Here is a 71,894-nt window from a genome sequence, read left to right as displayed (position 1 = left end):
AAGGACAAGAGCTTCTACTCCCTATTATAAATTCTCTCTGGTCGAATATTTCATCTCAAATGATAATAAAACATTAAGAGCCTAAGGCAAGGCCGAATTTATTCTCTGTAGAGTGAGCAGACTTGAACACCTCAAACCTCTAACTCTGGGCTACCCATATACAATTTCACCCCTATTTCTTACTTTTTATTTATTTTATGTTTCTGTTACACGAAGAAATTTTTGTAGTAATAAATATTAGATATGACCTAATTCGTACATGTCTCCATTTGCTGCTCTCCTGGGCTGAGTTAATTACATTTATTCTTCACCAAGATTATTGATAAAGCTGCGTTCTGGCTTCGAATTTTTTCTATTTATAATCTGTTGCGGATCTTCGCGATCTTTACGTTGCAGCTTTTTGAATTAGAGTTTATGACAAAAAGGTTGTATCGTCCCTTGGAGTTTATTATTACCTTGTGAAAATTCATAAAACGAAATCTCCTCCATGGAGTTGCAAGTGTTCCAACTTAAGAAAACACCAGTTATTATATTTTAAATAAATGTTTAACGTTTTATTAGGAGCGCTCACAACTTTGAAACTGTCCCACTCGGCTCCATGGATTTCGAATTCAATTACAAACTGCGACAGTTTTTCTGGAAAATGCCACCAGACGAAGTGAAAGGATTTAGCCTGAAAACCTTGGAGGCTGTATTCAAGATTCTGGTTTACGGAAATGCTTTGGCGTTTCTCGTATTGGTAGCGGAACTTTCATTTCAAGTTGCCACAGCCTCAAAAAAACGGAAGCGACCATATCCACTATTTTAGAAAAGAGTACGCAACTTATGGCGTGTATCGTTTACTGGTCGCGATTTACTCTATTGAATAATCTAATCCACCAGTAATCGTTCACAGATTGCTCTGGAAATATAATTTACATCATTTCCGGAGCTGCTTAAAAGTTTGTTATTTTTCACCTAAGCGTTTTTACAGATTTAGCGAGCGATCTGTCGCTCTATACAGACCAGTTGTGAGCGAATCTCGGGCCAAATGGACAGAAACTCGTTGATAGCTCACAAAAGATCACGATTAACCTACAGATCTTTTCGAACACTAATAACTATATCGCAGTAAAACGGCCTATTTAATTTTCCGCTTTGCGATATTACCGATTTTAAAACGTAAACATTTTAACTAATCAAGCTCAATTTTTTAGATATCCGAGCATTTGAACCCCCTAATAGCAAATGTTAGTCTAAAATAGTACCTAGTATCAAAAACGGATTCATGTACTTAGAACGTCGGATCATAGCTTTAGCCTCCGGTACCATCCTCGCATACTTTATTGAAAAAACTTCGTCTGCTTATATTTTGTCTCCACTTACAAATTTTGTATATAGCGACTTCTCGTCATTCTTATCTCTATTTTCGTGGTAAGATATTTTTTTCCGAAAGTGCGAAAGTGGTAAAAACGTTAAGTGGACAACAATGCGATATAACTCCCGATTTAGTGGAATTAAGTTTCAAAGTTAAGAATATATATAATTGATGTCTCTTTAAATATTTTCTTTGGGTACTGGTTTTTATTTCTTTGTATTATAATTATTATTGTAGGACAATTAAAAGTTATTATTATTATTTACTTGCCTTAAGCAGTATCTATATTTAAAGCCTGAAATATATGAGGATAATGCCGATAGATGGCGAGCGCGAGTTTTGAAATTAAAAGTCTTTACAATCAAAACTTACAAAGTAGTCGAGGATGGGTAGGGAATTTGCTACGTTCAACGTTCTTGCATAAATCCGTTTTTGCTAGTATAAATCTTGTACTCCATAAAAATTCTTGAAAACGCCATTTTTTCTAGAACAACCATTCAGAGAAAAATACTTGTTGAAACAATGTTGAGGAAATGAAATTATGGTGAAAAAACTATGATAAGAATTTTTTCAAATACTTCACGGTTTATCATCATGTCTTCAAACGTGAAAATTTGATTATCTGTACTTGACATGACTATCAACGCCCAGTCAAACTCACATTGCTTTCTCGTAGTTTTCATATGCAAATTAGAAATATTTCAACTACTCGTTGAATTACCTTAACAGCGCCTGTAAATCCATTACCTTTAAACCTGCATTACACCTACGATGTAGGAGGTTGTTGGCCAAGCTTTTCACCCTGTATGTTATATTTCTCATAATAAACACACATGTAAATAATATTTTCAATTTATTTGAGCTTAAATTTGTTTGTTCGTCTATATCGTTAATAATTTTATTGGACGCGATACGTAATTTCTTAATTAATAGATTAAATTACCATAAGTTAGGTAATAAAAATAAATCTGATACTACACGTTTTCATAAAGAATGTTTGTATCCATGTTATAAGTATTGTTTTTTTCGAAACTGGATTTTACCTGGAAACGCATCAACCTTAGCAAATTTCATTAAGTGTCATACTTATTGTTTTATGTTAATTTTGACATTATTGAGTATATTTCATTGTTTTGAAAGAATAATTTATATATTTTTTTATTGCTATACATTTTAACGGAAATTGATAAATAAATGTAAAATATAAGATTAGCATTCCTCCAATGACTTTATTACAACTTCCTTATTAGACGAACTGTACACCCAATAATTGATGTCCCATTACTAAATTTTACGCTATTTTCTGTAATTTCCATTGCCTATCCAGCTTGGGAGCAACATTGTTTCGATCAAATACAATTTGGGAGTTCGAGCTGCCTATTATGTTACTCGGAGGGTTATTAACGAATACTTTTATTAGCTGAACGTCCATAACATCAATCAACGGAACTGGATCAGGGTTTTTTAACGCTGGTCCACAAAAACCTTGGAAATGTACGTATTTGACTAGATTTTGAAAACGTTAGCTTTTGAAAAAAAGGAACGACCACAGGCGGCAACCCATCTTTCACATTTCTCGCGTTCTTCTTTTGGTGATGGAAATCTAGGGGTGAACACACATGGTTTGTTTTTTCACTTCTGTGACCTCTCCTTACACATGCTCCATAGCAACACTTATATCGTGAAGGTGCCATTTCAAATTATTGTTTAAATGCCTAGAATCAGAGAGAATTGCTAGAATGTATTTACAATAACCAATTGCTAACAGACCAGAGAAGATTAAGCCTTTGCTCAAGAGCTCAGTTCCTTCCTCAAATCATATAAATAAACAACAATATTTACCTTATTTGAGTTAAATTTGACTTGTTTAGTGATCCAAATTATTATTTCCTTCATAATCGTCGATTAACATATACAAAACCAGAAGTGAGATGAGACTAGAAGTGAAGGGCTCTAGCATTGATAGTAGATCCTGGCATTAGTGAACAAATTTGAGGATTTTATGCCGCTTCCCACGCGCCTACACTACTGAGAAAAAAATTGGTCGAGTTCCAAAAACATTTCCTACCCCCTTTCCCTCAACCTAAAGCGGCCGAACACGGACGCGGCTCCTTGAATTTAGTTCGGCCGTCTACCACCGCGAGCGTCTCACGTATTGGAGGGAAAATTCAGAAACCGCTACTAGAGGGCCAACCGCTCTTGTGTTATCAAGAATATTCACCTTCGCCGAGTGAAGAATTTGGTTAGCTCAGTACTTCTGGTCTCATCTCACTTCTGACAAAACTTAGGTTTAGGTCTTGGCTACCCTTTTTAAAGGTTAGAGCGTTGTCAGAGTAAATTACTTCTGTTATTCCTCTCCTTCCCATCATTCTTTTAAAGGCCATTATGAAATCTTCAGTAGTTAATGTTTGAACTAGCTCAAGGTGCACTGCACGAGTTACAGCGCAAGTGAATAAGCAAATGTAGGTTTTCTCAGTGTTTTTATTTGTGTTATTTCTTATGTAAAGAGGACCGGCAAAATCCACGTCTATTACTGAAGAGCTTTGGGTTTGTTCAATCCTATCCGAGGGAAGAGGGGCAGTTGGGGCTTTCCCAGCCTTAGCTAGATCCCTTTTTCATATTACGCAGTTTTTGATGGTTGTTTTTGCTACCTGTCGCGCGGCTATTATCCAGTATTGTTGCCTTGCTTGAGTTACGGTACTTTGGACCCCACTATGCATTACTAAACAATGACATCTATCTATAATCAGTGATATAAATCGATTTTTGTTTAAGATTATAGGGTGTTGTTCCCTATAGGTTAGAACTTTGATTCCGTTAGCCTGCCTCCCACACAAATTAGTCCGTCCCCATTGAGTATAGGGTTGAGAGAAACTAATTTTGATGATTCTTGGATAGGATTACCGTTTTTGATAGCAGCCCATTCTGTTCCAAATTCATTTTTTTTGAAAAGTTTTATCCAGTTAATTTCCGCTCTAGCCATTTGTTATAGTTCCTGTAATCTTTATTTTGTTTTAGCGCGCTCTAATACCCTTAGAGGTAAGCGGTGACCCGTAATAACTTGCAAATGGTTCCATAATTATTTATGTTAATTAAGTTGTTTAGATTTCCTTTCTCCTGAGATATAATAGTCAAGTTAATAACTTTTCTTCTTTCTAGTTCTACGGACTCGGGGCTAAATTCCAATTCTATATTTTTATCTTTGATTTAGGTTCCTTTAACCATTGTAGCCCTTCCCACCAGACTCTACTTTGAGTCGATTTTTCCACTATGACTCCCCTATCCGCCGGGTTTTGCAGTCCGGGGCAATGTGACCAACTGTTTGGATTTGATAACTCTTGAATTTCTTTTACACGGTTTGACACAAAGGGTTTCCATGTGTCAGACTTTCCCTTTATCCAATGTAAAGCTATTGTGGAGTCTGTCCACATGAAAATCGATGTATTTTTATCGCTGAATTCCTCCTTGACGTAATTAACCAATCTAGCACCTAAAAGGCATCCCATTAATTCTAGCCTAGGTAGTGTTAGTGTTGATTCCTTTAGGGGGCTACCCTAGCCTTGGCAGTGATTCGTGCTGTACCAACTTGTTGTTGTTTGACGTAAAAATGACTCTGCGACTAACTGGTTACAAACTTTTTATTAATTTAATTTTAAAGTTAATTTCCGGGAACACTACTGACTGAACACTGACCGGCAACTGACATCTGACAGACGTTATCAGAATGTTATCCGGTTATATAGTTAAAGGCATCGCGATAAAAAATGAAAGGTTACAAGAATGACAGCGATGCATAAAAAACACAAGTAAAAAAAATTGCATCCCAGGATACTGCAGCGCCGGCTAGTTTGAAGACATATCCAGTATATGACTTTCTATCTTTCGGACAGCTTCCATAGTCTGCGTCAACGCACAGTGCCGTCGAGAGAGGGGGGCAATTCGGTCCATTTTCCCGGGGCCCGTACCTTTGTTAATTCTAGTGGATAATGGTTGTGAAAATATTAACTTAAAACTTAAAAAAATGCTCTCCTCAACTGAGTTTAAAGGGACTCTAAAGTGTTCGGCGGACCGTTGAATTTGTTTTGAAAAAGCACCCGACCCGCTCCCCCACAATCATTGACGTAAGCAACTGATATAAAACGCGTTAAAGAGGAATTATTTCGTGATTGTAAAGCGATTCCTCACATCAGGTTAATTTCTCTTGCTAATTTCTCACTTAGACTCCGAAACCACCCGCTGCGTTTGCTAGAACCAGCGATCGTACCAATAGAAAAGGAGCTGGGATTGGCCCAATTGTATCACCTGCAGGTGCAGGATAAGGATCAATGACACAAAAATAACTTAACACTGTTTTCTACGGGGGTTGTGAAGTTAATAACGACTTTTTCCAAATAGAAATTGAACAGTCCGTTTAAACAGAAAAAGGCAAAAAAGGGAATAAAGAGTGGTAGTTTTTCAACTTGATAGTTCTCTCAAATTCCTCTCAGTCCATTATTCTCCCCTTAAAGTAAAATATAAACGGAGGATAAAGTTTTGTTTCTCACGGGAATAACCCAAGGGCACGGAAAAACCTCAACATTTTTATTGTTGTTTCTTTGCTGTGGACAATCGGGCAGGCATAAATATTATTAAATATATCATAAGAAAATAAGTCATATACAAACAGCTTTCTGACTTCAAAGCTCATGGCTAGCGTCTCGCTGTCGCTCATAATAGGGTTTAATTGTAACTTGATGTTTTGTGAGTTAAAAAAAGCCAAAAGAGTATCATACATTAGCTTCTAAACTAATTATCCGTACAAAAACAATAACTCGCAAAATATGACCAGCTTCGCTTTGCACCTGCTACACGTAAAATGTTCTTAGATCCCATTCACAGCCAAGGTTTAATTAAATTTTGTAATTTCCTTCGTATAGTGCAATTTCTGTACTTGGTTATAATATTTGTAGTACTGTTATTATTATCTCATTTTTGATGTGCTATAGCCAAGTGACAAAAATTTTAAAATTATTTATATGTAACTTGGTCGTACATGGGATCTCAGGACTTCTACAGTGTAGTATTTCCAAACAAAGCACTATATATTGTTGCAGGTTCATGTTTTTCTTAGGATCTCACTTCTTTTCATAGGTATAGTTTTTAAAGTGAGAACTAGGAAAACCATTTAAAGAAATTTCACTATTTTTAAATTTGTCCTTACTTTATATATTAAATACTAAATAAATCCCAATTTTAGGTTTTTACCTCTTCTAGAAGTACCTTAGCATTTTCATGATCAGTCTGAGTGAAAAATTGAAAATTTGACATACGTTATTTCGTTAAATATACTACGCACAATAAGTTCTACAAGTTAGTGGAGACCTGCACGGGCCGAAATTTTCAGGCCTGATCCGAGCCCGGCCCGGGATTTAGCATTTTGATAAAGTCCGAAACCCGGCCCGGGTCCGAGTATATAGTTGGTTTTCCGGCCCGTTATATGCATTAACCAAGCCCGGCCCGGCTCGACACATTGCATGAAATGAACAGGCCTGGCCCGGCCCGATACTTTGCATGAATTGAACAGGCCTGGCCCGGCCCGGCCCGATACTTTGCATGAATTGAACAGGCCTGGCCCGGCCCGATACTTTGCATGAATTGAACAGGCCTGGCCCGGCCCGATACATTGCAGGAATTGAACAGGCCTGGCCCGGCCCGATACATTGCATGAATTGAACAGGTCTGGCCGGTTACACGTAGTGCAATTATAGTTTTTATATCTTTTTACATAACATCAATGAATTGATTTCATATTTGCTTTAGCGTCGTGTATTATTCTTTTGTTTTCATAATTGTTCGTGAAAACTTCACTTTGTTCTTAGAAACTTTTATTCGTGTAAATAATCTTTTCTTTGAATTGTGGATTAAAGGAGAATCAAGTTCGGCCCGGCCCGAATTTTTAAAAATGAACAAAAGCCCGGCCCCTTATTTTCCAAAATTTGAAAAGCCCAGCCCGGTCCGGCCCGATCAAATTTTCTAATGTGGAAAGCCCACCTCGGCCCGACCTGATCGGGCCAGACCGGGCTTAAGCCAGGCCTGCGTAGGACTCTGAGTTAGTGAACTTTCAGAATTTTACATTTAATTAGAAGGAAAATTACAGGGCTTTAAATTTCCTAAGTTGCTACGAGTGCAGGGAGTGCTTAATTTGGCGAACCCGCAGCTGTTCACCCAGATATTTTCAATCTCAGTGAGTAGGGGCCCGACTCATAATCATTCCCGGGGCCCGCAAAGTCTCTCGACGGCCCTGGCAGAACCATGGGTCGCAAGTTCGACTCCAGACAAGAAAATATTTTTTTTTTAGTTTTATTTTAATTAAAGATGTTTCGGGACGAAATTCATCTTAAGATAATGAGGAAAATTATAACAAAAGCAAAATTATTGAATGATTGCGTTGTTTAATAAGAATTCGCAACGAGAGGCTACTCACTCACGTTTATTTTTGTGTTGAACTATTAGAATAATAATAGAAGTAAATAAATTGACGTTAGAATTACGGGTAATCATTTTAGCGTAGTTAGGGCTATTCACATAAATTTTCTGTACGCCTTTTTAGTTTGGTACGATGTGGCTACTATTATGAGCCCATCCCTTGGAGCATTTTTACCTCTCCGAGTGACGTATGTCACGGAGAGGTTCTAATTTCAACGTGTCTGTGTGTCTGTCTGTGTGTCTGTCTGTTTTTACACCCACGTGACCGCGTTCGCAGTTTGCAAATCGGAGCAAACGTGTTCTTAATTTCCGGAAATTTCGAAAATTGTATTACACTTACAGGTTATTACTCCATTGCCGGTCTAACATCACCAGCCTCTGGTCTTTGTCCATCCCACATGTCTGTACACACTGGCTTCTAATCACAATCATCTGCTGCTCTTTGTCCATCCCACATGGACACCAGTCTGTACACACTGGCTTCTAATCCCCACCCTCTTGTGGTCTTTGCCCATCCCACATGGACACCAGTCTGTACACACTGGCTTCTAATCACCACCGTCATCTGCTCTTTGTCCATCCCACATGGACACCAGTCTGTACACCTGGCTTCTACTCCATCATCATCGTTAAGGTTAAGACATACGCGGCGATCGGCCAGGGTTACGAGAAACGTCTGGCCTTCCAATGGCGGGGCTTCCACCAAAGGTTCACGCAATTGCGCTGTTCTTATCCATAGCTGCGATTCGACACCCTTATATACTACATATTTGAGTAAGGCGACGCAACCGGCGTATGCTTCATTTCAAACGCCAATATTAGTCAAGTCTCTCAAGAATGTTTAATTATTCTTTTTCAAAACGATGTAACGCTCAATAAGGCGAACAACTATCGAAGAAAATATTTAATATTAATTATATTTGTTTTAATACTTAAGATAATCATGTCTCTAAACTCAAAATTAATACGGAAAGGGTAAAACAGCAGTCTATGTGTTTGTCTATATGTGTCCGTCCGTTGTTACACTAGTGCGCTGCGTTAGAAGTTCGTTTTTGTTTTGATGTGTAAAGAAATCCTTCAGAACCTTAATATTCCCGTTTTCCATAATATAAAATGAATATGTGGAAATATTTTTCGTAATTATGATGCATTTAGTACTTTTGTAGCTTTAAAGCTCTATTTCATTTTGATATTCCAAAGATTTTTTTAATATTATTATTTAAAATGGATGATTATATATTACTTAAGCTATACTACATCTGTTTATAGCATAATCCTTCCCAAAGTGAATACAAGCGCAACGCTACAATGTTGGTCAAATAAACTGTTACTTGTCAATAGGCCTAGTGAACCAAAAAGTAAACGCTTGGGTTTGGTTTTCGTTTCTGTAATGCAGAGACATTAACGGTTCAGAGTGAGCCGAAAGTTAAATACACTATCAAATAATTAGGCTTAGATTTTATAATCATGGTGGAAATCTGGGCCGCGTTCAGCAGAGCCCAGCGCTGTTAGCAGTGTCCTACATAACGGGATTATGTTTTTGAATTTTGACGTCACGGTGCTTAACGCTGAGCTAGCGCGGTCTTCAAAGAAAATAGTCGGCTTTTTGGATAACGTGACGTAAAACGTGTAGTTCTCAGCTTGGCGAAAAAACCATGGATGAATTAATACAAATAGCTCTATGAGACTATAGCTATTTAATTAGCGTGAAACCAGTTGATCACGCGAGAATTTTAAGAGATATGTTAGTTTCAAATTTTAATTATAAAAGTTGTTATCTATCTCTATAAATATGTTATCATACAATTTTTGTTAAGCCTTGGTACCTTGCACGCTTTATTGCGCTAGCGTCATTTATAAAACGCCGATGACCGGAGAAAAGCTATGACGACAGAGCTCACCGGTAAACATTTCCAAAATCCGCTGTCTTTTTTGGTGAGCTCTGCTGAACGCAGCCCAGACCAGTGAAAGGTCTGATCGTAATCGGATAATAGCTTCGTGTTTTCATGCTTTTTATGGTACGCATTTACTTTCAGTGTGTGTAGCCACAAATAAGCTTTGGTGTTATGTAACGTTAACACTCATGTTGACAAACTAAGAAAATCGTTGAGGTGAAACGAGAGGATAGTGTTTATATGGCAACCCTGTTGTGAATATGGCTTTGAACATAGAGGGCATACAGTTGAGGAGTAGAAAATTGGGCCTTTACAAACACGTAAAGGTAGTATCCCTCCAAAGTTTTATCTCTTCATTTCCCGTTTCTCCCCCATCGGATGATTTTAATGTGTACAAGTATAACATTATTGAATGTAAAATGTCGTCTGATTTACAGTATATTTGCTATGCTTTGTATACTGCTTTAATATTTCATAAATTTTAACTTAAGAAACATTTCCATATCTGGGTAAATAAGTTTGTAAGTAGTCGTCTTGACTCGGAGAGGTAATATTTTGGTTTTCCCAACTGGTTTAATTGTAATTAGAACGGTGCCGTGCAAAAGTATAACCTGTGCCCTGTCAGGTACATCTTGTTCTATTTCGTTTCGCAATTTAAATTGCCGAATTCTCTCACCCAAGAGCGCTGCGAGCAGTGGCGTCGCTAGGCCTTATTGGGGGGGGGGGCTATAGCCCCCCAAATTCCAAACTTAGCCCCCCCCCCAAAATGATCCGTAAACCCTACCAAAAAATTTCTTTTAGCAACCTAAAATTCTGTAGCAATATATAAAAAAATTTCAATATCAAACAGTAAAATTTTGAAGAAAAAAACAGATGGAGACAAGTAAAATTTTTCATGTTCTTTCGAAGGGAGTCCCAATAGTGTGAACTAAAAGCTAACAAAAACTAAAAATAAACTTAAAACGAGTGAAAATCCTTCGTAATAGGTTCCGTACTCTTTATCAATAATAGGTTGTACATCTTTAAAATACGAATAATTTCACGTTGACACAAATTTACGGATAGTTTTAAAGGTCTACACATTTTCCAAAGAACCCATTATGGAATTTTTAGCCACATCGTAGTATACGATAGGCTCTTAGTTTGAAGTTTGATCCGAGCCGTAGTAGTACTGGCCGGGGTTTTCGCTTTCGTTATCGTCAGATTTTAGCTTAAATGGAACCAATAGTGGTAGCTGAGCTCAGTTAGAGATTTTATTTTAACTAAAAAAATTTTCACACCGCACCCGGGAATTGAACCCGGCTGGCTGGCGCAGCAGTAAGACACGCTACCACTGTGGGGTCCGACACTTCTGATTTTTTGGTTAGGGTCTTTGAATTTTTTTTATTTATGTGCTAATTAAATAGATAACGATGTGGCATACTATTAAGTCCCAGCCCTTGGGCCATCTTGTTTATATTAAGTTCTTATAATAACTTTAAAATAGTTTGCCCAGATTTAGCCCCCCCCCCCCCAATTTCAAACCCTAGCGACGCTACTGCCTGCGAGCGGGACTTTAGGAATTTGAAATGTTCATCTTTGCGCGTGTTTCAAAAGGAATTTTTTCAGAACTTTGAGAGAGAGGGCCTTGGTAGAGCGGCAGCAAATATCGGCTTGATAATTAATAAGTAAGCTATAAATTTAAATCCCAATATGATAATTTTTAGAAATAAACAAAATAGAATCGCATTTTTATGTTTTGAGAATTCGTTATAAAGATAATAAAATTGGAATTTTTATGGTTTCTTTCATTTTAAATACTTTTATCATTGAAAAATTAAAATCAGCTAGTTTTAGGATTTATTATATTTATGGGTGCCCCATTCAAAATTATTTCCCTATTATTTTCAAACTTATAAATGTTCCCTTACTTCGGTCCAGCTCGTAATGCCACCTCACGCTAAAATAGAGAGAAAATAAGAAGCCCCGTTTCTTAAAAGTCACCCCCTTAGAAATTACCGCGCACAGGCCTTGATTAACGTAGGCAGCGGTTTATTGGACTGAAATCCACATATATAAATGGTGTTTTGATTAATCTGCCCTAAATTGGGGTCAAACTGAGTGGAAAGTGTCAAATAACATGGGATCTGAGTGGTCGTCTTACAAGGATAGATAATCCGTGGATATGTATAAATACTGACGTGTTATGAACTCCCATCTCTTACGTTCCACAATCCATTTCGCTTAGACATCTGTTCAGCTGAGAGCAAACTTGTAACCCCCACCCCCAAAAGAAAGTAAGAAAAACAAAGTGAGTCTTTCATAATATTTAAAACGATTCCTTTTAATTAACATGGAACTTTATGGAGTGTTTAATAATAACAAAGTAGGATAAGGGACTAGAAGTATCGCGGTAACCAAATTCTTCACTTGGCAAGTTAGCGAAAGTGAATATTCTTGATAAAACACCAACGGCTGTCCCTCTGGTAGCGGTTTTTGAATTTTCCCTCCAAAAACGTGAGACGCTCGCGGCGGTAGACGGCCGAACTAGATTCAAGCACCCGCGTCTGTGTTCCGCGACTTTAGGTTGAGGGGAAGGGGGTAGGAAAATGATTTTGGAACTCGACCAATTTTTTTCTCTCTAGTGTAGGTGCGATGGAGGCGGCATAAAATCCTCAAATTTGTTCACCAGTGGTAGTGCCAGGATCTATTACCAATGCAAGTGCTCTTTACTTCTAGTCCCTTATCCTACTTCTGGTAATAATAATATAGAATAAGAGACTAGTAGTTTATAAAACATTAAGTTTAAAAAAAAGGTGATCTAGAGTATATTGGCATCTTTGGCCAAATCGTAGAACATTGATCGCTCATTCTCCAAGAGCGCATGTGGAGAGTCGAATTCCGTAATTCGGCCCTGATCAATAACCATCACCCTATGAAGAGTTAAATGACAACAAATTAGCGAATCTTTTCAAGCCGGTTTTATAGGTAGGTAAACTAACTTGTCGTAGTCCAAGATCGTGTTTATTCTGTGTGCGATGGTGATGATGGTAGAGTTGGCGAATTCCTTCTTGATGGTTTCTTGAATGAGATCGTCCGTGTCCATGTCAACAGACGCCGTCGCTTCGTCCAAGATCAGAATTTTGGTGTTCCTCAACAAGGCACGAGTCAAGCAGACCAACTGACGCTGACCAACGCTCAGATTCTGCCCCCCTTCGGTCACTGGGTGATCCAGTCCCTGCTCGAGTGACGCCACAAAGGGCTTCAGGTGCGAGTGTTCCAGGTCAGCCCACAGTCGCTGGTCATCTTTTTGTCCAAAAGGATCCAGGTTGAGTCTGAGCGTGCCCGAGAAGAGGACGGGCTCTTGGGGGATGATGGTCAGCCGTGATCTCAAATCAGACAAGCCCAATTCCTTCACTTTCACTCCGTCTATGATGATCTGACCACACACCCCCTCGATGAGACGGAAAAGTGCCAGCGTCAGCGACGACTTTCCCGCGCCTGTCCGCCCCACCACGCCCACTTTCTCTCCGGCTTCGATCCTCACATCTATGTCCTTCAAGACCAAATCCAATTCTTCTCGATACCTAGTGCTGTAGTCCTGGAATATGATTTGTCCTCGTTGAGGCCAGTCAGCTGGTGGTTGAGATTCTGGTTTCTCCCACTCGGCCTCGGATTCCAAACGACAGTATTCGTCAACTCTTTCAACGGAGACGACATTTGATTCCAAACCCGTTATGCCAGCGATAAACCCTTTGATCACCTGTAGAAGCTGTGAGATCGATATATAAAATTAGTAATTTATTTGTAGAAAATAAATAATTGTTCCACGTGACAGAAAAGTATGCGCAGTTACTTTTAAACACACAGTGGAAAATCTTATTGAAGAATATAATATCTTTCATACATAAGACCTTGATAACGACTTGAATATAAGAACTAATGGTTTATCACCAAAATTATATATATTAAAACAAAAACTGTCGAAACAAGTAGGGGATAGGGTGCCAGGTCATACCCGTTTCCCAAATTTCTTAAACCCCTTCCCGCAAGTATTACACGTGAGTTTATAATACCATTACATGACGTCATTGTCTCCTGGACAAGTAAAAATGGTTGTCAATCACACGTCATAAAATGACAAGTAAATGTTTTCTTGGACACGTAGCAGAATGGCGCTTAAAGGGAGTTTGAAGTACAAAATCAAATGATTTTTATCGATTCTTCTTCTAATTACAAGACCAGTCTGCATTGTAAAACATTCAGGAAACACTTCCGAATGATTTTAAAATTCAAATTAAATTCAAATTTTATGGATAATTTAAAATAAGAACCTCTGACCAATCGCGTAACGCCCCGCCTTTTTATTAACAAAATTCTCGTGGCACGTTCCGTGTCGAATGAAATATATCCTGAGATTTGATAAAATCTGCGCGCGACGTGACAATCGTGGCGCGAGACAATTGAGAATGCTACGAGAATTTTGTTAACAAGAAGGCAGGGCGTTACGTGATTGGTCGGAGGTCCTTATTTAAAATTATCCTTACATATGAACCTAATTTGAATTTTAAAATCATTCGGAAGTATTAACTGAATGTTTCACTATGCTGACTGGTCTTATAATTAGCAGAAGAACAGATGAAAAATCACTTGATTTTCTACTTCACCCTCCCTTTAACCATCTTCTATTCTTTACGAGAAAAAAAACACAAGAACGGTAATATTAGGTGTAACTAACCAAATCTAAACTGATATCGTCGCTAAACTAGATACACTGATATTTTGTTTCTCTTCGCTATATCAACCTCCAATTCAAACCCTCGCATACAATTCCATTTCGATACGCTCCTTGTTATTTTAGTAAATAGATGTCCAGCTTCAGCGACGTTTCACTATCAAGCTAGTATCAAGAGTTAATCGAAAAACCAGAAGACATGTTTGCTTATGGAAAAGATTTTCATTGACGGCGCTTACCCGATCGGCATTAGCTAAGACCAATCCTACAAAATCAGCTGACAGAGTCCCTTTGCTCAAAATTACGAAAATTGCGGTACAAAACATCAAGAAATTGCCCAAGATATTGTAGCGTACTGTCAACCATCTGGAAATAAATTGAATTTTATTGAGAAATGAGTAGCGACTTGGAATTCTCGCATTGCTTTGCATAAACAGCTCTTTCAACCCAAAGCTTAAAATTAAACCCGAAATCAATAACGAAATCACAAAATCAGTCAAAAAAAATCGCGAAATCCATAACCAATTTCGAGAAATCCAAAATAAAAAAAAATCACAAAATTCGACGAAATCACGAGTAAAATCTCAAAATCCGTGGAAATCAAGGGAAATAGACCAATTCGAATATGAAGAGAAAGAAATTTCCATGGGTAAGCCGCCAATCTGAATAATTTCCCCACCACTAGAGGCAGCCCAAGCTCACTGCATGTGAGCAGGGCCGGAATAAGCACAGAACACTGGACATTGTCCAATAAAACTTGAAAATGTTCCATAATTTTTAAAAAGCTAAGGGGGTCACTGGACAGTTTGACCAATAAATTTTCCGAAGTTTTTATAGCTTCACTGCACATGGAGAAGCGACACTATTTTTGCACACGCCAATGTACGATGTCCTATAAATGTTCCAGTTAAACAGGGGGTCACTGGACTCACGTCCTATAAGAAATTTTTTTTATTTTCGGCCCTGCATGTGAGAGGCTAGCAAAGCCGGTCATGCCTCTAGCGATGTCTCCTGGCGTGAGCGAAATTATTCAGAATGGCGACTTGCCAGGGCTGGAAGAATGATTCTCTGAATGTAATTTTCGAATTGGTCTATACCTCAAAATCCAACGAAATCAAGGGAAATATCGCAAAATCCGTCGAAATCACGGGAAAAAATAGCAAAATTCGACGCAATCACGAGTAAAACGTCAAAATCCGACGCAATCACGAGAAAAACGTCAAAATTCGACGAAATCATTTGGATATTATAGAATTTTGAAATCAAATTGGATTTCGAAATCCCGTACACTTTTTATAAAAACGTCCGATCACTCGCAATATTACCTTTGCGCCATGTTCATCATGTAGTTAGCGGAAGTGCATTCGTCGATCAATTTGAGGAAGTGTCCTTCAAAGTTCTCCTCGGCGTCACATGCTCTGATGACAGTGCTGCCAGCCACAGATCCACCCACGTGCGAAAACAAGAATGAATTTCTCAAGCTTGTTATCCGTTTGAATTGACGATTGCTCGACATCAAGAAACGCTGCCAAAGATATAGGAAAATCTTCCGTTTGAAAAGTTGGGAGTTTGCGCAAGCATGCCGCTGGTAAGACGTGCGCGATTTCTACACTATTGCAATAAATCATATCAGTGCAGAACACTTTGAGCGGTTCAAAATTTCAATTAGTACAGTCGTGGCGCCAAGGCCATTTTCCCGTCGCTTAATAAAGCTGACTAAAAATGATTAATGTTATCTCTTTTTCAATAGTCTCATTTGCGGGGCCCCAGCCGAATTTTGAAAATATTTATAGGAATTATAGGTATTTTTTTAATAAAAATATAGGATTTTATAGGACTTTTTTTCAGAATTATAGGATTATATAGGACACTTAAATATTAATTTCGTTCTTTTTAAAGATGCATTAAGCGAAATAAAACTTTTATTTCAACTTGAAAATAGCAAATAATGTAATAATGGCAACCTACATAATAACTACCCCAATTTTACATCCAATCTGGCAACAGCAGCTAAATCAAAAGCTTTCAGCGCTTACATGCAAAGTAAACGTTTGAAATTTATACTGAAATAGTACGGATTAAGGCACAAAAATTCAGGTTTACTGGTTCGGTGGGTTTATATCGATAAAATACTTAAAAATATTGGACCAAGAAGCGATATCTAGTTTACTAGAGAGAAGGTCTAAATTCTCTACATTTCTAGCTTTATCTCTAGTCCAAACGTAGGTCCGGGGTTAATCCTGGCCTCTAAATTACAAACAGCATCTCATTGGTTCTTGAAAACTCACATCAGCTCGACGCGAATAACGAAAGTTACGTATTTTCCGACTGAGGAGAGGCGAAATACCAGGCCTCCTTTTACGTCCCCCCTGTATTTTGAAAGGGGGATTGGGACTATGGCGCGCGAATACTTAGGCACCTTATACCTTCTCCCTAGTAAACTAGATATCGCTTCTTGATAGGACTTTATAGGACGTTTTTGCAAAAATATATTCTTTTATAGGACATTTTAAAAATTACAGGATTTTATAAGTATTATCTAAGACCATTAAACAGAGATGGACTGGAATGGAGATAGGGTGGGTGGTTCCTTGTGGGAAGCGTCTCTCTAGCGCCACGCCGCGACCAATATTGAAACTATTTCTAATCAAACAAACAGGCGCGTGAAATAGCAGACGACATTAGGCCCGTTGAAGCTCGAAAGTCTATGCTAGGTTCAATTTTAGAAAGTTGATATTTGGGGTTTGGTATTTTGTAGAAATTAATGCCTAACGTTGATCATTTTTACAAACTCCGAAAGCGCACCTTTTGCTTGGCATCTGAAATACCCAAACTAATCCTTTAAATTACTTATACGAAAACGAACATAAAAGGCTTAAAAACAGAGAGTAAAAACCCGAGGGGGTAGACGCTCTAGATCTCTGTGTACACCTGAGTTCAAAAGAGTTCAGCTTTGACAGTGCATTGAGTTCAAATCCTTCGGAACTCAAAAGTTCAGCTTTGACAGTGCATTGAGTTCAAGTCATATTGTACACCTGAGTTCTCAAGTGTCTTCCCCCTCGGAAAAACCTAACCGTACCTAGACCGTACAATCATAAAAATTCAACAGAGCAGGCGACATAATAAAGGTCACATGATCAATGCTTTGGAAAGTTTCGGGACTCTTCCGCTAAGGGCGACGATACGCGCTGAAGTTTGAAGATAGGCGTTTTAGCCAATCATTCTAGTCCATCTGAGTTTAATGTTCTTAGGTATTATAGGACCTCTAGGGGCCTGCATTTGAAGAAGTTTGACCGGCAATCAATAATTAAAGTTGAAAAATGGCTATCCCTGACCCGATACGAATTGCGTGTTTCAACACGATAATTAACAATTAAGAGTGACACTTAATAACTACTTACGGAGCCTGAAATAAAGCTCCTACCTGAAGTAAAAGGTATCCAACGACAACTACAATGCAGGGAATTATGAATAATGGTAAAAATATTGCAATTCCTAACGGATAAACAACTAAAAATATCAAGCCCCAAGTGCTTAGTTTTAAGATTCCATGTAACTGTTGGTCGAGGGCGTCGATATCTTGGGAGAAACGATTGAGTATCCTTCCAACGGGGGTCGTGTCGAAGAAAGACATGGGTGAACGAGATACGCTGTCGAGCATTTTGCCATGTAGATATTTTGCCGCTCGTAGACAGCCAAAGATGATGACGAGTACGTGCAGAAATGTTGAAAAGGCTTGGGTTACACCAAGAAAGACAGAGATCGCTATACGGGTTGCCTTTAATTGTGGGTTTGCTTTATAATCTTCCTTGGAGTCCGCGCACCACAAAGACTGCCAGTACACTGACGCGAAATTATGGACTACAACACTGATGACTATTACTTGCAGGATCGCACACCATGTTATACCAAACGCTTTAAAATATTGTTTGTATTGCGATAAGGATATCTGAAAATGCGCAAAAACATTATCACGATATAAATGTGTGTTGAGAGTTTTAGTTCTCAATAAGCCAAGAAAAGTCCAAACTCTCGTCGTATATTGAAGAGCACATACGTTTCCTTCTTTGAGCGTCTCTTTAATCACGAGTTTCGCCTCATCTTCATCCGAGACGTTCCCATGTGATGCAAGAGGAAATTTCTCACCTTTGATAGTTAACGTACTAAAAAAATGGCATAACTAAAATTTATAAATTAGACTAGCGTGTTCAACCATGGAGCAACAGGATCAGTAAGCGAGCCAGTTTTTAGCCGATCACAATCTTAGAGGCAATTCAAGGTCAATTCCCTGTCGGTGGTCGTGCTCCGTAGCATTGCCAGAGCCACTTTCCAAAAAGGGGTCCGTAACCTTGTATAGCATCTCCAATTTGAAATTATGTGGTCCTGACCCTGTGATACTCCTACCTAGTCGGTCAAGCCACGTGGCTAGAACTTACTGCTCTTCTTACAATACAGCCTCCATGGTTAAACTTGAAAGCATCAATTCAGAAAATTTTAAATAAGAGCTATCTCTATAGAGAGTACACGCCTCACATTGAGGTTTTCCACTAAGAAACTCGCTCTGTTATTTTGAAAAGTTAACCATGAAAACATGGCTAATTTCTATAACAGTTTTTACGCTTTATGTACTGGCTGCAGAAAGTGTAGATATAAGTCTAAATTTACTCACGACGGTTCTTCTTTATTCTCGTCGCTCATGTGTTGCGCGAAATAATCTCTGGCCATTCCCTGACGACTCATGATTTCGTCATAGTTTCCCCTCTCGATGATTTGTCCGTTGTTCATGAAGAAGATTTCGTCAACTTCTCGGATGAAGCTCAAGTTGTGCGTCACCAAAATTCTCGTCTGTAACAAATTGGTAGTCGCCCGTTTCCACATAGTTCGATTTTTCACACCTTAAGAACCTAAGCCATTTCCCGCACAATTTTTCACAACTCATCTCCACACAGTTTGCAAATAAAACTGTTGATTACATTTTAAAACCCCGAAAATTATGCTGCTGGCCCATTGGACCGAGTATAGCCAAATTTTGATTTTTTATGATGATGACTTTTTCGATGCTATTTAGCCATAGAGATATTTTTAATGCAGTTTTTACAAACGGAATTAGGTCTACTTTTACTTTTATTTTTTAACAAAAACACTTCTATTTAATTCGTATGTCTATCAATACACTTTTCTATATCGATATTGCAATGGTCATATCACAAGTTTAATAGCAAGCCTCTATTGTAGCATAGACTTACCCAAACTAACCTAACCCTAATCGAACCAAACCTAACCCTATCCGAACCTAACCAAACCTAACCCTAACCGAACCTAACCAAACCTAACCCTAACCGAACCTAACCTAATCAACAAGAAAATAAAAATGTTTTATGGCAAACTGTGCGGAAATGGGTCATGGTAAAAAATGGTGAACTAAATTTTTGATGTAAAAACTGTGCGCAAATGGGTCATAAAAAGTGTGCGTAAATGGGCTATGATTCTCGAAAATTGTGCGATCAAATTGTAATAGTAATTGAGTTGCTATTGTCAAGAGAGCAAGGAGCTACCAAACTACTATTGGGATTTAAATGAAGCGACATGTTGAAACCTCAATAATGATCTGTTAGCGCTTTCAGAGCAAATATAGGTGTTGCGTTATTTACTTTATTTCGTAGAAATCCCTTTGGTCCGATGACTTCGTTGAAGAGATGTTTAGCCACGTGCGAGTCAACCGCGCCCAAGGGGTCATCGAAGAGATAAACATCGTCATCGCGATAAATGGCTCTGGCCACGTTGACCCTTTGCTTCTGACCGCCACTCAAGTTGATACCCTACCATGTAGAATTAGTAAACGTCAAACTACTAACTAAAGCAGCCATATATGGAAATATGAATAAAACGTCGCTACGCCATGTTTTTCGAGTAAAACTCATTATAAAATTCAGTCTATTTCCAGAGCATCCGGTGAAAGATACCTTATATGGAAGGAGCACATCGGGAATGTTCACGATAACATCCACTGTTCTAAGTTAAGTAAGCGAGATCGCGACACCTTTCATGATTATTATCGTATCTAAGGACTTGATAGCGCAATCATGTTAAGCTGCACTGAATGGAAACACTACTATGGCGTTGCTTCCAATGAATCGCGTACGTTTTATCCTTATTTTCAAACGTCTTTTAGAAGCCATTGATCATAACAATTTTTTTTTGAAACGTAAAATCATTAGTCGCGTAAGGAATGAAAAGGTACCGCGCAAGCCGTGTGAAAAACGCAGATTTGAGATAGCGTGAGACATACCCCACTCTGGAAAGAGAGATTTATACTCAAAATTCCACCCAAGATAGTCAGACTGGCCACCCTTAATCTGTTCGTGGCTTGGCGGCGCCATTAGGGAAATTAAAATCTCTCAGATTGTATTTTTCGCGCCTGATTTCTCTTAAGCTAGATTCCCACTCGACGGAAAAAACGACGGAAACCCGGCAGAAAGGGGTTCGACCGAAAAATCTTTACGCCGAGCCCCACGGAATTTCCGTCCGGTCGGGCGTAAATTGTTTTCATTTTATTCGGTCGTCTTCGGCGTTACGCCAGCGTCTCAGACAATGAAATTATCCCACTGACAACGTCATAAATTTCAAGAGCGCACCCACACTCGAGATCGATTTATAGTCGCCATTTTTTTATGGTTGACCAAGGCTTATCGGAAACATGCCACCAAGATAAAAAAATTCAACTGACGGAAGTAAAAAGAGATAAGATATTAAGAAGGAAGACTTTACTGAGAAGGTTAGAAAATATCCCTTCTTGTACGATCTAAGCGACAAGGGGACAAAGATACCAATTCAGAGTTTGAAAGACATGTTGTGTTCGTAGTGTGAACGGTCTTCCGCCGGACGCAGGCGTAAGTTAAAATTTCTACCGTTGGCTGTGTGATTTCCGCCGGTTTTTTTCGGTCGAGTGGGAATCTAGGTTTAGGCACTAACGTAAAGGCAGGAGACATTCCACCAAAGACCTAATTATGGACACTTAAAGAGGAAGACAATCTCCTTGTGATAAAGCGTACTCTTTCTCCGATCTCCGTTTCGTCGTCAGCGGGTAACTGGTCGAGATCCGGTTTTAGGGCGCAAGCCCGTATGACGCTGTTGTATTTTTCTTGGTCCATGTCGTCGACGAAGAGAATATTTTGTCTGAGTGAGGTGTTTTGTATCCAGGGTTGTTGAGTGACGTATCCCACTCTCCCGGCCACTCTCACCTCCCCCTCCACCTTCAGCATCTCGGAAACCAGAGCGGACAAGAGGGAAGACTTGCCACAACCCACCGGACCCACCACGGCCACCAACGAGCCGCGGGACACTTTCAAATTGATGTCCCTAAGAGACGCCGATGCCGGGTCTTCCAGATTCCAATGAAACGTTCCCTTCTGGATCTCAATTGCTGAAATTTTCTTGGAAATAAAATTTATTGTTAACATTCGTCAAAAATGACCATTTGTGGGTTCAAAATATATCTGAATTCTGAAAACAATCTAAAAGCGACTTTAAGAACGAAAGATTGATTGGCTTATTTTCCAAATAAGGAGGTAGTTGAGAGTTTGCGCTTGAAGGGGAGAGGAATGGATTGGAAACCCCCATACGTAAAGCATTGCCTCTGTACCCCCACCTACGGCACCGTAGTCCTCCCAGCATCCTCACTGGTTAGGTAGGGTCGTACCGGACGAAATTGTAATGGATGGTCCTTTTACCTTAAATATAGAAGCGAGTTTTCATACAAACACAATGGCGCTACGCGGAAGCACTTAGCAATTGCCTACTAAAGGTAGAGGCGTGCGCCAGGTACACTGGGAGAGTTACGATGGCGCAGGTCACCCATCATTATTTCCAATCCACCTCACCTCCCTTATCCCTGGTTTGCGAGGTTTCCTTCAAAAATTAATTATTGCGGTATAAAGCGGGTCAAAATGGGAATAAGCCTGATTATAATTGTAGAATATTTTCTGTTTATACCGGAATGGTGGGTTAAGTTCCGAGGAAGTTCATTCAATTTTGTCTTTCTCCACACTCAAGTTCGCGCCACTACCTTCTAACCACAATTAATTTTGAGCTTAAAGTTATCCACTTCGTTTTTGCGAGGCGCTAATTAATTGACATACCAAATTGGGCGTCGCTAGCCATATGCTGCACGTAATATTTGGTTTCTCCACGACTCAACAAGTTTGCGATTCTTCTCACCGAGACGTGTGTCTGAAAAGAATAACTTTGCGGATTTGTGTCATTTTGAGATGTTCTAAGTAAAGGGAAGGTCAACAGGAAAAACCTCGACGATTCATTGTTGGGAAAATGTTTTGTAATACAACATGAAACTAATCCCGTTATTTAATGACGCCAACCATAACTTATAAAACATTCTTTCACAGTAGGACGATGACAATCGAATAATACATAATATCAAAAGTATATATATTAAAACTAAAAGTCTCCATCACGCAGGCGAAAGGGTGCCATGTCAAACCCGTGTCTAATCCTATTAACTGTACCTACGGTTTCTTGTATTTTGGGCGTATCAAATGACGCATCTAAAACTGTTTGTGATTGGCTGAGAGCTCTTCTTACATTAATGGCAACGATAACAATTTGGCAAACTGGCAACCACAAAAAAGGTTATATCGTATATACTTTTGATAATATTCAAAATTATGTCTCAAAAACACACCAAATAGTTATATTTTTTTAAAAAAAAAACCCTGAAACTTTAAAATTTTTGATTATTAGAAACTAAGAAGATAAAAGTAGATTTATCTTTTAACCTTCCCTCGTACAGTTCTTACCAAAACTAGGGTATTTACTAAATCCGGAAACGTAAGCATTGACGACGCTAATAGTCGTACCAACTGAATGGACACGAAGGCTTTCCTCGAGGTGAGAACGTTAGCTTCGTCAATTAACACGTACATGGCGAAACGCGGTGTAGTAATCTGAATATTAAATAACAATATCTGTAGGACCTTAAAATCAATATGGAGATAAAGAATGTGTATGCTCTGAAGATGAATCTTTAACAAAAAGTGCTGGCAGTAAAACCAACTCCATCCCGCGCGTTCTTATTTTACCGCTGAAATCAGTGAGCACAAATAAGATGGAGAGTCAAAAGCTCAGACCATCTAACCCATGGACAGGCAAAGCCATGTAAATCCGCGGTAACAAGTGGCAATGCGTAGCACGCGCCCTCACGCGTCAACCGACCGCCGAAATTTATCGCCAAATGTCACGTGACCTGAAAGAAAAATTCGCCTGTAATGGTTCGGGATATTTTTGAGCCGGGGCTCATAGTCTTGTCGATTGTTGACTTTGTGTTAGCTCAGACGTGTTAGGGACAACTCAAACAACCTAACCGAAAATTTAATTACATTTAATTTAAAAATGCCAATAATAAGATGTAGTTATTGGTGACTGGAGGCCTCAATTCCTCAAAAAACCAAATGGTGCTAGTTTTACTAGGGTTTGGTGAAAAACTTCCAACATCCGCCGCCACAGCGCTAATGTCAGGCGTTGCTCTAGATAAGCAAACCTAGCTCCCTATTCAACCTAGTCCATAGGTTAGGTGGTCTGAGGTCAAAGATAGAAGGGAGGTAACTATAACGGCCGGCCAACATAGCTCTCACGCGCACCTATCTCGGCGCACAGCCGAGGAGTAAGACGTCACGTGATCCGTTGAGAAGGTAATTCAAAAAGGGTAGACACGAAAATACGGCTAGAGGCTCACGCCTCAGCCGTAATAGACCCAACCAACAAAAAAACAAATTGGCTTGCTTTCGTCTCCATCTAAGGGATAGGATCACGTGATTAACAAAGTTGACTGTAGTACCATCTGTCGTTGAGCGACGAAAATAAATCTTTATTTTGCTGATTGGATTAGAGTCTGACTATTGGAGTAAAATATGTTCTGAGCACGGCAAAATCAAGCCAATCCGAGAACGAGATCTGAGCCGTTATAAAATTTCAAACGATTTTTTGGCGGAAACGTAAGCAAACTGATTTTTTTCCTCGCCGTTGCACCGACTGCGCATGTGGCGCACTCTCTTAGACAGCCACTGGCACTGGTAACGTTTTTGAAGGGGGGGGGGTGACGAAGAATTTGGTCTCTCCGACTCTCCTTTCTATTTGCTCTCACCCCTGAAATGTGGCACACCTCTACGTGCCCCCAATACTCCGTTCCATTTTTTCCATAAATTGCTTTCCCCCACTCTATTCGGGAAAGTAGGGCTTTCATACAACCGGGCTGCCAGGCCTTTAGTGCGGTTTCTGATAGGAAACCGATCTCCATGATTATAAGCACTGAGCGCATTTAGTCTTTGAGCTCGGCATTATCTATCCATTATCCACGTTATTTTATCTTTATCCATACTCGAAAATTATCCACAGATCTTACATGTTAAATCGTATTACAATCCACAACTTTGTTTATAAATAATCGGTTATCCACCAATTTGTGGATAATGGATAGAAAATGCCGAGCTCTGTTTAGTCTTGGCTTTATAAGTTGCGAAACGGCAAGCTGAAACTTCACTTAAGCGATTAACCCTTTTCTAAATTTATCCAAACAAAACCGTCTGCTACTGCCGATAGCCGAAACGCGGTGCACGTTACAAGGCTGCCGGACTAACAAAATGTAAAATCCACAAAATAGCGGAAGATTGACTAGTCCATTTATATATTTTTATTTGGTCTTTGTCGACTATTACGGTTTTCCTACCCCCATTAATGGAACGGTGTATTATCGATAATAATACCAGAATCCATTAAATTAGCCTAGGAAATAATCAAATACAATAGCTGGTATAGGATACGTCTATGCTGGGTTAATAGATGCTTTTAACTCCGTGGATGAGGGGTTCGTTTTTGCACTTTCCCAACCCTGTCAGCAATCTTACTTCACGTGATCGGGGCATGACTTCTTCAGCCCATGAACGCTTTATCTCGAACTCTATATTACCACAACCCACCCATAAAGGTAACTGGGCTCGGTTAGAGATTTAATTTTAATTAAACATTTTTCAGATCGCAGCCGGGATTCGAACCCGGGTCGCTCACGCAGTAGTAAGGCATTCTACCACTGAGCCATAGAGACTTGATAGAAACTCCGTGGGGGGGGGGGGGTTCCCATTCAACCGAATCTCAATGGACAGAATCGCATTCGACAGAAAATGTTTGGCTAGAATTTCAAAATCTAGCCCAATGGCTATATTCCCGATGGTCCGAAATCTCAATCGTCCAAATATGCCCTAAAAAATACATCAATATAACTTGAAACACGATAGCCGTCAGCGATTCGGTGGTGTAGTTTTAAAATATATAAATTAAATGTTTCGTGATACTAATTAAAACGCTCACTTTCATTCCTTTCAAGGCAAGAGATATTTAGAATTAATAAACAAATTGTGCTTAAAATGAAGTATAATCTTAATGGTAGTTCCATCAATTTTAAGTTTTAAATTAAAATTTTAATATTTTGGTTTCGGGTAGGTTAGGTTCGCTTCGGTTAGGTTATTTTCCTATTAATTAGCTACCACCTTTTCCGAAAAATTCTCCTACTAATTAGCTACCACCTTTTCCAAAATATTGCCCTAATAGTTAGCTGCCACCTTTTCCAAAACAATGGTTCCAATAATTAGTTGCCACCTTTTCCAAAATATTCTGCCTTTAATTAGATGTCACCTTTTCCAAAATATTCTGCCTTTAATTAGATGTCACCTTTTCCAAAATATTCTCCTATTAATTAGCTGCCACCTTTTCCAAAATATTCTCCTACTAATTAACTGCCACCTTTCCCAAAATATTCTCCTAATAGTTAGCTGCCACCTTTTCCAAAACATTCTCCTACTAATTAGCTACCACCTTTTCCAAAATATTCTTCTAATAGTTAGCTGCCACCTTTTCCAAAACAATGGTTCCAATAATTCGTTGCCACCTTTTCCAAAATATTCTCCTATTAATTAGTTGCCACCTTTTCCTAAATATTTTCCTATTAATTAGCTGCCACCTTTTCCAAAATATTCTGCCTTTAATTAGATGTCACCTTTTCCAAAATATTCTCCTATTAATTAGCTGCCACCTTTTCCAAAATATTCTCCTACTAATTAACTGCCACCTTTTCCAAAATATTCTCCAAATAGTTAGCTGCCACCTTTTCCAAAACATTCTCCTAATAGTTAGCTGCCACCTTTTCCAAAACATTCCCCTACTTATTAGCTACCACCTTTTCCAAAATATTCTTCTAATAGTTAGCTGCCACCTTTTCCAAAACAATGGTTCCAATAATTCGTTGCCACCTTTTCCAAAATATTCTCCTATTAATTAGTTGCCACCTTTTCCTAAATATTTTCCTATTAATTAGCTGCCACCTTTTCCAAAATATTCTGCTATTAATTAGCTGCCACCTTTTCCAAAATATTCTCCTATTAATTAGCTGCCACCTTTTCCAAAAAATTCTCCTATTAAATAGCTGATAAAAGAAAATTAAAATTTTCGGGGATTTGAATGTATTTGGTTCTTCTTAACTAAAATAGGTGCTTAATATTTTACAGAATGTTCGCGTATGGTGCTCAATTTCTTTGACCATTATTTTATTATAAGTCAAAGAAATTGTTTGCTTGCAAAGATGCAATCTTTGCGCTCCCGGGAATTAAATTCAATTTAGTTCCATCGGGTGTATATGCGCATGCATTCTTGTCCCAATGGACCGAATCCGAAACCCGGAGAAGTGCGGGTTTTCGCTCCAATGGGACTGTCCCATTGGACCGAATCCGCCAAAAGTGCGGGTTTTTCGGTTGATTGGGACTGGTTTCGGCCGAATGCGATTCGGTCCAATGGGGCAGAGCCAACTCCGTGATTTTATCCTTAAGTTTTATCTCTAAAATGTCGGGGCGATGTGGGGTGAGGTACCTCTTAATCTGCGGGGTCGGATACTTTGAATTTTTATCTGTGGGGTCGGATTTTTTTAAGGGTCTTTGAATTTTTTTTTCTCTTTTTAGCCACATCGTAGTATACGATAGCCTCTTAGTTTGACCCGAGCCGAAATAGTAGTAGTAGTTGTTGTGACCGGAGGTTTCGCCTGCGCTTTCGTTATCGTTAGTTTTTAGCTTAAAAGGAACTCCATTCTCTCATAAGGGTAAGGTAGAGAGGGGTTATCCACTCATTAGGGTAGGGTATAGAGGGGCTATTCACTCGTACGATGTAGCTACTATTACGAGCCCTTGGGCCGTCTTGTTTTCATTAATAGGTTTATGAAGAATCATAAAAGACCGAAAGGCACCCTATCCCCCTGCTATGCTAGAAAGGGCTCGGTTTGTACAGTGGGAGGGGGGGCGTTTTCCGGTCCCTTTAGAGATCAAGCGTTCATTTTCAGCCAATAGCTATTTCTCTCCCAATGGGGCAGATTTTGGCGTACGAGTCGCACCTAAACCGGAGATCTGAGAAACGTTATCGCGAGGTGGCGAATGTGTTGCCCCTTCAAGAGAGGGGAGTCTCTAACCCCGCTTTTAGTTACTTTCTAGGCTAATTTAATGGACTTCTGACAATACCCACTTCTTGTAAATGTTTTACGTTCTTACCAAAACCGGTATGATTGCAGTTATAAACATATTTATTGCTGTGAAGATTCCTTGTTTCTTCATGAGTGCAATTTCTTTCTTCCTGATTTCAAGAATGATTCTGTGGAATGATCTCTCCCAGGCGTACAGCTTCAAGACGCGGATTCCGGTCAAGATTTCGCTCATCAATTTCATTCTGTTGTCCTTCAGCTTCATCAGCTCAATCTAAGAAAGAAGATATATGAAAGAAACCAGTTAACAGAAACTTCTCCCGTTGGAGAAGGAACGGCCACGGTCGTTTAATTGGGTTTTTTAGCCACATCGTAGACAATAGCGGTTTCTCTCCCGAAAGGGCAAATTTTGGCGTTAGTCGGCCGACTGGGTGTTTGGTTGTGTGGGAGCAGTAGGAGGCAAGGGGTGAAATACCATAGTCAAATCAACTTGGAATGCTGTAAATGAGGTACTGAAATGAGGTAAATTTGGTGAATAGAGGATTAAATTAAGGTTTTTATATGGGCAAATAATATTTGTAAATGGCGTGAATAGATCACACAAAAATCGTTCTCGTTTCAATTTTAATCCAATCCTATTACAACGCGAAACAGTTAAGCATGAACGGCAATTTTTTCTCGTTTGAACGCCAAACACGCTCTTGATTGAACACCAAAAAGCTCTCGTTTAAATGCTAGTGCAATCATATTTGAATGCTAAAATGACCTAATCTGAATGCTTCACAAGCGTGTACTTTTTAATATCAATATTAGCGTTCAAATATGAAAATTTCGTTAACGTGAACAATTGAATACCACTTTATGCGTTCATATTTGATTGCTAATGCGTACCACCACAGTGGCCAGGTATTGAACGCTGAAATATTCGATTTCGAATGTTCTTTTATACTGTGTATATTATAACGCGAAACGGTTACGTATGAACGCCGAAAACTCTTACATTTGAGCGCCAACTACGCTCTCGTTTAAATGCTGGTGCAATCATATTTGAATGCAAAATGCCCTAATCTGAATGCTTCATTGTCGTGAATTTTTGAATATCAATATTAGCGTTCAAATATGAACATTTCGTAAACGTGTAGAATTGAATACCACTTTACTCGTTCAAATTTTATTGTTAATGCGTACCACCACAGTGGCAAGGTATTGAACGCTGAAACATTCAATTTCGAATGTTCACTTTATACTGCGGATACCAGCTATTGCAATTGATTACTTCCTAGGCTAATTTAATGGACTTCTGGTTGTACTGATTTTGCCCGGGATAAATCTGGCTCTCTAATAGAAAAATCTAGATTCTCTCATTATGGTCCACTCTTTTTAAATATATCAGTTCATCATTAATGATTTTAACAGTTTTGTTCTTGACACAGATACCAACACTTTTAGACCTGGGAGACTCCACTTTCCGTCACTGTCGGAACACGGAAACGCGAAATAAATGAATGATTATCTAGACTATAGAGGGCGCTAGAATATTCCCAAAAATATAAGCCCCTCCCTCATATTTTGAAAAGTATGACTTCATGGCGCCAGCATTGCCACATTGTAGAAGAATCGATAAAAAATCACTTGATTTTTCACTTCACCCTCCCTTTAAAGTCAGTGGTGTTTTGGTTGGATAACAGTTACCTGCAAATCTTTGGTTTTCTTGGTACTGAGATAGTTTAGCGGTAGAAGAACGATAATAGGTACGATGCCAGCAAAGGCTGAATAGCCCAGTTCTCGAAACATGAAGGTGAAGCACAGCACTGTTTGTACCGGTACCGACCACAAGAGGCCCAGTTGCGGCGACAGAATTTGGAATCTGTTCGTGTCGACGTACATCGTGTTCAGTATTTCGCCCATTGTCAAGTCGCGTCGATCACAGCTCGTCAAGCGAAATGTCTGCTTCGACGAATATTATTAATGAACTAGCGTCTAACTAATCCACGATAACTCTAACTTACTTTTTTGTACAACACGTGCATGGTGGCGGATTTAAGTCTCAGTCCTTGCTTGGTATGGAAAATGGCGCTGCCCTCTTGCAACAAGGATTGCGCAAGACCGGCCAAACCGTAAAGGAAAGCGTAGAAAGTCCCCTTCCACAATGGATCTTCGCGGTTTGAGTATAATCAATAATGGTACTGAAAACAAAACTCAATTAACTTGGTCAAAGATTTACTGCAGCATGTCTAACCATTTGAAATCTCAACATCTTTTAGAATAAGTTTTAAAGAATATTCTGAGGAATGCAAGTATTTAGCTAAACAGAACTGACCCACATAAACAGAAAATGTTACTGATCATGTGATTGGACCTTTCTCCGCGCTTCAGTACAAGCAACGAAAAAATGAAAGCATCGAAGGAACTTAATTTCACGCTTTAAGTGTGTACCCGTAATTCCAACACTCGAACCCTGTCCCGTGATCTTGTTGTTATTACCAATAAGACCCGATTTCGACGTAAATTGTCTGATTATTTTAAACTCTATACCTTAGCATAGTTTTTAGATCGTTTGCTCACCTTACTTGCCTCCCCCCATAGCAGGCCCCTCCATTACAATTGTAAGCCATTCAGATGCATGGCTCTGTGGGCAATTGTATATAAATAAATGACTGTTGTTGTTATTTGAATTTAATCTTATATTCCAGATTGTGACGTCTCTTATTAGGGATGCACCGATATGTGTACAGACGATATATCGGAAATTCGTAGCCGATATATCGGCCGATATTATCGGTCCATAAAAAAATATTATTTTTCCATGAATATCGTTTCCAAGGGTAGAATCAGCATTATTTTGGACCATTTACCTTTTTACATTGTTTTATTACAGGCATTGTCACAGGTCTTTCGTTTAATGTGGTACCGTACCGTTACATATTTTAGCCTTAACCCTTTCCCTTAAAAAATGGTATGGTCAAAGTTAAATCCTTGCTTGGTTTGAAGTAAAAATGCAGCTCCTTTCCTTGTTCAACATGAAGTAGCGTTATAAGCAAACTTAGGGACCACAAGTGAAAAGTTCAAAGTGTAAATTAGTGACACTAAGAGAGCGTCAGTGTCGACTTCGATTGTTTGCGGGAGGTATGGGAAACTAGGGAAATTACTTTCTCATAGTCGTGAACAACGGCTTTAAACTGAGATTGTGGAAAACCTTGCATTTTTAATGGGAAATGTTAAATTGAGGAAATAAATTTCTGTGATGTGTTTCAATTAGTATTCATTGAGTACCTTATAACTTGCCAAATTTTTCCCGGAAATATCGGTTTACATGAAGCCGATATTGGCCGATACCAATAAGAAAAAGATAGGCCGATATATCGTTGCATCCCTATCTCTTATACGCGGCTTACAAGGAAGTTACAGGGGAGCTGCCATTGCCTGTTAGTAGTTTTTGCTACCACCATCTAGCGTCAAAGTAAAGCTTAAAATTTCGGTATTTTCGTCCCTTTAAACGTCGGGTTTTAAAGCCATCTAGTGTTCAAAAGTTGCAAATACCAAATTATCGTCTGAAAATTTATAACTGCGATTGGCGGTCAATCCGGTGATTTTAGGTTATTTTTAATTGCTCATTGACAAGTTATAAGTTAAAAAAAAAAGAAAATGGCAAGCTGGGGTAGAACATGTTCCGTTCTTGGTTGTAAAAGTAGTGATAGAGATTTAAGGGAGTGGCGATCGCAGATTTGCCAACTTCATTCGGGGCGGGACAAAGGCTTAACTTTGGCTCTTAAAGACTGTTGTTGTCCTGCGCCTTTCGGGCTGCATATTTTTCCAAAGAATGAAAAATTAAGAAGCCAATGGCTTGAAGCACTTGGCAGACCAGATTATATACCAGGGAAGAGAGCTGTTGTAAGTATTTTTTGTGTCGTTTTTGCGCAGTTTTTGCAAATTGTGATTTCTCCATGATTATATAGGTTTGTTCCTTGCATTTTGTGGATAGAAAACCAACTAAAGAACACCCTTTCCCAAGCATTGGCCTTGATAATGAATGGAAACCAAACCGTAAACTCAAAAGATCAATCAGTTTGAGCGCTAATGATGATAGCGTTTCATCAAAACAATCTCGTACAGAAGATCAGATTCTTGATAGCACCATAAACTCCTCGTTTTCATCCATGAATGATTCTGGGCTTGAATCTAGTTTTCATGGATCAGTTTGGGAAAATAAGAGCTTCAATGTTTCGAAAGATGGCATACTACCAACATGTACATGCTCAAATAAAGTTATGGTTAGTGTGGGAGTACAATATGAAGACCCAATAAAAAAAGCTAATAACCAAACACAGAGGGAAGATCCATCATTGCAAGACCATGATTATAACAATAAAAGTCCTCATACTGAAGTTTCAAGCCATCATATTTCAGTGCAGGTTGAAATGCATGACTACCAACGTGTTTGTAACAAGGACTGCAAGTTTTACACTGGCCTTGATGTGGATCGTTTTGACAAACTAGTAAAAATGTTAATTAAAAAGCCTGTCAAGCCCCCTTGCTCAATGGAAATACCACATGAGATATTTATGGTGCTAATGAAACTGAGACTGAACCTCCTTTTTCAGGATTTAGGGAGGAGATTTTATATTTCGGGTTCCCTAGCGGGCAGAATTTTCAAATACTGGTTAGACATCATGTATGAAAGACTGTCAGATGTGGTATGTTGGCTACCAAGAGTAACCATCTATAGCAGTGCACCAGCGACATTCAGGGTTAATTATCCTTTAACTACGTGCATCATAGACTGTACGGAAGTATTTGTTCAGCGACCACGGAAACTTAGAGCAAGAGCACTGACTTAAAGCAATTACAAAAGCCATAACACATTGAAGGCACTAACAGCAATAGCTCCAAATGGATTTATCATGTTTTTATCACGTTGCTATGGAGGACGAACCAGTGACAATTATATAACGAGAGACTCGGGCTTTTACAAATGCTTAGTACCCGGTGATGAGGTATATAATTTGTAAATACATTATGTAAGCATAAATAAATCATATTTATCTAACTTAGGTGATGGCTGACCGTGGTTTCACCATTGAAGAAGACCTTCAGTTCATCCAAGTTAAACTCAACATTCCAGCGTTTACTCGGAATAAGACGCAATTGGACGAGGAAGATGTAACGAAAACCAGGCGAATAGCTACCGTTAGGATAGAGGTTGAAAGGGTAATTGGCAAACTGAAAGGCTTCAGAATATTGAAAGGAATATTGCCACTGTCATTTTCTAAAAAAGTGGATAAAATTTTGTTTGTGTGCAGTGCATTGTGCAATTTGCAACCTAGTATCGCTGGTAAGAGTACAAGCACTATGACAAACATGGAAATAAATTAATTTTTAAATTGGGTGGCATTTTAACAAGTGTTTAATTTGAACTTCAGGAACATTTTATTATCACTATTGCTTTTAGGAATTATTTGCTTAACAATTGATTTTGTAAAAAGGAACTTAAATATGGCAGCTTTAGCTTTTTGGCATGAAAAGTGTCCACAATAAATGGTAACATATGAGTAGCATACAAGTTTCTCATTTTTTTAAAACTTGTTCCATATACTTTTCATTGAATGGAACTTCCAATTGAAGTTTTCTTTGACTGGTAAATACGTAGAAAAAACACATTGATCTATTTGCACAAAAAAGTTGAATTTGAATTTGTAAATAATATCCATTTTTTCCGTTTTCGTGCAAATAGTATCTTCTGTTTTTATCTAATCTCACGTCATACTTATTGCTTGCAATCAGAGCTTCCAGGTCTTGCGTAAGCGGACATTTTATTTCCAGCATTTTATCATGACCAATGAGGCCATCAGGGCTAGCGCTTAACCAGGGTTCCGACTTTGAAATAATTGTTCCAACCAGTTCAACTTTTGCACTATTTTCATCACTAAATACGTTTCTTGCTACGGGTTCCATTGTGGTACCATGATGCGTAGCTTTATTTCCCCTGAAGTTTGGAAATACATGATTTTTAATGAAATTGGCAAGAGATGTTGTTTGTTTTTTGGGAATGCCTTTAGCTGTTGACCCTGTTATATGTATTTTCCTGATTTCGTTACATAATGCGCTTTCTCCTTGTTTTACTGTATCTACCCTTAATTTTTCAATGTTGTTGTCTCCAATTTCAATATACTTTTTATAAAATCTGTGGCAAACACTGCATTGCAACGAATCCGATATCAGCGGTTCATCTACATTTATGATATGGCAGCCATGGACGATATTTTTGTTTGAGTCATTTGGCTTTTTAGATGGGCTGAGAACGTTCAGTGGAATGGGTTTCTCGATAATTCTGGTATTTAGAACGTCATTTATGATAGAACCAGGCATAGAAACTAACTCTGCCAAATCAGAATTTAAGAAATGTTTCCTTAAGGATTCATGTGAATCAAATTTTAGTGGCTTTTTGGCTTCTTTCACAATTTCTTTTTGATTTTTTGCGAATTCTATGTCGACAAAAGCTTCTGGTTCAATTTTCCGCTTTGTTCCAGCATTCCACTGGTTGTGGCCATCAGTACACGATGGACCTCGCGCTAATTCTGAGTTCCAAAACTCAACTTTGAACATGAGTGCAGCAACGTGGCTACAAACATGAGCTTTACCAGCCATGCAAGTACAAAAGGCAGTTAATATTGTACCATCAGATCTTGAAACGAAGCAAGCATGATGCTCCTTCTTTGTTAATTTTTGTGATGGAGTTACGTCACCTTTCAACGCAACCAATTGGTGGCCAACCTTTGCTAACATTATTTTTCCCACCCATCCACTTTCCAGTTAATTGCTAGCTTGTAAGCTTTTCCGCGCATCCGTAGGTTGGCTATCACAGGCTTTGCTATTAATTAAATAGTTCGATATTTTTCCTTTTGTTACTGTGGGCCAGTTTTTCATATCATCAGTCCATTCTTCTTTAGCCAGCATAGCAGGGTTCTTGAATGATGTGTCTCCTGTTTATAGTCTTAAAATTAAGCCAGGCTCATTATTTAATAATTATATTCCATACCTAAAGTTAAGATTTCGTTGTGCATTTCCAATTCTTAATGTTTTAACTGTTACAAAAATAGGGTCTCCGGTCCAACGTAACAAACTATGGTTTCGCGGCCATTTTTAAAATACGTGACAATAAATTCAGAAAAATAGTTCAGGATTCGCTCACTAGATGGCGCAAATCAGAAACTACTAACATTTAAAAAAATGGGAGGTAACCTCGTACATCGCGTATATGACTGAAAAGGTGAATTTGTTTACCCTGTTAAAAGGGCAGGACAGATAGACACCACGTCGGACAGAAACTGAAAGACTATTCCAGCCATCAAGCAAAGCCCAACTGTCCTCAACAAGGGCCAAGCGATGGATTGTTCTTCCGAAAGGCTTTTCATTTCCATTTCATTGATAGCACTACTTGTCTTAGTCTGGGTCTTCCAGTGTTTTTCGAAAATGCGCGATACAGTCAGCGCTCGCTCCGCGTCATTCAAGTCGTACACATCCGATGGCTCAAGGTTTTTCTTCCAACCTTTCCATAGGGCACTACAATACGTTTCAATTTTAAATGAAAAACTTGAAAGTTAGAAATGAAAATTAACTAAGCTGTAATAACTTGTTCAAGTAAGGGGAATTTATGAGAAAGCTAGAAAGGGACCAGATTTAGGGCTGCGAGAATGGTCGAATTTTCGAATAGTATTAGTTTAAGACGAATCGAGTATTCGATTCGACGAATCGAATTTGGCATTTGGAGAAAACTGGTATTCGAACCATAAAAATGATAAAACCGATTATTCGTAAAGAAACTTGAATAACCGTTTTAAATACGAATACAGTTCCCTAAACCCAGTCATCGTTTCCAAGGGGTTAAATTCGAATAATCGAATTAAAAACCGAGTAATAAAATTTTCGAGCACTCGTTTTGAAAAAAAAAAAAATAGTATTGCTAGGCATATTTAGAAAAAGATTAATCGTTTTAAAACGAATATTCGTCTGGTAAAACCAAGTAATCGAATTTTCGAGTACTCGTTTCTTTTTTTCAAAACGAGTGCAAGAACTAGATTTTTGAAAAACGAGTAATATTCGTTTGATCGAGTATAGTCGATTCAGATTTCTAATAGGAGATTTACTATTCGATTCGGTTTGAAAAGCCACTATTGGCACAGCCCTGAGCCCTAAGACTTACCTGGTAAGCCATGAGTGAACCACGCGTGAACAAAACGACGCATCTTCTTCCCTTGATTTCTTAATGTTTGAAAATAAGCATTAAAAAAATAAGGCATTGAATTTGAAAACTGAAGTGCATCAGTTCCAGGGTTCGAATTAAAAAACCCCAGGCCAGAAAAACCCAATTAACAAAACCCATCACTAAAGGCCCGTTTTCAATCAAGCTTTTCTAGTTGCTTTTTTTAGGAGCTTCGCTTCAACAGTAAATCGCGATTTGCCTGACAAAAACGCGATTCAAATGGTGAAGCAAAAGCGAAACTCTTCACCCGTTTTCAAATTCACTTCTCTCGCCTCTCCACGCTCGTCAGGACCGGTGTTTATATCAGTTGTCTTCTGTTCAATATTTAGGCTAGTTTAAAAATACTCATAAATATCCTTAAAATAGTTAAAAACACCATTAAAATGCTTCTAAATATCCTTAACACTCGATATTGTTTTTGAAAATTAGGCCTATTCTCACTTTAAAACACGCGGCGCAAAAAAATTGCTCGAGAGAAATAACGTACCCACGTGACTACTAGGCCAAGCGCTTTTTCGGATAAAAGCGAAAGCAAATATCTACCCGAGGTAGATACCAGCTTTTCGATTATTTCACGCGAATCTGATTCAGAAGCGCCCAAAAAAGCGCGTTTGAAAACGGGTTCCGATTTCGCTTTAGCGTTTTGCTTCAGTTTTTGAAGCAAAAGCTTCATGAAAAGCTTGATTGAAAACGGGCCTTAAGACGTTCAATTTTGATAAATTTGAATGCTAGAATAATTTCATTTCAAAGATTTTTGTTGTTTCAACTTTAAAAGTACTATTTTTATATTTATTATTTTTAATGAAACATTTTAAGACTTTTCTATTAAGCAGTTACTTTTGAATGACAATCTAACATGCACGCAACTGCTAAAGATACCCCCCCCCCCAATAAAACCCGGTTTTTAAGCTGTTTGCCCATAGCAACAGCTTTATACGGCGACCCCTGGAAGCAGGCTGGCTTGCTGGCAGGCAAGCAGGCAGGCAGGCAGGCTGGCTGGCTGTTTCGCGTTCGCGTTCATTTTCGTAAATTTAAATTACGCGGCAGAGCTTGCCGGAATTTCATTATCCACCGCATTAGCGACATCTAGACTAAATTCGATCATATTTTCGACGAGAAAATGCGGTCTCTCGGAGATATCGGGTTTCGAACTGAGGTCTACGGTGTGGGATGCGGAGACTCAACGTCTGAGCCACTACGATTGATGTTAAGCTATCGATATTTTTCCTATACTTTTCCACGCCTTGCTTATTGGTATCCCTAATTTGGGGTTTTGTTAAAGACAATATCACACTGCAAACAGCGTTAATATGCCTTGGGGCATATCTTGTTTTAACCCTGATCTGTTCAATAATATACATCGTATTGAAATCATGGTGTAGTAATATTCTCATAGTATCTAGGCAGATTATGTGGGAATAACTAAATTATTATTAAGCATTACGAATTTCACCTGATTGCACATTGAACCCTGCGCGCACCTGACCTGACGTTACTAATAACCAAGAAAGTTGCAAAGTTAGAAAGACGTCAGAATTATGAGATGTGACGCATAGCACTTGAGACCCGCCCACAAGACATGCGTAGACATTAACATGGAATATTTGGGGGTACAATGATTCCTATTAGCGCTATGCATTTCTGTCCACAAGTATGACACTAAAACCTAACTAAGAGCTAAATCGAGTACGACAAGCGATAAGGCTATAGAGCTCCAGTCTCGAAATCGGAAATTACATTACTCAAACAACAAAATTCATGGAGTATTACCATTTTGACCTCGATTACATAAGTATGTTTTTCGTAGTTCGGAGAGGCGTCACTCATTGTGTGTAATACGAAGGTAACCACTACTAAAGGGTAAATTACTGACTCAATTACCAACCCGAAAAAGTCGTCTTTTTCATTCTGAAATATTTCACATTTTCATTTTTCAGTAATATTATCAAAAGAATATAGATATGGAAAGAACACTTCGTTGAAATTTGGTCGCGCCGTGTAATATGAGAAGCCCTCCTTTATCCCTGAATAGTGTCAACCCCCATCTGCGTATCGTTACCTTTCCGAATGTGGCACAAGGAACGAGTTGTGAATTGGCTCATAAAGTAGAAAATGCAAGCTCTAGTTCCAAAATTAACAGTTGGATGGCCAGCATAATGTACTATTTTCCATAACCTATGAGACCTCAGATTAACAAGCCCTGGATATGAAAGGGAATAGGGGGGTATGTTTGAATCGGGCATCGGCATCTCTAGCGTCCCTATTGTCGAAACTTGGAATTAAGTCATCCCAAATAGTAAGCGCGTCTGCTACTCTGTTTTATATAAGCCTTGGTTACTTTATATCAGCCGATTCTCATCCGGTACTTGGGACGCTGGACCCGAGGTTTTTATCACTAATAAAAGTAGGTTTTTCGAGGTTTTTAGTTATTTACGTAAAAATTTTCAAAGATGCGAAAAACCCGTTTACGTTTCGTAGGCCTTGCCTTGCCGGTACAATTCAAACCGCGTTGTCTGCATGGGGTGACAAAGTTCTATGTCTGTGGACGCCACATGGCGATACTATTTGAAAACGACCGGTTTTGCTTGCCTTTCACATCCGTGGTTATTAATCTGAGATGACACCGAGAAGCTCTTCCCCTATTGGTTAGTTCCTGTAGCTGTAGGCGGTTAATCGGAGAATAATTTGCTTCTCAGTTTACATTTCGACTACAGCCAAAGGCAATGAATTCTTAATGAAGTATTCTTTTTAAAATCTATATACTTTTGATATTATTATAAAACGTTAAAGAAACCATGGCTTATACCTGGAAATAGTATTTCATGATGGTGGATCTCAGTGTGATAGTGTGCGTTAGTGTTAAGAGGAACCAAAACATTGTCAGGATTCCAGACAACACCGTGCCACCCCCTCTGCCGTAAATTATGAGGAATAATGCCAAGATCTGCAGCGTGGGAGTTTATTTTATTTAATCAAAACGTTTTAGACTTTTTAAATTGTCTTACGTAAGTTCCAAATTGAAGGACAACAGCCAAATTATCAACGACTTCCAAATCGCCGTAGTGTATTTGTTTTGCAAATTTTAAGACGCTAATTGCGGCCAGTAACAAAACCAATATCTGAAAACAAAAATCAAAACCAGCACCTACTTAATACCTCTCCGAGAGACGATGACGTCACGGAGAGGTATTATACTGGACGTGTCTGTGAATGAAGAGGGGGGGGGTCTGTCACCGCGTTCGCAGATGGCAAATCGGAGCAAACTTGTTCGCAGAAAGCAATGTTATCGTTAAGGTTAAGATGTACGCGGCGATCTGCTAGGTTTACGAGAAACGTCTAACCCCTCAATGGCAGGGCTTCCACGAAAGGTTCACGCAATTGCGGGTTTTCTTACCATTTATTGTGAATCAATCGCCTTATATACCCTAAATTTCCAAAAATTGCTAAAGAGGTATACGCTTGTATTCAAACGTCAACAATAGCCATGTTTAAAATGAATTTAGGAATGAAGTTTCTTAAAAATTGACGATAAAAAATACGTTTCGACTCGGAGAGGTTAATTTTGGTTTCCCAAGTTTTTAGCTAGGTGTGGTTATGTTCTTGCGCTGATGGTTTGTGTGTGTATGCATGTTCGTGCCCACTGCCCGGGGTACGCCATTAACAAGTGTGGCTAGAAACCGATTGAGACAAGATCCGCTACCACGCTGGAGCTCGTTATGTGAAAGAATTGCATTAAAAAGTACATTAAATCCATTGTATTAGTTAACAGCAATTTTCCGATTTCGGACGGACGTAAAACAAATTGGATTGGACCCTTGTTAATAAGAGATCCTCTTCCGGCTCTTGGAAGTATAGGGAAAAAAACAACATTGGTATCGTTGAAAACATCTCTTGACCCTTCAATGTGTGTGTATATGTATATATATATGTTTGTGGATTGTCTGTCATCTGTGTCTATCTGGATGACATCGTCATTCCATCCAGTACTTGGGCAGACCATTTGCAAGCCTTGTAATATGTCTTTCACCGACTGTCTGAAGCGGGACTTACGCTTCAGACTAAGAAATGTCGCTTTGCGCAAAGCGAAGCGACCGTGTAGGGCATATAGTAAATGAACGAGGGATTCACATTGATCCCTTCAAGACTAGGGCTATAGTAGACTTTCCCGTCCCAAAGAACGTGAAAGGAATCCAAAGATTTCTGGGCATGGCGGGATGGCACTCTCGATTCATCCCGCAGTATTCCAAAATCGTTGCCCCGTTAAACCATCTCAAGAAGAAAGACGTTCCGTTCCAGTTGAAGAAAGAACAGCAGGAAGCGTTCCAGGCCATCAAGGATGCGATCTGCATGGCGCCTCCTCTAGCGGCTTATAACCCTAAGCTGCCTTGTATCCTAACCACGGATGCTAGCGACGCCGGACTTGGAGCTTTCCTGTCGCAAATTCAAGATGACGTCGATGTACCTATCGCCTATGCCAGTAAACAACTGACCGACGTCCAGAGAAGATATACCACGACGGAAAAGGAATGTCTTGCCATCTATTTGGGGAGTTGGAAAGTTCCGGCCATACTTGGAGAACATACCGTTCACTGTGACAACCGATCACAAAGCGCTCCAGTGGTTGTTCACTTTAAAAGAACCAAATTCTCGACTTGTTCGTTGGGCAATGTACCTGCAGACGTGTGACTTCAAGATCATACACAAGAATTGAGTTGAGAACAAGGTTGCGGACGCATTATCAAGAGCGCCTGTCTCTCTATTAGCCATGTCTTTGGAAGACATGACTTCACCGTCCTCGTCAGAAGATTCCAGCCCAGCGGAATCCTCTTCAACGACGTCGACTTCGTCCTCAACCAGTAGCGGATTAGCTCCTCCCGCCAATCATGCTTTGTACCACTCTTTCACACTAGAAGAAGTACGAAAGGCCCAACAAGATGAACAAGCCTACCAATGACATCATAGTCCAGTTATCAGGAGATAATCCTCAAAGGCATCGGTACTACGAACTGAAGAACGATGTCTTGTATCGAAAGGCCTATGGTAGACAACCAGCAAAAATCTATTTGCCACAGCGGTTCCGGCGGGACGCCATCCGCTTATTTCACGACCACCCTCTATCTGGACATCGAGGTCGAGATCGTACCTTCGACAAAGTACGAGCCAGATACTGGTGGCCATCGGTTCGGCACGACGTTACCCAATACGTCCGCGGATGTCCTTTGTGCCAGATGCACAAGGCCCGCAATAGAAAACGTCCCGGTCTCATGCAATCTACGGCCATTACTGAGCCATTTGATTTGCTGGGAGTGGACATAATGGGACCTCTACCACGAAGCCGCCACCATCATAAATACCTCCTGGTCTTCACGGACTATGCTACCAAATTTGTAGAACTATACCCGATGAAGAACATCACCGCCAGAACCTGTGCAAAGAAACTCGTCTCCATGATAGTTCGCTATGGATGTCCGAAAGCCATCGTAAGCGACAACGGGACACAATTCGTTTCTCAACTTTGAAAGGACATTCTCAAAGTCAAACCACGATACATCACTCCGTATCATCCTCAGAGTAACATCGTGGAACGCACCAACAGAGTTCTGGGCGAGATTATTTCGATGTTCGTTGGTCGAGATCACCGAAGATGGGACGAGAACTTGCCATTCATTCAGTTCGCCATCAACTCGACTACACATACAACAACAGGAAGAACTCCTTTCTACCTGAACATGGTTAGGGAACCGAGATTTCCCTGGGACTGGGACGTGGGTATGCCAGTAGCGGACTTTGTTGAAAGGTCCGCATCGCTCTCAGCTTTAGCGAAGCAACTTGCTTTGTCTAAAGAACTTGCCAAGAAAGTGCAAGCACACCAGAAACGCTAGTACGATCAAAGGCGGGAAGGAATTGAATTTCCCGTTGGTGCGCTTGTCTGGATGGAGACGCATCCCTTGTCTCAAGCGGCACGTGATGTCGCCGCTTAGTTATGTCCCAAATGGGATGGTCCCTACAAAATCGCGAAGAAGCTAGACCGCTTGCGATATCAGTTAGAAGACCCTGAAACTGGAGAAGGAAAAGGGATCGAAAACATTGCTCATTTAAAGCTATACTGGTCGATTAAAGATGTCTGCCAACCGGACGGAAGCCAGTCATCCTCAAAGTCAAGTAGTTCATCTTCAAGTTCTACCACGTCACAGTCCATGCCTATACTTCAGGACGCTGGAGTCAGTACTGGTGACGAACGTCGTGAGACTCGACGAGGACGAAGACAACGACTGTTGAGAGACCAAGAAGCACAAACCGAGTCGTCTGGAGAAGAAACGAGGAGTAATCAAACCTTATCTTCATCCACTAATGGATCCTCTTATTCCCCGTCGGAGGAAGTTCCAGAATCCTTCCCAGAAGTCTCTGATCTACTTGAGGAATCTGAGCCAAATGCATTCGCCTTATTCTCAGATCCTCCCGCGGTCTTCCGAGTAAATCGGATGCCGCCAGACCTTTCTCCACCTTCCTCTCTTGATAGGAGCTCGAGGAAGAAGTCTCTCCCTCCAACCTCTCCTGATAGGACCTCGAGGGAGAAGTCTCTCCCTCCAACCTCTCCTCTATCTCACCCTGACGATTCCAGTTCTTCCTCTGAATCTGAGGAAGACGATAAGGAATTGTCCAACCCCATTCCCATAAATCCGATGAGATTTGTCAATCCTTTTCGTAAAGGATGGAGACGTGAGATGGTGCTGAGGAAGAGTCCTAAGCCTGGAGGTCCGGAAATGGACATTTATTATCATCCTCCAGAACCATACCCGCATAAGACTCTTCGGTCTCGACCGGACGTTGCCACATACTTACGCGTGCTTGAAATCACCGATGTGACTTCGCGTGATTTTAACTTTTCGCTCCAAGCAATCTCGCGAGAACCATGGGAGACTATTCGGAACGCAACATAACGTTTTGACGCAGCCCATGGAATTCGCCATTGCGAGAATAAGCAGCGATAGAAGACTGCTGCCGAGGCCAGGAGGCCCTCCTCGCCGCCTGCCCAAGACTCAGCGGATTGGGAACAAGAGTGCCGCAGCAGACGACTTTTCTTTGGGGGGAGGATGTAACCGTCCACACCAAGCACATCCTTCCCGGGGAAAAACCACGTCGTCTGCTTTGTTAATTTTTAATTTTTTACATTTATTTTTGTATAATGTTAAATTTTCCCGAAGTGGCGCCTTAATCGCCACTGCTGTCAACCTTGTTAAAAAACATTTTTCGCGGGGATAAAAACCCCCGCCTACAATCTGTAAAAGGGCAGTTGTCAGTAGTCTGTCGTCAGTTGCAGTAGTCGCGTTCCAGTACAGACGCGTTTTTGTTTTTCTAAATAAATATTATTGTTCTATCAATTGCGGTGTTCTTCTTTCGACAATGGACTATTTGGTAATTATAGTTAGTCATGGACAATAAGTCCTTTAAACGGGTTGCCTGGGAACTTCTGAGTGTTCTTTTAAATATCTTTGTGAGCCGTGAAATTAGGCCCCCTTTTCCTACATTTAAATATTACGGTTACACCCTAAAATATCAACGATAATTTAAGGAAGACCCCTGTCACAACGGAAAAATAAGCGCCATCTATGGTGAAAATATTTTTCCTAACAGACTGCATGGGCCTATAGTTCATCCCGGAGGCTCCGGTTGAATCTATCCAAAAGTCATTAAACTCTTACAATCATGTGATATTGGCCAGTCACTAGTTCACTACTCCACGAAATAGTAACACTACTACTTCAAAATATAGTTCTTGACACGCCCCTATATTATGGGTTGCACAACCGTTCATAGCACCGGGAAAGAGGCCTTGGTGCTAGGAAATTAATATTGAATTTAAATTGAAGATTTTCCCATATCTTTCTCAGCGTTTCTTGATGTCGAGCAATCGGCAATTCAAGCGGATATCAAGCTTGAGAAATTCCATCTTGTTTTCGCACGTGGGAGGATCAGTAGGTGGCAGCACTGTCATCAGGGCCTGTGACGCCGGGGAGATCTTCGAAGGTCACTTTCTGGAACTGATCGACGAATGCACTGCTGCTAATTACATCATGAACATGGCGCAAAGGTTATTTTGTAATTAAGTCATCAAAGCCTAGTTTCAGTTGCGACTTTGTCGTTTTAAAGCGACAGCATCTACACTACATTTTTACCTTTGGGTTGAAACCACACTAGGGATGCAAAGCAAAGAGAACATTCCAAGTCGCTACTAATTTTACAAAAGTCAACAAGATGCTATTATTTTTCAGGTGGCTGACAGTGGGGGATTTTCAGTTACGCCCCCTACAGGGCCGTCGAGAGACTTTGCGGGCCCCGGGAAAGGTTATGCGTCGGGCCCCTAGAAAAATTCACCAACTCATAGGGAGGGAAAGTATATGGGTGCACAGCAGTGGGTCCGCGAAATTAACCATTCCGTGCACTCGCCAAAACTACTTCAAACACTCTTTTCCATTAACTAACAGTTCTTAATAGGCCTACCTCTATCGCCAAATTTGAATAGAATAGAATAGAATAGAAGTTTATTGTGCATAAAAAGAATCACGGAGGATTCACGGGATTATACACAGAAAAGTGGGTATATACATGTATTAGGAACTGATTACAATAAATTAAGGAAACAATTAAATATTAAATATTAAACAGTCCATAGTGTAGCGAACAATAATAAACGGAAAAGACTATATTTACAGAATTAGGAACTATTAACAGAAATTTGAGAAAACAAACAGTTTAAAGCGAAATGCACAAAAATCAATAGAAAAACCGTCAAAATTTTAAGAATGGGAATCTATTTACAGAAAGTTGAGAAAACATTAAAAATTAATCAATTCAAATTTAAGTTCGCAAAATTGAGCAGAAAAAATATCAAAAGTTTCAGTAAATTTGTTACACGTACCTTGCATTCTAATTAAGGGGTTTAAGCTAAATTGCGGTAAATAAAAGGTGGAGCGGGTTCGCGAAGTCCGATTGACATGAAAGTTCAATTTTTCTAAAAGTTTAGGGAAAGTTACAATGTGATGGATAAGCTTATATACAAATTTTATTTCATAAAGATTTAAAAGACAGCGCAAAGTAGGAAGGGCGAGAATTTCGAGTAAGGTCATGTAGTCATAATGAGCCTTGGGGATAAAATGCGTATGGCAATACTCCACAAATTTTCTCTGAATTCGCTCAACTTTGTTAAATAGATGAGCGCTAACGCCACCCCAAGCAACCAATCCAAATACGGCACGAGATCTGACAAGGCTAAGGTATAAAATTCGGAAATGTACAAGAGAGCCAAGTTTACGGGTAAGTTTTAGGGCTACACCGAGGGTGCGCCTACATCTATTAACACATCCATGGACATGGTCAGTAAAAATGAGATTCGAATCAAAGATAACAACAAGATCCTTGGTCTTATCTTTGAAAGGTATGACAGAATTATCAACAATGTAACTAGTGAGAATGGTTCTACTTATGCGTCGTGTGTAGGTAACATGAACCGATTTTAACGGATTTATCGGTATATTATTAAGTTTACACCATTGGGCAACAGCGTAGATATCCCTTTGCAAGAGCAATCTATCATGGTCTGAATTAACCATTTTAAAAATTTTATTATCATCGGCAAACTGAAGCAGGTTGGAGTGAATAACTTTGAATTGAAGATCATATAAATATATATTAAAAAGTAGAGGCCCCAGGGACGAACCCTGTGGGACTCCACAATTTACTGGATATGTCACTGAAGTTAATGAGCCATTGCATTTAATTACGTTTGTACGACTGTGCAAATAGTGACAAATCCAATCCAGAAGAACACCGTTAATGCCAAGAATAAATAACTTATCCCGTAAAAATCTATGAGGAACTCTGTCGAACGCTTTGGCCAGGTCTAAGTAAATTACGTCGACCTGACCACGAGTCTCAACCACAGGGGCGACAATGTTCATGAAAGCAGCGTGATTTGTGTCTACGCTTTTGTTAGGGACAAAACCATGCTGGCAATCATTGGGGAACATAGTAAACCAACGCTGGACGTGGGCATGCATTACCATATCAAAAACCTTAGCCAGTGCACACAGTATTGAGATAGGACGGTAATTCTTAGAGTCACAGGCGGCACCAGATGTAAATACGGGTACCACATCAGCCTGCTTCCATAGGGAGGGGGAAATGCCAGTTGAAAGTGATAAATAAAAAACATGTTCCAACAGAGGTAGTAGGATATCCCCTCAACCCTTGATGACAAAAGGGGGAACACCATCGACCCCTGTTGAGAACTTAGCCGGGAGTTTAATGATATATATATATAATATATATATATATATATAATATATATATATATTATATATATATATATTATATAATATATATTATATATTATATATTGAATTGAAAAGTTGTTTATTGTGTATAAAAAGAATCATACAAAGATTCACGAGAATATACACTTGGTGAAAACATCATGGCAAAATAGCAAAAATATTACATATGTACAAGAAGTTTAACTCGAAAAATTAACCGTTTAATTATAAATTATGTATTTGCTTAATACTGACAGAGAATATATCGAACTGTCCTTTTAAAAGACTGCAAGATCTCTGCATCCTGTTAATAGGGATTAGGTTTGAGCTGTTTACATAGAATGTATCAGGGTTGATTCGTAAAAGTCGGGGAACATTAAAATTTAATTTTTCCAGTAGGGAGGGTATTGGCATTAAATTATGTGACAATTTGAAAATAAATTTTAAATCAGTGAGTAAACACAGACCTTTTATAGTAGGGAGTCCAAGGAGATTAAGGATACCTTCATAGTTATATTCTAAATTTTTAAGATAATTTCGAAAACAATACTCAAGAAATTTTTTTTGAACCCCCTCTATTTTAGCGAGAAGGTAGGCGCCACAACCCCCCCAAGCAATCCAGCCAAATGTTAGTCGCGATCTGACCAGACTTAGAAATAGAAGCCGAAAATGCGAAAGAGAATTCAATTTCTTAGTTAACTTGTATGAAACCGCGAGTGTTCGCCGGCAACGGTTTACACAGAAGTGAATATGTTCATAAAAATAAAGTCTGTGGTCAAACTGTACGCCCAGATCTTTAATAAGATCTTTTCGAGGAATTTTGTTAGAATCGATGACGTAATTCGTGATCACTTTTCGGCAAATGCGTCTCGTGTAGGTCACATGGACTGATTTGACTGGATTTATTGGCAAGTTATTCTTAGAGCATTAAAGTGCTAACGAATCAAGGTTCTGTTGCACTAGTGCACTATCAGATTTACAATTTATACTCTTGCATATTTTATTATCATGGGCGAATTGGAAAAGCTTGGAATGATGTACGGCAAATTGCAAATCAAAAATGTAAACATTGAACAGAAGTGGGCCCAATGATGACCCTTGAGGAACGCCATATTGGACAGGATATATCACGTTGGTTAGTTCACCGTTGCATTTTAGGACATTGACCCGAGTGCTCAAGTAGTCTACTACCCAGGATAAAAGATTGCCACCCATACCCAGAGCTTTTAGCTTGTAGCTTAAGAACCGATGGGAAACCCTATCAAATGCTTTCGCCAAATCCAGATAAACTGCATCGACCTGGATCCATAAAGGAAGCGTGATTGGTGTCAACGCTCTTTCCCGTTGAAAAGCCATGCTGGCATTCGTTGGGAAAGAACTCGAACCAACCCCGCATAAATTTATGCATAATCATATCGAAAATCTTAGCCAAGACGCTTAAGAGGGAAATAGGGCGGTAATTCTTGGGATCTGTAGATGATCCATTTTTGAAAATGGGCACCACTACAGCTGTTTTCCAAATGCTAGGGAAGCAATGCTGCTATATTGACCGATTAAAGATATGTTCCAGTAGGGGTAAAAGGAACCCCGCACATCCCTTGATAATGAACGCGGGAATACCATCAACCCCCGTTGAAAACTTATTTGGCAGGCGTTTTATGGCCCAAAAGATGTCAGACTGGGTTATAATCTGGTTTACGTAACTATGAGCTGCAACGTCATGGGAGGCAAGGGAATAGGTCTCGTTTTGGTCGGTGTTATCCACGGAAACCTTTGAAAATAGGTCTTTGAAGCAATCAGCCAGTTTATTCGGTTCAGAAACGAGCTGTTTGTCTATATTCAGCGTAATTGTAGATCTAAAGTCTTTAAGGTTTCCATTGACAAAACGCCAAAATTGTTTGGGGTGGGCTAATGCATTTTCGCAAGTCTGTTCTGTTAAAACTTTTCTGTCCCGTGCTATTATACGCTTGACAAGGGCCCTGCTCTTACGAAATGCGATAGCATCCAGCAATAACCCAGTGCGACGCTTTTTCCCATAAAGGTATTTTTTATTTCTAATCGCCCGTTGTAGATCCAATGAGTAACAATGAGGAAATTTTTCTCCACTAGGTCGACCACGTTTGGGTATACAAGTGGACATTGCAGAGCATATACGGTCTGTTAAATAAGAAACGCAATAGTCAACATCGTCAGATCCCAGAATTGGTGTCCAATCGGTATTACACAGTGAATTATAGAGTCTAAAATAATCGCCTTTTCTATAATTGAAGACGGGGCTGATAGATGGTAAAGTAGTGCGAAAGGTATCGGTATGTTTCAGGCAAAAGGGCGGGTGATAAGGGTCAATCTGGACAAAAGGATCTTCAAGATCAATAATTTCTATACCGTTTATATTTGTAAGGCATAAATCTAGTAAATTTTTGTTTTCTGGACACTTATTGATTTGGTGTAAATTTAAGCTATAGCATATTTCAAAGACGTGGGCTGCTTTATGTTTAACAGGGGAGGTGCAACCGTGATCGCCAAAAATCTCCCAGTTAATCCCTGGAAGATTGAAATCGCCGAGTAGCAGAAAGACGCAATCAGTATTCAGGGTAGCCGTAAGTAAGCGATCCTTGTAATTTTTATATTGCAAATCAAAATTAGATGGGCGAAAGTAACAATTTCCCAATATAATTGAGCGCGAATTGTCAAGATTAATTTCTAGAAACACACATTCTGGAGTTCCTTCAAAGTCTTGACGTCTTATATTATATATATATATAATATATATTATATATTATATATATTATATATTATATATATATTATATATATATTATATATATATTATATATTATATATTATATATATTATATATATTATATATATATTATATATTATATATTATATATAATATATAGATGTACATCATACGATGTGGCTTAAAATCAAAAAGCGAGATAACTTTTCTGGCTAGTCATAAACTTTTACAACGAAAGTGTTAACCCATTTTCCATTTTGCAGAATATTGTAAAAATCAGATGCCAAACGGTTCGTTATCCTTGTGAAATTTAGTCTAAAGTAAATTGCCTTGTAGCCCTAGATCAAAATATTGTAATAATGGTATTTTAATATTATAAGAATCTAATTTCGGGGCGCCACTGCAAAGAACATGGGGTCTACAACATTTAGTGTCGGAGACATGGCCCCCCAAACATTTGCCCCAAAAACGAGAAAATATCCCAAAATGTGGAGTAAGGGTTATTGCCATTACCCAACTTGTTTCGAAGTCACAGACAATTTCAATAGCCTTGAATTTGAGAAACACTACTGTAACTTTAGATAGCAGAAGGGTATTTAATGAGTATAAGTACGCGTACGGCGGTAATGTAAAGCTAATACCAAGTGTCATAGTGTTTTAAGATTTCTCAGCACCCAGTAAAATTGTTGCGATTGATGGTTGAGTTTGTTCATTACGTTAGTGTTTGATGTGTCACAGGGAAAACGCCATGATACGATCCCAATGTAAATGCTCTTTATTAGTTCTTAATTCTTAATCTGTAACAAATAACTACTACAAGAATTGTTGAAAGTGTTCACCACCTGCCTTAAAGCAAACTTGAACACGTCTTACAAACGATTCCCTAACACGTAGCAAAATGCCTGGAGTATCGCGAACAGTTTGACAGGCATTAACGATTCGTCGACGAAGCTCCTCCACATCAGGTACTTCGCTCTGATAAACTATGTCCTTCAAGTGGCCCCAAAGGAAGAAATCGCACGGGTTAAGTTCGGGTGATCGAGCAAGCCATTCCACGGGTCCACATCGACTTATCCACCGAAAAGGGAACGTCGCGTTAAGGTGAGCCCTGACAGCGAGACTGAAATGTGGTGGTGCACCGTCATGCATGAACCACATTCTGTGCACCAAACCTAAGGGCACGTCGTCAAGTAATTCCGGTAAAACGTCTTGTATGAATTGTAGGTACGCCTCACCGCTTAACCTGGGTTCTTTCTCCTGGTTCGTCCTCGAAAATAGGAAGGACTTTGCCTTCTACGGCCTCTGGTACTTCTTGCGCTCTAGGTTGAGGTCCAGCCGGTGGGATTCATCATTCCTGTCTTAAACGTCTGTCCACAGCCTCTAACGTCAGTCGGTTTGGTAAACGTCTTTGCGGAAATCTCTCCTGATAGAAACGTACAGCTGCCTCAGCATTCCCCTCGGCTAGTCCATGCATAAGATGCATATCCGCTTAAGGGTTCATATGTTTTAGAGATAGGAAAAATGGGTTCATATGTTTTAGGCATAGAGCCAAAGTTGTCATATGTTGTAGGGATAAGACATAATGGTTCAAGCGTTTTAGGGTAAGATCAAAAGGGTTCCAATGTTTTAGGGCTAGGGCAAAATTGTTCATTTGTTTTAGAGATGCGGAATATACAACAGATACGTTTTAGTGGTTTAGTAGAAAAACTCTGGCTACTTAGAGAAATAGGCGCATGTACAATCGCCATGAAATGTTCTTGATATGTATGTATGTACAATAGTGATTAACAGGAAAATTTAGGTGAAATATCACACTTGTAGTGTTTCTCAAATTCGAGGCTATTGAAATTGTCTATGACTTCGAAACAAGTTGGGTAATGGCAATAACCCTTACTCCACATTTTGGGATATTTTTTCGTTTTTGTGGCAAATGTTTGGGGGACCATATCTCCGAAACTAAATGTTGTAGACCCCATGTTCTTTGATACGATTCACTCAGTTTGGTCCAATAAACACGCTCCCCTATTTGTGATGGACCTTTCAAAAACACCCTGTATGTTAGGGAGCTAACATATTATTAACTCATGATATTAATCTATTAATGCGTTCAAAAGGGAAATATAAATAGACATTTTTGATGTTAAAACAGGAGGTAGGCAATCCTCAGTATCGGGTCATGCCAGGAGGTTGATACTTTTCTGTCTCTGCACACTCTCATGTTACAAAAATATTACAGCGCTGGCGTCAAAAAGCGAGATGGAAGGCAAAGTTTTACCCCCGTGTCTTTCCCTACAACAGAAAGTGAGGTTTATGAAAACATTCCGTGGTGCGATCTATGAGGTTTACACTCGAAGTCTTTAATTTCTTTGGTCAACCAATCAGCGCTCTTCTTTAACATTACGTTATCTATTTCTTTCATCCGGCGAATATAGTTCTACTTTTGAGGCATCGGGGAGCGAGAATATTATTGGTTCTTGTTGATCATAGGCTTCGTAGTGCAAACCTGGTAATTGTAATGCCGTTAGCCTGCCTGCGCACTAGTGCTAGTAGTGATTCCCGAGTTTTATTTTTAGTTTTGCCGCTCTTTAGAGCTGGAAAACTATTGTTCCGACCTCTGCTTGTCGGCTGGCTGGAATTGTTGTGACCTGATGAATTTTGTCATAAATGAACATTTCGAATTTTAAATTTCCCGCGAATTTTCAACTCGAAATTCACCCGTAGTTCACGTTACACCTCATAGGTGGCGTAACGTATTTTATTTCAATTGAAATTATTTTTCTGTCGGTGCCGGGAGGCGAACCTGCGACGTCCCGATCCATACTATGACGCCAGTGAAGAAGCCAGGCACTCTACCAATCGACCCACGCTCGCTTATAATATATAGCGAGTTAAGTTAGAGTCTAGAGAAGAGAGAGGTAGAAGAATGTGGATGGTTTTATGATAATACCAATTCAGAATAATATTTTAGGTCATGATGTTACATATTAAAATAAAAATTCATTTGATAGGTTTTCCTTCAACACTGTTTGACCATACTCACCCAGACTGGTTCATAATAAATATTATTGGTAAGATCAGTTACTCCATACTGATTTTTGTTATATATTATTAGCTTATTTTGAAAATCTTTGGTATTTCGTAATTTAGACTCTACATCTGAAGCTGATGATGTATTGTTAGAAGAAAAGATTTGCTCTGAAGCTGAAAATGAAACAGTGATAGGAAATGTTGGCCAGAGTTCACAGGATGTGTGTGATATTAGCATGTCAAATTTTTCTGTTGACAAATGTACCCAGACAAGGCCAGAATTGAATGTAATGGACCGTAGCACCCAGTTTTATGTTAATTAATAACATTTAAGTTGCGGAAACTATTTTAATCAATATTTTCATAGCTTTTGTCGTCCATATCGGCAGAGTTTATTAGAAGGATTTCTGAAAATATAACCCTCAAATGACGGCCAAACCTGAACCTAACCAAACCAAACCTTAACCTAACCTGAATCTAATCAAAATTTTGGAAAAGGGGCAATATTATTTCGGAACTTACAAAATACATTTTTTTGGAAAATGCATAATATTATTTGAGAAGTAAATAAAGATAAACAACAATATTATAGAAAAGGTGTGACATTATTTGGAAAACTAAAATAATCTAACCAAAAGGTAAAGGGTAAAATATTAAAAAACATGGAAAATATATATATTTTAATTATTTTCCGCACCTTAAATTTAACAAATTAGCCTTGAATTAACCTTGAATAAATGATATTTATTGAAAAAACTGTATATAATATGCGCGAGCTAAAGTAAAGTTTAGATATTTTAATTAGTTTCCGCACCTTAATTTTAACAAATTACTAAATTAGCCTAAAATTAGCCTTGAATAAATGATATTTATTGAAAAAACTTTATTTAAAATGCGCGAGCTAAAGTAAAGTTTAGCCCGATACTCACCCAGACTGGTTGCCAGCCCCAGATCGTATCAAACAAAAAGTATTTAATTATAATTTGGAATTTCAATTTTAGTGAATCCTAGATTTTAAAAAACCCATTGAGAGTCTGTAACTAAACGTTAACGACCTCTAGTCTCTGCCAAGTGGTTTAAATTTCAGACCTCTGTGGGAAAGGGGGAATTCAATTAGCCTGACATCACATTTAAATTAAGTTATCATTCTAAAAACTTAGTTACTCAACTATAAATAAAAGGGTATTGGCAAGTATTTATTTACTATAAGAATGCCTAAAAATGCGTCCGGTGCGCGCGTGATAGTCGACAATCCCCCCTCATGGGTGGGGGAGGCTGGAAATGTAGGCGGGGCTTAATATTTTCTCTTACTCTATGTTTTCCACCATCTATCTCTTTTACCTTTTCGTTAAGCCTTGGTTTGGTTTTTGGAACTCACTAAATCATAAGCATAGTACACTTGATTCGATTTAGAAACAATAGAGACACGTATTCAAAATCCATTAAGTTAGGTTCAAAATCTTTAACTAACTTGTTAATGGCAATTAAAAACCATTCGCGTATCGTTTCAGCACCGCTGGTAGCCTCCATTTTTTGTTTACTTTGCTCGAGGTTTTTTATCTCTATTCGAAATACGTCAATCGCGTGTGTATGACCAATCCCCACGGGATCCAATAGGAAAGAGCAGAGCAATGACGGACATGAAATGGGTGGGGCTTATTTGTCCACTAACACCGGCGTAAGAGTAGAAGCGTAAAATCTCGCTACTTAGGCATTCTTATAGTAAATAAATTCTTGGTATTGGTGGTTAAAATAACGTTACTATGAATAAATCAAATAAAAAATCTACAACTTAAGCTCCTCAAAAAAATTAACATTAAGATAATAAGGGAGAATACATAGTTTAAAGACTAGTTGGATTCATACTATTTACACCAGGGGTAAATAACGAAAGGAGTTAGAGACGCTAGCTTCCGTAGTGTAGAATACAGTGGGACCTTGAAACGTCATAGAATTTGTAACTAACGTAGTGCCATCTTTGGAACTGTATTGTAAATAAGACCAGAACCTTAAAAGTTTTGCCTTAAAATCTCGCACCGCAAGGTATTCTGGGTAAAGTAAAATGGCGGGTGTCGATGTTGTGAAGTCGTCTCATAAATCAACCCAATATAGTTATTATATTCAATCGCGAGTAAACAGCGATTTAAAGAAGAAAGGTAAGTCAACAATTTGCAATTTGAAGCCGGGGAAATCCTCAAAATGTGTTCAAACTTGTTTTGCCGTAAGTGCGCGGTTACAGAGTCGGCCCAGTGAGCTAAGGCTTAGTGATTTTTCCGAGTCAGTGCCAGTGGGAACTGTGGGATCAGGATCATCGACTGTATCTGTGACTAAAGAAATTAAAACAACTAAAACTGTATTGAAGGATGCAAAAACGACTTTAATTCCATTTCATTATCGAAAAAGGAATTTACCAACTTTAAGATTGCATGTTTCTAATTCAAGTGCACCTTAATGAATAAACTTTACTCTAAGCCTAATTGTCACTTAGTCGTAAGCAGACGAACACTAGCAGACGAAAGTAGCAGACGAAAACTAGCAGACAGGAGGAAATCGATATCCCAGCATGACTTTCGAAACTTTGCTGCCACGCTATTGGTTGGAAAATATCATACTTATTTTGAATTATAGACGGCGCGACCGAGGCGTTTTCTCTTTTCTGTGTCTACGTTTGAAAGTCCCACTGTATTCTACACTACGGAAGCTAGCGTCTCTAACTCCTTTCGTTATTTACCCCTGTTTACACTGACTCACTGGGTGAGTTTAAAGCTGGGCCTCCTCTCGTAAATGGTATGAATCCTCCTAGTCTGTAAAACTATGCAACCTCAGCAAGATCAAATTTTCAAATCTAGCTATATAGCCAGCCATCTATCTATTTTTAGCATTATAATTTAAATTAATTGATCGTGATGATTTAAAGTTAAATAATTATATTTTGCTAATGTATTTATTATTTAAGTAATTTTATTTAATTTAAATAGTAAATTTAATGATGGTAATTAAGGGTTCCACGAGAGGGTAGAATTTTTTCAGTAATGTTTTCACCAGGGATAAAGGAGGAGCGTGAGGATATTTGTTTTCACGCTTAGAGGATAGGCAACTCCCTATCTCCGACGGCAGCTTATTCGATATATAATCTGTTCCAGCTTTGGTTGTCAGCACGCGCAAACCCAGATTTCTATGTTGAAGCGGCTTAGTGGCGATCATTGACGTAGCTTTGTGCGTGCAGACAACAGACAAAGGAAATACTGATTTACATTATTTAAAACCTCGACATTTTAAATCCTGAAGATGAGTATTTTTTTGTCTGTTGTCTCGAAATATTTCTTTCGTATGTTGTCAGCACACAGAACCAAAGCTGTAACACATTAAATATCGAATAAGCTGCCGTCGAAGATAGGGAGTTGCCTATCCTCTAAGCGTGAAAAAAAATTTCCTCATGCGCTTCCTTTATCCAGGTTTTTACTTTTGGCGTCTTAGAGGTTCTGCAAAATATAGGTCCGACCCTGGCTGGCTGGCTGGCTGAGCGTCCCTTCAACCCCATTTTTAATTCTAAAATTGTTTTAAACCATAAAAGATTAATGCTTTTATGCATATAAAATAGTTGTTAAATTAACTTTTTTTTGGCACAAATATTAGTGCCAAATATTATGAGATTTTTGTAAGGTTTAGGCCGGGGTCACCTTACAATAAATTTAGCTAGCCTAGGCAAAACTTTTTATGGCCGGGGCCATCTTGTATTAAACTATTAAATATTTTATTCCTCGGCACAGAGGTAAAGCTCTACTTATTCTTGTTCTTTCTTTTTCCTTTTTATTAAGGTACTGTGAAATTGGTGATATTTTCGCCTTAGCAATGCTCAACCTGATTGACACAATTCTGGGTTAATATTGTTTCAATAACTCTTGCTTCACAGTAACCAGATGTTGTATCTCACAGTATTAATTGTCGAAAATGAGTGGACACAAGATATTTCGTAAACATTGTTTTATGGCGTAACAAGACCAGTAATTATCATAAGCTTTTACTTTCTACCATTAATATAGAAAACATACTTTCCGAGTGGCACCTAATAATTTCGGTTTCCATTCGAACGAAAAGGGTTCTTTTTTATAAAGAGAAAATATTTCAGTAATTAACAATTACCGCGGTAAAATTGTAAATGATATTAATTCTGAGGAAAATGAAGGATTACGTTTAAAAAAAAGAACTTTCCAATCATTTGTTCAATTCAGTTTTCTGTTAGAGCAGAGTTCATTGATGATGAATTAGATTTGTGGTCTAATAGAAAAAAATAATAACAACAGAGTCAAGTAATCACTTTTTATTAAAATTTTTCGGTACTTTTTCAATTACGATAGGGCTACTGGGTTAGAAAAATATTTCAACAATCTTATCTGTGTTTAAGAAAGTGGTTTTTTGTGTGTTTGTTGTTGTCACAATATTTTATATCGCATTTCACGGGACTCCATGGTTGATATGAGTAACACTAGAAGAATGTTTTAGAAGTGGTTTGGTTGAGATCTTTTCAAGGTTGGGATGGTGGCGAACCCCTAACCATTGGTCCTGTTAAGATTTCCTATTATATAACCGTAACATTGTAGCTTTATTATTAACCCCTAAATAGGCCTTGTTTTATTGATGTATAAGTTTGTCAGACAAATATTTCTAAGAAACAACATCTTACAGCTTTTTCATAACGGCGGCACTAGTACTATTTAGTGTCTAGATAGACAGGAAAACCTTCCAAGTTTCAAGTTTCTTAAAACACCCAGGTAAAGCCGGCTAGCTTAGCTAATTTAGTGGTGATTTAACCTTGAACTAAAGAGGGATGGAGTGGTAACTCCCATACGTATAACGTTTCCTATGTACCCCCAACTATGGCAAAGAATTCGTCACAGCATCCTCATCGTTAAGGGAGGGTCCTACAGTACGGAATCGTAAAGAACGCCCTCTATGTCCTATTCTCATACAAATGCAATGGCGCTACACGGCAGCACTTAACAATCGCCTTGCGAAGGGTAGGGGCTTGGGAGAGTTTCGGTGCCACAGGTCGGCTATCACCATTTTCACTCCATCTTACCTCATTACTACCTGATTTAACGGTGTAATTTCAGGATATGTTTGAAAATGTTGAAACTTGCGTTACGTTCAGAAGCCACGTTTTTTGTCAGACCTTTAGGCCTAGTTGTTTTATCTTAATATGAAACTCCATTAGTCTATGTTGTGTGCATCTATCAATTGTTTCACAATTTTTCCAGGTTTAACAGGACACTAAAATTTGGAGTTCTTGATGTAAATAAGAAACACTCTTCATTGATCAAGAATTTATTTGTTAATTATATTTCTTTTTTCTCTAGTTAACGCTTCAGTCAGATTTTTTTGCACCTGTCTACAATTTAATATAGGATTACTTTGAATTTTTTTATGAAGGGTAAAGAGAAATTTATTTCATTTCACGAGAAAGTATTTTAGAAATGTTTAATAACCTTTTGGAATTTAGTCTTAAGTTAATATTCTTAAATGGCCGTCTAAATACGTTTTCATGTAAAATTTAAATTCTAGTGTTACTTATGAAGGCGTACCAGAAGATGAATTAGCTGATTTAAATTTAACGGATGAGCTCCCTTATGTAAGTATAATAATGAAGATTATTTTAAATCTACTGGCCTTTTGGACCTCGAGGTTACATCGAAATGGTCTATGCAGCCGGACATTTTCCTCAGTATATATTGAACTCATGGTTACCTATTAATCTATTCTTATTTAAAATTCCCTTTCAAAGAATCTTGACGCGATCTGGTACCCAACGGTTATGGACCTTCTATCAGTTCGAATTAGAAATGGCATCGCTGCTTTTGCCAGACCTTCCCATGATACGCCTCTCGTCATGATATCAACTACTCCTAAGTCCAACTCCATTACAAAGTTAGAGATTGAGGTTTTTCATAAATGGGTAAGAGAACACTCAGTAGCATATACCGTGTAAATTGATCATTAGATGTTGGATCATAACATCTTATATAAGTCAATAGAAATATGAAATATTTTCAATTAAGTCAAGCTATCTCTAAGAAGTACTTATCATATAACATTTCAACTCTACTAAAACCTCCTTACTCTCACGTTTACTCTTCAGGTACTTATGGGGACAATATTGTCAATTATTTGAATAGCGTTATTGTTATCCATCAATTCATATTACGGAAAAAACTTTAGAAAAATCGATTCAAAAATGAAACAAAGCTTCTTTACACACTTCTGCGAAGAAATTTGGAAAGCGTTAATGGCATTTCTACACGACAGTAAGTCTTGAACCTTGACCCTTGTTTTAAAATTAATTATCAATAAGTATCAAGAATGTAAGTCCTGCGTGAAATGGGAGATTTTTCTAGTATAAAGCATTCGGAAACCAATGTGTTTGAACGATGAAGCCAAAATTAGGCGTTGAGCTTTGTACACATTGAACTCGCGCTCGCGTATTCGCGCCTTCGTCTATTCGCATCTTCGCAACAGATCACTAACAACATTTGCACTTCTGTTCTGATACACACAAAAAATTTGCTTTTCCCATTCTGAGAGACAATAAAGATTGAGCAATCATTGCGCCATCTGCCCTTCTCCATCGACGTTGTCCAAAGAGAAAAACGAAACTAATCGCCCCAGCCTTCCTCTCGTCTGTTATTGGTGCTTTTCTCGGGAAGGCGCGAAATTCTTGGCTTAAGTCGCAAGAAATTTGTATCTTCGCGAAGTGAGGACGCAAAGTTGCGAAAACCCAATGTGGACAGCAGCGCGATCTTGCAAACAAGCAAAGCGAAGATGCGAACCCGCAAAATGTGCCAGTCTGGACAGGCCTTTACCAGGAATGTATGGAAGGGTTGGAATGGCTAAGGTCAAATACAAATCGGCGTGAAATGATCTTGGAAACAACTGGCGTGGCTTAATTTACGCTAGTGACGTCATAGCCTGACGTAAAAATCGTATTTACCACTTAAATTATTTTCATTCATTCATTGGCTGCCAAAAAAACTTGTTTGCTATAATTCTCCACCCTCTACCCTAGGTCCTCTGGCTAGGATGAGAGAATCGAATATGAACGCGAACGGCGGCGAATCAGCGCATTTAACTTTAAAAAATCTAAAAGGTCGCTTCTGCCATACCTTTTTTAACAAGTCATGACATTTTTCGCCTTCGGTAGACAGTTAAACAGACGTAGGGGGAGGAGCTACACTTCTCAAAATAAAAAAGGATTCGCCTTATGTTTCCACTATCAAGGGTACAACGAGAGCCCCCTTAGCCATTCCAGCCCCTCCATACATTCCTGCCTTTACAGATAGCAATTTCGGGGTAAGTTATGGATACCTTACACTTTAATTGCAGCTTACGCAACAATGCCAAGAAGCCCTATCTTACGAATAGTTTGCGCGATATGCGTGTGGACAACATTTCTGATGGTAATACAAATACAGGTCGTCATGAAATCTGAGTTTTCCTTCGTCTCGCACAAATACATTAAATCTGTGGAAGAATTAGGTCCTGTGTGCGTTGGAGGACAATCAGAAGCTCGCCTCATGAAAATCATGGTTCGAATTTATTTCTTAAATTTGTACATAAAATAAGAGTACCTCTCACTGATGGACGACGCCTGTGGTTTAGTTTAAACAAATGCCACTTGATGCTCCCATAGTCGAGGGAGCTTAGTCGTGAAGCTTGGTAAAGGCCAGTTTTAGCTCCGCCCTCGAGGACAAGTTTTTATTGGTTTCTGTCTTTGTTGAGGTAAATTGGTTCGTAGAAGATTAGCCAGAATGTTATAGGCGCCAGAGGAGCCGACAGATTCTTATCTGAAAAGGTTTGTAAAATGTTTCCCTTTGTAATATAAACCTGCAATGTTAAAGATAGTGAAATACACTATTAGCACCGTACGGTATTGCTATACTGTACTCTTAATTATCTAACTGTTGATTTTAAGGCATCAACTAGCGACACGTTTAAATGAATCGACAAAACTCTTAAATATATTACGCATACCGATATGGCGGGTGACGACTTCTATTCAAATATGTCTGAAAACGAAGTGTTCTTTTTCCTAAAAAGTCTTTTCGCCGACGCCATTGGAATTATATCGGGATTGGGATTAATTGTTAAAATGAAAATTCCGAAACTATACATTTCTAAACCAGTTACCCAGTTCTGCATGACGCAATATAATTCCTTCAAAATGTCAGCTGACAGAGACTTTAACGACATTACGGATAAGATGTGAGTATAGCAAAAAGTAAACACTTTCCAACGGGAGACACGCTAATCGTAAAACTATAAGAGAAAAAAGATACGGTAAGATTCATACTTATAGTTTTTATAGGCAAGACACTATGATGGAGTTCAATGCGATTGACTCTTCGACGCTTGTCCAACCAATGCGTTGGACAAGCATCGAAAAGTCAATCAATATCTGCTAGATTTAATAACATGACTTGAGCCACCGGCAGAGATAAAAGCCATTTCATTCAAAGGCTTCGAAGCTCTCTCTTGTGTTTACACGTGTGGAAATGTTTTAGCTGCAATAATATTGTGTTTGGAATTGATTTTCAATTTTCTCACCACAACTAGTTCTCGTATTGACAATCGTTCTATAGCTTTATAGGTCGTTTCTTGAATCCATGGTAAACGTTGCAACCTCTTCGTGAAGGTGCATTGTCTAAAATTTACAAAGGCTTAGCAAATATCATTAGTGTCGTTTTACGTCATTTTAAAACAAGTTGGGAAACCGTAATAAACCTCTCCGAGTTGGGTAGAAAGAAACTAAAATAGCACTATTGTGGGAAAAGTGTAAAAAAAACCTTAATTAGCAAAATTTTTTAAAAGGTTGCAATATTTTGCGGTTTAAAAATGTAATATTTTGTAATTTTTTTGGAAAAGTTGTTAATTTATTCGGTTGATTTAATAAGGAAACAAGACCTTATTTAGGTATACCTAGCTGTATTAGGTATTTGATCGTGGTATGGGTACAATACATTAACGCCAAGGGATGAAGAAATGTCGATAAAAAGGTTACTTAAGCCATGTTAACACTTACAGGGAAACAGTTTCAAAGCGATTCAATAGGCTTTCAAACACAACTATTAATGGAGAAATTAATTACAAATACCGTCTGTTGAAGTTGCTTGGAAAACCAACTTGAAGCGGGTTTGGAGGTTAGTTTTTAGTATTAAATGTATGAATAGTCTTCAGTATAGAGCTCCACCTGTGTGAACTCAGCTTTAGTAGAGCTACATAATTTCTTTACTTCAATGAAAATCAATACTAGTAGTTCTAGGCCGCTATATTGTTTTCTAGAAATCAATTTTTGTTAGACGGGAAAAGAAAGCAACGCTTAAACGTTTTATAAGATTATTTAAATAACTATATAATATAGTATTTGGGCTGTTATTCTCGGTGAAATTTGTGCTGTCGCTGAACCACTCCTGGAAGTATAAGGGTTAGTCATTTTATATTTTAGAACATCACTTAGTAGTCAATTAAGAATAGGTTTACTTCGAGTTTGAGAGTAGAAGAGCCTTTTTATACCTCGGGGCTTGTACATGTCAGGGAAAATTTCGAAAGATGTGAGTATAGCAACAAGTAAACACTTTCCAAAGGGGAGACACGCTAATCGTAAAGCTAAAAGAGAAAATAGGTGCTGTAAGCCTCTACGCTAAGAAAGATGCATACTTATAGTTTACTATTTGCTATTGGCAAGACTATAATGGAGACGCAATGGTTGGACAAGCATCGAAAAGTCAATCAATATCTGCTAGATTTCATTACATGGGTTGAACCACCGGCAGAGATAAAAGCCATTTCATTCAAAGGCTTCGAAGCTCTCTTTCGTGTTTACACGTGTGGAATTGTTTTAGCTGCAATAATATTGTATTTGGAATTGATTTTCAATTTTCTAACCACAACTAGTTCTCGTATCGACAATCGTTCGATAGCTTTTTAAGTCGATTCTTGCATCCTTGGTGTTGGTGAACGTTGCAACCTCGTCGTGAAGGTGCATTGTATAAAGTTTTCAATGGCATAGCAAATATCAATGCATAAATCCATAGTGTCGTTTTAAATCATTTTAAGACAATATAAACATTTATCTAGGAAGCACCATAAATAAAAAAACCAATATAAGTATAAATGTACTCAATTAAATACGTAAATTGAGGTGTGTTTGCTAATAAATGTGATTACCGCCAACTCAACTTGTTACTTTTCAAAACAATCACGGAAAAGGAACTGATGAGGTAGGGCCAATGGGAATAAACGTCATGATTAATATGGTTTTACAGTTACACCTAACTCACTAATGTTCACATTTTCAAGAAAAAACACCAATCTGTAACGTGGGAACAATTATTTCCTATGAAATTTAGCATTAGGGCAATGAGAAATGTCGTATTTATTGACATTGCGTTACGACCAGTACAATTTCACTTTAATTGTAAATAGACCTAAAAAATTTACATTTCTCGAAAGAAAATTTAACTTCAACAGTATTTTCATTGCAATAAATATTTGAAAACAAGAATTGATAATCAGATGGAAATATTTGTACAATTTCAGGGTAGAAAGAAACTAAAATAGCACTATTGTGGAAAAAGTGAAAAAAAAGACCTTAATTAGTAAAAACGTTCCAATATTTTGCGGTTAAAAATATAATATTTAGTAATTTTTTTGGAAAATTTCTCAGTTTATTCGGTTGATTTAAATAAGGAAACACGAACACATTTAGCCTCGCACAAAAAATGCACTTTATGAATTTTGGTCGTTCTATGTTATTTATTAAAAATAAGCACACCTGTTATTTTCCAACGTATTTATTATCGCCATAACCAGAAGTAAGATGAGACTAGAAGTACTGAGCTAACCAAATTCTGCACTTGGCGAAAGTGAATATTCTTGATAACACACCAACGGTTGGCCCTCTGGTAGCGGTTGCTGAATTTTCCTTCCAAAACGTGAGACGCTCGTGGCGGTAAACGGCCGAACTAGATTCAAGCACCCGCGTCTGTGTTCCGCGGCTTTAGGTTGAGGCTAAGGGGTAGGAAATTTTTTTTCAACTCGACCAATTTTTTCTCTCTTGTGTAGGCGCAATGGAAGCGGCATAAAATCCTCAAATTTGTTCACTAGAGCTCTTTACTTCTAGTCTCATCTTACTTCTGCCATAACGTTATAATTCGTGTAAGTTAAATTTCTACAGTAGGACCTAAAACATAACCCCCTGTCATTGGGTGTTTCTTTTTGAAAAAATAAATAAATCTCAAAAAATCTATTAAAAAATTATCTTGTAATAATTAAGTGAAATTTATTGTAACAAGCCCACAAAACGTACGACGGCAAAACTTTTGTTATCGCATGGAAACGGTACCAGAGAATTTTTAGATTCAGACATTCTATGAAATTTAAGAGATCAAGAACGCATTTTGCGTTAATGTAAATTGCAGGCTTTTAAATACCATGTATTTCCCAATTATAAAATTCTTAGATTTTGTAACTAATTTCCTGAATTTTCTCCGAGTTTAGAAAAATCCGAATTCTTTAATTTTTCTACAACTCTGCAAAATTTAAAATTTTTATTGATATTGCATAAAGCTATTTCTCAAAATTGTGAAGGGAATCCTAAAATTGTCTCTGTCATTGTTCAACTTTCATCACGTGACCGATCAGTATTTTGAAAAAAAAAGAAATGGACCCCAACAACAACGAAAAGTGATCATTTTTTAAGTATTTATAAATAAGCTCTGAAACTAACACACATTTGTGTGTAATTAAAGCCAGTTGTCGTTTAGATGAAACATACCTATTGTCGAACTTCATTTTATCTTTTTCAGGTTTAACAAAACCCTGAAGTTTGGAGCTCTTGATGTAAATGTGAAAATAATTTTTATAAAGAAATATATTTGAAAAGCCTCCAAAATTTCTCGTTTTAGCTAACACTTGAAATGGAGTTTTATGAGGTGGTCTATAATCAAATGAAAACGTACTTTGAAAAATATTACAAAAGGTTTGATATTGTCCTAAAACTGTCATAAAAGTTTTGATAAAGTAAACTCTTTTTATTATCATATTAATTCAATGTAAAAATTAGAAACACATAACTTTATCTGCCTAAAATAGTGACCCGAAAAGTAAAAAAAAAATCTTCTTCATGTAACAACGAGGGGTCGGATGTTTGTAAAAATCCCGTACAGTTCGTTTGAAATCTATTTAAAATCTCTCTCGAAAATCTCGAAATCCCGAAATCTTACCCTTAAAATCTCAAAATCCCGAAATCTCATGTCAAAATCTAAAAATCCCAAAATCTCACGGCAAAATCTGAAAATTCCAAAATCCTCGCCTTAAAAACTGAAAATCTCGAAATCTTCACCTAAAATCCCGAAATCTCACCCTAAAATATCAAAATCTGAAAACCCCCACGCTTACAATACACGTTTTGCATCTAATTAAGAGGGAAACACACGGGTAAAACTCTGCCTTTCATCTCGCTTTTTGCCGCCTGCGCTATATAAGAGTACTGTATTACAAATTAGACTATTTTTGTCGATTTTTCTCCAGTATTCATTACGGTAAATTAAAACAAATTTATAGTCTAAAACCTAAACGTATATTTCAAAATCTCGAAATATCCTTTGAACACCGGAAGTTAATAGTAAATCTTGATATCCCCTGCAAATACCGAAAATTTCATCAAAAATCCGAAAATCTCCTCGAAATCTGAAAATCTCCTACAAAATCTGAAAATCTCCTTCAAAATCTGAAAGCTCCTTCAAAATCTGAAAGCTCCTTCAAAATCCCGAAATCTCCTTCAAAATCCCGAAATCTCCTTCGAAATCTGGAAATCGCGTTCAAAATCTGAAAATCTCATTGAAAATCCCGAAATCTTAAAATCTTGAACTAGATTTCAAGATTTATAAAATCTCAGTCAGAATCTCAAAATCTGGGGCAAATCTCAAAATCTTGAAATGTCAAAATCCCGTACACTAAAATGCCGAACGTCCCACCTCTCAACGTCCGTGCATTGCAGCAGATTTATTTAATACTTAGTAACTGATTCCTATACCTCACAGACGGGCTTTAGGATTTAAATTTTAAGTCATCTTTTAAAATGGTGGCCCGAAAACTAATAAAAATGTCGCAACGGACTGACGGCCAACTAGCTAAGACCCCGGGATAGTGTAATGTTAAAATATACATGAACGAAAACATGTATACAAGTATAATTCTAATTATAGCGTTGAATACGTTGAGGTATCAGAAGAGGAAATCACGGCAATAAATTTAGCGAACGAACTCCCTCTAGTACGTAAAATTTTGGTGTTTCTACCACTCAACATCGTTATATTTTTCGTATAATATCTTTTCAAGGACCTTGATTTTTTTATGGCACCCAACGATTCTGGACCTTCTATCAGTTCGTTTTCGAGACGGTATTGCTGCATTTGCCAAGCCATCGCACACTACACCTCTTGTAATGATATCAACTACCCCTAAATCCAACTCCGAAACAAATCTAGATCTTAATATTCTAGACGAATGGGTAAGACCACAAGCTATTAACACCAAAGCCTAGCGTCCCAATCCAACCTCGGCATCGTAGCTTTCATTGGCTACGACAATAGCGCCTTATTTACAAGGCCAGTCCGCCGGGAAGTTATTCGAGTGTATTTAATCATCTATTGAAAAATGCTTCCCCAATGTCATCATCTTAAGCGACAATAATTACTCCCATGTGTATTTAAAAGGGATTTTTTTTAATATTTTCATCGCTAGCGATGGTTTAAGTAGAAGCATAGCTGATAGTAACTCCCCATACTGGTACAACATACACAGTTTTCATTAAAGGGGAATTTTGCCGTTCCTCAATGTTTTGCAGAATGTTGAACAGCCTGGAGACTGCAAAGAGAAAGGTAGCAGTTTAGTTTGAATCGATATTTGAGAAACTAGCTTCAAATAGGGACTAACAACACTGAACTGAGAGAGGGGGGTTAGCTCCATTAGTGAATACGATCTTTATTTTCACGTGCATCAAAATGTCAGGATAATTTATACTTTGATACCAATCATCAGGTACTTTTGGGAACACTATCATCAATTTTATCGATATCCTCTTTACTCTCAATATACTATTTGGTCGGATCGTTGCACGTTTTTACGAGGAGATTTGGAAAGCGTTGATGGCATTTTTTCATGACAGTAAGTATGTAGGCCTAACATCGCGTATTTTGAAGATGAATTTTCAGTTCTACTATGTAAGAATAGTAGAACCAAAAATTGTTCACAATCAATCTTCGAAAATGCTGTCTGTTTGCTTGCGAAACACAGGGCTCGCATTATTCATTTTAGCAAATTAAATACGTGAGGAACAAAATTAGTTTTTAAAATTCATCGGTTTAACTTTGCTTGTAGCTTACGAAACGATGCCAAGGAGCTTTTTTTGCGACTTATTTGCGTCATTTGGGTGTGGGCGACATTTCTTCTCGTAATTCAAATACCGAGCGTCATGAAATCCGACTTTTCTTTTGTTACGTACAATTATATCAAATCCGTGGAAGAATTTGGTCCTGGAAGTGTATGGAAGCCAAAGTGCATCGAAGGGCAATCTGAAGATCGCCTCTTGAGTTTAATGGTTTGCAAATATCCTATAAATTCCAACTGATGACAATGTCAACAAAATAAATAGTGACAACTTTGAATGAATTTGTGGCCCAAGTTGAGTAAATTTATGATTTTACTCTGTATTTGAAGGCATCAACCAGTGAAAAGATCAAATACATCGAGAAAACCCTTGATCGTTTTTACCAAAGCACCATGGGATCTGACGCATTTTACTTTGATGTGACGACAAACGAGGTCTACCTTTTTAGCCATATCGTAGTATACGATAGGCTCTTAGTTTGACCCGAGCCGTCCGTAGTAGTAGTAGTGGCCGGGGTTGTCGCTTCGTTATCGTCAGATTTTAGCTTAAAAGGAACTTTATATTACCACAACCCACCCATAGGGGTTACTGGGCTCGGTTAGAGATTTAATTTTAATTAAAATTTTTTCTGGTCAGACCCGGGAATCGAACCCGGGTCGCTGGCGTAGTAACAGCCACTCTACCAATGAACCATAGAGACTTGAGAGAAACTCCGAGTTTTTTATTATTTATTCTTATCTCTAAAATGTCGGGGTGATGTGGGGTGGGGTACCTCTTAACCTGTGGGGTCGGAAACTTTTGAATTTTTATCTGTGGAGTCGGATACTTATAAATTTGTATGTTTGGGGTTTTTATATTTATTTTCTTTTTATGTATGTGCTAATTAAATAGATAACGATTTTCCCCGTTTTTCGTTCTCGTTCGGTAGCTATCGTCATCTATGTTATGTTTGACTGGAACGTTTTGGCGGTTAATTCAAATGTGGGTTTAGATAGAGCTAACATAGTGTTAAATGAGCGTTATGCGTTTGATCATTTTAGCATTGCTAAAGGTAATTCGAGGGGATAATCACTAAAATGCGTAATCACTATAACTAGACTTTCTCTTTCAAAAGTTTCTGGGCATAAGTCCTTGTTAGAAATTTATAAGATGCGATAAGTGTGCATGGGCATAAGTCTATGTTGTAAACTCATCGAGGGGATTATCACTAAAAACTATCTGTTCTTCGATTCGCCGGAATATTAGAATTACAGCATAAGTAAATTTATCCGGTTATAATTTAATCACTGTTTAGAGTAGGGAATCGAGGGGCTATTCACTCTGATTTTATGCACGGTAAATCATTTAAGCATTGAAAAAGATAGCGCTATTCACTCATTAGGGTGTCGTATAGAGTGGTTATCCACTCATTAGGGTAGGGTATAGAGGGGCTATTCACTCGTACGATATGGCTACTATTACGAGCCCTTGGGCCGTCTTGTTTTGAAAGTGCTTTTCGTCGATGCTTTTGGAATTACGGTCGATATGGGAGTCGTCACTAAAGAACTAATTCCCAAGCTCTACATTTCCAAACCAGTTAGCGAAGTCTATTTAACACACTTGAATTCCTTTAAAATGTCAACTGACAGAGAATTCAACAGGATTACTAACAATTTGTGAGTATTTTCTAGAGGCCCACGAACAAAAATCTTGGCACAGTAGATAAAGCTTGGTCGGTGGTTCATTGTCGAGGTACACTAAAGGTGGGACTTAACGCGTTAAGAGGCAAACTTTACTTTCACAGACAGCGTTCCTTCAAGTCTCCAGAAAATTCATGAATAAAATCCTGACCTCAAAGGTTTCTAACATAAACGACAATTTAAACATTACTGACCTGTGGATATTAACCAATGCCAATCTACAAGCCAGACTTAACACAATATTAATAGTGTAGTTTATGGACGCGGCCCTGCCCATTCTACCCCGAGAGATTATATTGTAGAGTTAAAAGTTGTATATTTTGGTAAAATTTGAGTTTTGCGTATTTTGTTACATACCACTTTAGCCAAGACTCGATTATGGAGACGCACTGGTTTGACAAGCACAGGGAAGTGAATAATTTCTTATTGGATTTGATTGAATGGGTTCAACCGGAGTCAGAAACAAGACCTATATCGTTCAAGGGCACGATGGCGGTGTTCCGACTATACGCTTACGGAAATATGCTGGCTACAATAATACTAAATATCGAAGCGGCTACCTTCTTTCTAACCAACAAATCTTGCCTCTAATATTTTTACCTCTCCGAGTGACGTATGTCACGGAGAGGTTCTGTAACGATCGTGTGTGTCTGTCTGTGTGTTTGTGTGTTTGTGTGTGTGTGTGTGTCTGTTGTTACACCCACGTGACCGCGTTCGCAGTTTCCAAATCGGAGCAAACGTGTTCGCCATTTCCGAACTGCATTCACAGTCACGGAAATGGCTCCTCTACTTGAGTTCTCACACCACCATCTTCTGGTCTTTGTCCATTCCACACGGACACCAAACTGTACATACTGGCTTCTAATCACCACCATCTTCTGGTCTTCGTCCAATGCACTTGGACACCAGTCTGTACATACTGGCTTCTAATCACCATCATCTTCTGGTCTTCGTCCATTCCACTTGGACACCAGTCTGTACATACTGGCTTCTAATCACCACCATCTTTTGGTCATTGTCCATCCCACATGGACACCAGTCTGTACACACTGGCTTCTAACACCACCATCTTCTGGTCTTTGTTTTTGTCCATACCACATGGACACCAGTCTGTACACCTAGCTTCTACACCACCATCTTCTGGTCTTTGTTTTTGTCCATCCCACATGGACACCAGTCTGCACACCTGGCTTCTACTCCATCGTCATCGTTTGGTTTAAGACATTCGCGGCGATCAGCTAGGGTTACGAGAAACGTCTAGCCTCCCTAGGGTGGGTTGTCCACGATAGGTTTTCGCAATTGCGGTTGTTCTTGCTTTTAACTGTAGTTCGACACCCTTATATACTACCTATTTGAATAAGGCGAAGCAACCGGCGTATGCTTCATTTCAAATGCCAATATTAGTCAAGTCTCTCAAGAATGTTTAATTCTTCTTTTTTAAAACGATGTAACGTTCAATAAGGCGAATAACTAGCGAAAAAATATTAAATATTAATTATATTCATTTTAATATTTAAGATAATCTTGTTTCTCAATTCAAAATTAATACGGAAAGAGTTAAAAAGCAGTCTATGCTTTTGTCTGTGTGTGTCCGTCCGTTGTTACAGTAGTGCGCTGCGTTAGAAGTTCGTTTTGTTTTGATGTGTAAAGGAATCCTACAGAACCATAATATTCCCTTTATCCTTAATATAAAGTGAATATGTGGAAATACTTTTCGTAATTATGATGCATTTAGTACTTTTGTAGCTTTAAAGCTCTATTTCATTTTGATATTCCAAAATAGTTTTTTAATATTATTATTTAAAATGGATGTTTATATATAACCTAAGCTATACTACATCTGTTTATAGCATAATCCTTTCTAAAGTGAATTCAAGTACAATGCTACTATGTTGGTCATATGAACTTTGATTTGTCAATAGGCCTAGTGAACCAAAAAGTAAACGCTTGGGTTTGGATTTCGTTTCTGTAATGCAGAGACGTTAACGGTTCAGAGTGAGCCGAAAGTTAAGTACACTTTAGGCTTAGATATTATAATCATGGTGGAAATCTGGGCCGCGTTCAGCAGAGCCCAGCGCTGTTAACAGTGTCCTACATAACGGGATTTTGTTTTTGAATTTTGACGTCACGGTGCTTAGCGCTGAGCTAGCGCGGTCCTCAAAGAAAATAGTCGGCTTTTTGGATAACGTGACGTAAAACGTGTAGTTCTCAGCTTGGCGAAAAAACCATGGATGAATTAATACAATTAGCTCTTTGGGACTATAGCTATTTAATTGGCGTGAAACCAGTTGATCACGCGAGAATTTTGAGAGATATGCTAGTTTCTAATTTTAATTATAAAAGTTGTTATCTATCTCTATAAATATGTTATCATACAATTTTTGTTAAGCCTTGGTACCTTGCACGCTTTATTGCGCTAGCGTCATTTATAAAACGCCGATGACCGGAGAGAAGCTATGACGACAGAGCTCACCGGTAAACATTTCCAAAATCCGCTGTCTTTTTTGGTGAGCTCTGCTGAACGCAGCCCAGACCAGTGAAAGGTCTGATCGTAATCGGATAATAGCTTCGTGTTTTCATGCTTTTTATGGTACGCATTTACTTTTAGTGTGTGTAGCCACAAATAAGCTTTGGTGTTATGTAACGTTAACAGTCATGTTGACAAACTAAGAAAATCGTTGAGGTGAAACGAGAGGATAGTGTTTATATGGCAACCCTGTTGTGAATATGGCTTTGAACATAGAGGGCATACAGTTGAGGAGTAGAAAATTGGGCCTTTACAAACACGTAAAGGTAGTATCCCTCCAAAGTTTTATCTCTTCATTTCCCGTTTCTCCCCCATCGGATGATTTTAATGTGTACAAGTATATCATTATTGGATGTAAAATGTCGTCTGATTTACAGTATATTTGCTATGCTTTGTATACTGCTTTAATATTTCATACATTTTAACTTAAGAAACATTTCCATATCTGGGTAAATAAGTTTGTAAGTAGTCGTCTTGACTCGGAGAGGTAATATTTTGGTTTTCCCAACTTGTTTTAAAAGGAAATGGGATAACTAATCTTTGGCGCAAACAAATCAGAGTGATTTAAATTATATCGGTTTCACATTTTAGCAAATTTTTGCTCGGATCAGGTTTAATATATTAGCATGAATTCATTCATTAAAAAAATTCATGATATTAGATATTAGTGGATCGGTAACGGTTTCTAATTATGTAAAAAACACAATGTCACTTCAAAAAAGAAATAAGGTTGAAGTTATTATATGAAAAATATTTCGAGCAAGTTGTAAACTCAAAAAAATGTAAAACAAAATTATTTTAGATGGCCAAAAATTATCACCTACACTAAACCAGGACTGGAAAAGATGCTCACTAACAATAATATTTCACTTCATAATGTCTCATCAAGAATCTTGATTGAAACTAACAATATAGAACAAGCGGATTATTACATATTATGTAAATGT

General features: G+C 38.4%; 4 protein-coding genes and 1 long non-coding RNA gene across 5 annotated transcripts; 2 read left to right on the top strand and 3 right to left on the bottom strand.

Moving 5' to 3' along the window:
- Positions 1-11,980: 11,980 nt before the first annotated feature.
- Positions 11,981-22,051, bottom strand: LOC149596258 (ATP-binding cassette sub-family C member 1-like). Its single transcript, XM_089861418.1, has 10 exons — positions 21,943-22,051; positions 21,484-21,854; positions 20,083-20,250; positions 19,101-19,276; positions 18,489-18,594; positions 17,856-18,380; positions 15,757-15,956; positions 14,671-14,797; positions 12,699-13,468; positions 11,981-12,629 (listed from the first exon to the last, which is right to left on the bottom strand). The coding sequence occupies exons 1-10, from the start codon at positions 22,049-22,051 to the stop codon at positions 12,518-12,520; spliced, it is 2,664 nt and encodes an 887-aa protein (XP_089717544.1). The 3' UTR covers positions 11,981-12,517.
- Positions 22,052-28,014: 5,963 nt separating this feature from the next.
- LOC149596257 (multidrug resistance-associated protein 1-like) lies at positions 28,015-30,838 on the bottom strand. The gene is made up of 4 exons (XM_089861417.1): positions 30,812-30,838; positions 29,966-30,097; positions 29,649-29,903; positions 28,015-28,230 (listed from the first exon to the last, which is right to left on the bottom strand). The coding sequence occupies exons 1-4, from the start codon at positions 30,836-30,838 to the stop codon at positions 28,015-28,017; spliced, it is 630 nt and encodes a 209-aa protein (XP_089717543.1).
- A 535-nt stretch (positions 30,839-31,373) lies between these two features.
- Positions 31,374-33,473, top strand: LOC149596256 (uncharacterized). Its single transcript, XM_089861416.1, has 4 exons — positions 31,374-31,847; positions 31,913-32,746; positions 32,825-32,950; positions 33,009-33,473. Exons 1-4 carry the CDS (start codon positions 31,602-31,604, stop codon positions 33,327-33,329), a joined length of 1,527 nt encoding a protein of 508 aa, XP_089717542.1. The 5' UTR covers positions 31,374-31,601; the 3' UTR covers positions 33,330-33,473.
- Positions 33,474-35,233: 1,760 nt separating this feature from the next.
- On the bottom strand, positions 35,234-37,321 carry LOC149596255 (putative ATP-binding cassette sub-family C member 13). Its single transcript, XM_089861415.1, has 4 exons — positions 37,271-37,321; positions 36,704-36,895; positions 36,157-36,215; positions 35,234-35,516 (listed from the first exon to the last, which is right to left on the bottom strand). Exons 1-4 carry the CDS (start codon positions 37,319-37,321, stop codon positions 35,234-35,236), a joined length of 585 nt encoding a protein of 194 aa, XP_089717541.1.
- Positions 37,322-54,177: 16,856 nt separating this feature from the next.
- Positions 54,178-54,775, top strand: LOC149596254 (uncharacterized). Its single transcript, XR_016379350.1, has 2 exons — positions 54,178-54,454; positions 54,525-54,775. It is a non-coding gene; the product is annotated as an uncharacterized LOC149596254 (long non-coding RNA).
- The last annotated feature ends 17,119 nt before the right edge of the window (positions 54,776-71,894 follow it).

Source organism: Phalangium opilio, unplaced genomic scaffold, assembly GCF_054372755.1.
Source record: "Phalangium opilio isolate 3A_F unplaced genomic scaffold, DU_Popi_V2 ptg000390l_1, whole genome shotgun sequence".
Taxonomy (NCBI): Eukaryota; Metazoa; Arthropoda; class Arachnida; order Opiliones; family Phalangiidae; genus Phalangium; species Phalangium opilio.
Note: the sequence above shows the minus strand (reverse complement) of the source record. Positions and strands in the feature narration are given on the sequence as shown.

What these genes read in the sequence shown, in the direction of transcription:
- LOC149596256 (XM_089861416.1), top strand. Translation starts at nt 31,602, where the DNA reads ATGGCAAGCTGGGGTAGAACATGTTCCGTTCTTGGTTGTAAAAGTAGT. An exon ending in TACCAGGGAAGAGAGCTGTT is followed by an intron (nt 31,848 to 31,912) that starts GTAAGTATTTTT and finishes ATGATTATATAG; the next exon opens with GTTTGTTCCTTGCATTTTGT. An exon ending in GCATCATAGACTGTACGGAA is followed by an intron (nt 32,747 to 32,824) that starts GTATTTGTTCAG and finishes AACACATTGAAG; the next exon opens with GCACTAACAGCAATAGCTCC.
- LOC149596258 (XM_089861418.1), bottom strand. Translation starts at nt 22,051, where the DNA reads ATGGGGGTTTCCAATCCATTCCTCTCCCCTTCAAGCGCAAACTCTCAA. An exon ending in TTGGATACCTTTTACTTCAG is followed by an intron (nt 15,957 to 17,855) that starts GTAGGAGCTTTA and finishes TATCTTTGGCAG; the next exon opens with CGTTTCTTGATGTCGAGCAA. An exon ending in ATGATGAACATGGCGCAAAG is followed by an intron (nt 14,798 to 15,756) that starts GTAATATTGCGA and finishes ATTTATTTCCAG; the next exon opens with ATGGTTGACAGTACGCTACA.
- LOC149596257 (XM_089861417.1), bottom strand. Translation starts at nt 30,838, where the DNA reads ATGCCTGTAATAAAACAATGTAAAAAG. An exon ending in TAATAAAACAATGTAAAAAG is followed by an intron (nt 30,098 to 30,811) that starts GTAAATGGTCCA and finishes CCATTGTGGAAG; the next exon opens with GGGACTTTCTACGCTTTCCT. An exon ending in TGCACGTGTTGTACAAAAAA is followed by an intron (nt 29,904 to 29,965) that starts GTAAGTTAGAGT and finishes TCGTCGAAGCAG; the next exon opens with ACATTTCGCTTGACGAGCTG.
- LOC149596255 (XM_089861415.1), bottom strand. Translation starts at nt 37,321, where the DNA reads ATGATCGAATTTAGTCTAGATGTCGCTAATGCGGTGGATAATGAAATT. An exon ending in TTGGCCTAGTAGTCACGTGG is followed by an intron (nt 36,216 to 36,703) that starts GTACGTTATTTC and finishes TCAAACATTAAG; the next exon opens with AAATCAAGGGAAGAAGATGC. An exon ending in GTTCACTCATGGCTTACCAG is followed by an intron (nt 35,517 to 36,156) that starts GTAAGTCTTAGG and finishes AACGTATTGTAG; the next exon opens with TGCCCTATGGAAAGGTTGGA.